At 36.1% G+C, this 72,089-nt stretch overlaps 5 protein-coding genes across 6 annotated transcripts; 3 read left to right on the forward strand and 2 right to left on the reverse strand.

Annotated features, from left to right (window-relative positions):
• Nucleotides 1–908: 908 nt before the first annotated feature.
• Nucleotides 909–2,618, reverse strand: LOC115981973. Its single transcript, XM_031104428.1, has 3 exons — nt 2,308–2,618; nt 1,153–1,442; nt 909–1,031 (listed from the first exon to the last, which is right to left on the reverse strand). Exons 1-3 carry the CDS (start codon nt 2,516–2,518, stop codon nt 936–938), a joined length of 597 nt encoding a protein of 198 aa, XP_030960288.1. The 5' UTR covers nt 2,519–2,618; the 3' UTR covers nt 909–935.
• Nucleotides 2,619–8,416: 5,798 nt separating this feature from the next.
• LOC115980753 lies at nt 8,417–17,807 on the forward strand. The gene is made up of 4 exons (XM_031102975.1): nt 8,417–8,562; nt 13,253–14,225; nt 14,333–14,533; nt 17,559–17,807. Exons 1-4 carry the CDS (start codon nt 8,417–8,419, stop codon nt 17,805–17,807), a joined length of 1,569 nt encoding a protein of 522 aa, XP_030958835.1.
• A 15,547-nt stretch (nt 17,808–33,354) lies between these two features.
• On the forward strand, nt 33,355–33,999 carry LOC115979562. Its single transcript, XM_031101614.1, has 3 exons — nt 33,355–33,457; nt 33,543–33,710; nt 33,796–33,999. Exons 1-3 carry the CDS (start codon nt 33,431–33,433, stop codon nt 33,907–33,909), a joined length of 309 nt encoding a protein of 102 aa, XP_030957474.1. The 5' UTR covers nt 33,355–33,430; the 3' UTR covers nt 33,910–33,999.
• Nucleotides 34,000–51,980: 17,981 nt separating this feature from the next.
• LOC115980754 (zinc finger BED domain-containing protein RICESLEEPER 2-like) lies at nt 51,981–53,284 on the reverse strand. Its single transcript, XM_031102976.1, has 2 exons — nt 52,632–53,284; nt 51,981–52,530 (listed from the first exon to the last, which is right to left on the reverse strand). The coding sequence occupies exons 1-2, from the start codon at nt 53,282–53,284 to the stop codon at nt 51,981–51,983; spliced, it is 1,203 nt and encodes a 400-aa protein (XP_030958836.1).
• Nucleotides 53,285–63,861: 10,577 nt separating this feature from the next.
• Nucleotides 63,862–64,743, forward strand: LOC115982613 (AT-hook motif nuclear-localized protein 20-like). 2 transcript variants are annotated; one of them, XM_031105259.1, is made up of 2 exons: nt 63,862–63,970; nt 64,004–64,743. In XM_031105259.1, exons 1-2 carry the CDS (start codon nt 63,862–63,864, stop codon nt 64,741–64,743), a joined length of 849 nt encoding a protein of 282 aa, XP_030961119.1. The 2 variants fall into 2 exon arrangements, with proteins under 2 accessions (XP_030961119.1, XP_030961118.1); XM_031105258.1 differs by having other exon boundaries at nt 63,862–64,743.
• Nucleotides 64,744–72,089: the final 7,346 nt, after the last annotated feature.

The following is a 72,089-nucleotide window of genomic DNA, read 5'->3' on the forward strand; positions in this document are numbered from 1 at the left end:
TAAATAGTATTTTTTTTCAAAGAACATCTATGGAATAGTTTTCCTTTTTTTATCTTTTGTTTTTTATTAATTTTTTGTTCATTTTATGGTTATATTAACTAGGGTATGACATAGAAAACAACATATATAATTGATAACCTTAAAATTGGTAGTAATAATGACATGACACAAAACAGCAGATGCAACACGTACAATATAAAAAATATATATTATCAATACTCATCATAAAAGGCAAACAATGTCAATAATCTGAAAGAAATTAAAGTTTCATTGCCTTGTAGAAAACATTGCCAAGATGACGTAAAGGCTGTATGGACTGGAATTAAAGAAATACAAGGGCTACATTTGATATCTTTAAAGATTTTAACCTTATTTAAGTTCTTTTCCTACTTCACAAGAAAACCAAACCCCTAGTCTCCAACGGAGCTCATTTTCTTCTATCTTCATTTACACCAAAAAGAAAAGCACTTAAACAGCCTGACTTAACTTCATGCATATTAATGTTATGTACCCACTCATCGCTTTTTTCGTACATGTAACATATCAATATCAATGTCACCACAAACTCATTAAATAAGATTAAAAAAAAAAATTACAAATACAATTTTAAATCAGATTTCTATATCCAACCCATTCAAACAAAGATTTCTTCATTCTTCTAAAACTACCAAGAAATTAAAGCAACATAGACGTTCAAGGGAAAATACTCGTGCACAAATTGACAATGTACATATTTCCATTCTGTAAATGGATAAGAGCACTGTATTTGACTTTGATAAAAAAAGGTTATGCTGGTACATCAACTAAGACATGCTAAATTCTTGACATAACTTGTTGCATACCTTAATATGCTTCTCATTAACTCAAAATATGAAGAAAATTGTTAAATAAATGAATCAGCCAATAGAATGACTAAAAGGTAGCACAAGTAAAGTTCATACCACAAAGCTGTCATCAGTGTATAAATCATTTGCATCCACCACCATGATCATCCATGTAGTTAGTTGATTCTTTTGCTTCTTACTGAGACACTACAATCAATAAATAAGTTTAGACAATTGATAAGGAAGATGTTTTCTTCTTAACAAAAGATTGATAAGTGATAACTAACAGAAAAATAAACTCATGTATGCAAAAAGACCAGAATCTTACTACTGTGACATCTTGTGCGGCTGAGAACAATGCATGATAATCTGCTTGCACTGAAGGATCTGTACAAGAAGTGGATGAAGACATTGCAGCTTCTAGTATGGCAAAGAAGTGATCACTAGTTCCTGGCTTCACACTTCCCGCTTGAATCAGCTGGATGGCCAACTTTGAAGCCTTACCAAACTTTGTGGGGTTCTTGATATGCGAAGCTATTTTTTGCATGGCCTCTATAATTTGCTTCTCTGAGGCATCAGTTGTGGTTTTGAACCTCAAGCGTTTTTCAGGTGCAGCAGCTGCGAATTACAATGAACATGTCAGCTTCATTTCAAGAGACTAATATTTCATAAGAGACACAAACAAGAAGATAAACAGAGTTTATATATGGTACAAATTCAAAATCAAAAAAAATGAGACATTCTACAGATCTATTTTGTCACTAAGAACATGTACGTGCAAAAGTAACAACATCGTGGGTTCTATGCTTTGATTTCTTGTATTGTCTTGCTATTCTAGTACACATCACCTAAGCAGGACTGAAGTTTGCATTGCTCAATTGAGTACATTATGCATTCCAAATACAACGAAAAATTCAAAGCTTAAAAATCCTTTTACTTTCTTTTTCCGCAATTTCTTACTAACCAAACATTCTCTATAGTCATTCAAATTCAACAAAACCTTCGACAGAAAGCATATCATCTTAAAGTCCATATACAAGCATCATGCTGGAACATCAACCCAGACAAACTCAAAATCTCTCACAGACCCGTACTCCAATTGAGTTAATGCAAAAAAGCAACACAAGAAAAAGAATCAAGATATTCAATTCAATCTTCAATGTTAAGACCCCAAAACACTCTTCTTCTTCTTCTTCTTTGGCTTTCTCAGCAACCAAACAAAATATGGAAGTAAAATCAGACAAATACAACAATGAAAAAAGCAAGACAAGTTGAAAGTCATGAAACCCATATTCCAAAAAGTGATTTTTGTTGCTTTCAGAGAGATGAATTTAACACCCAAAATTGAAAATCATGAAACCCATTTGCCAAAATGTAAATTATTTGCTTTTAAAGAGCTGAACTAAACACCCCAAAATTGAGTTTTGAAAACAAAAGGCAAAGCAGTTCCAAATAACAAAGTGGGGAAAGAAAGAATAGTAACCTTCTGGTTCTGGGAATGGCTCAGTGGGTTTGGGTTTGGGGCGCTTGAGTGCGCTCTTGAGGACTGGAATCGGAGGCGGAACTGGCGAAGAAAAAGAAGAAGAAGAAGTAGTAATAGTGTTGTGCAGTTGATGTTGTTGTTTTTCTTCTTCTTCTTCTTGTGGTTTTTGTTGGGAAGGAGGAGGCAAGCCTTCGAAGAGGTTGTCACCCATCTCTGACCTCTCTGTCTCTGTCTTTCTCTCTCTCTTTCTCTCTGGTGTCTCTGTAATCTGTATGTATCTGTGTGTAAAATTACTGGGCAACAAATTTACAAATCGAGGGTGTTTTTATTCGGGTGTGCGTTTAGATTGCCACAATTGTTTTTTTTTTTTTTTTTTTTTTGGGAAATTTGATGTATCCACAATCGGCCTCCCTTTTTTCTTTTTCTTTTTTTTTCTTTTTTTTTTTAAATAATAGTATTATTATTCGTATAAAAAAATAGTATTATTTTTACAAATTGTTTTTATTAATTAAGACTGTTTTTAAAATTAATTTTTTTTATAAAATTTTAGAATAAGGACATACTTTTTTGGTTAACAATTTTTTTTTTTTTTGATAGGATAACAAAATTTTTTTATGCTACTTAATAATATTTTTAAATTTTCTTTTTAGAATATTAAGTATGTTAACACACGGAGAGATGATAAGATTTTAAAAAACTAAAAGTCTAATATTTTTTAAAATATTAGTTTAATAATCAAGATTTTTTTTTTAAAGAACTAATCAAGATTTTTTAAAATTTTTATTTTTATTTTTATACAAGATAAAAATTCTACTCTAACTTAATCTAAGTGTATATGTATGTAAAGCTCACCCCAGTTTTTATCCTTCACACCTCACAAGTATTTATACTTGTGAAGTGACCATCGCACCAAAGTTATGCGGTAGTAATCAAGATTTTTTTTGAAAGTACTTGAAACATAGCTTTCTTCTTCTTCTTTTTCTTTTGTTTGAGAGAGAGAGAATCGTAGCCTTTTTTTATTAAATTTATTCCATGAGTTAGTTATTGACCTTCAACATAATGCAATCCAACATTTAATTTATAATAACACTCTTTTTATTTTGGGAGAAAATAAATTTAATTTTAGCAATATAAAACTATTCACAAAAAGTAGAATATCTTCCAACCATATCAATATTCCTTCCATCCTTTATCTCAATATATATATAAATATAAATATATATATATATATATGTGGGGCTAGAGAATTTGTGGTCCTGGCCCACTTTCCATTAGGGCCCTAGGCCCGTGCCGAGGAGAGTAGTTGCCGAGGACAAGTAGTGAAAGTCCAAATGGCCTAGAGATGCAGCCGAGGATGACCCTGTCCTCGGCATCCTAAGGCCTAAAAGGGAAGAACAACATGTCATCAAAGGCAGCCTCCAAAACGCTCCTAGAAGAAAAGGCGAGTAGAATGGGACTCGCACGGGGGTACAGTATGGGAGTGGTTCAAAGAAAAGACGTCACCTCCGCATTGAATGCGCCAACAAACGTCCTAGCCACATTGATGGGAAAAGACCCCTGAATAGTGTGGTTTCGGTTATTACAACTAACAAAAAGTGAGAGGAGGCGGCTGATGGGACAAGCACTCGAGTAGTTACCTGCCTGATCAACAGATGGAAGGTCAGGATTAACTGAGAAGGGCTATATAATGTAAGAATTCATGCGCCAAATAGGAGGCGGAGGCGATGGGAACAAAAAGTGAAAGGAATAATAAGAACATTAGGCTCATCGAAGGAGGGCCAAGAACTAAAGCCTCCTAGGCCGTGCTAAGGAAAAAACCTTCTTGGGTAAGCGCGGTTCACCCTTGTGCAATTACCATGAACACCATGACTAACCACTGTCTGGTGACCAAGGTCTAGCCTTTTAGCCCACTCTCTACAAATTTATTGTTTGGGCCTTTAACGTTCGAACCCAATAAACCAGTTTGGGGTTGTTACAAATTGAGTCCTTACAATTGGTGTCATCTGTGAGAAGGCTTGTGCGTTGGCACAGGCGGTGGTAGGATCAAGCCCCTGTTAAACAAGGGTCTGCGAAAGCCCCCCCATCATTTCCAGCAACCCGCTGTTGTTGCCCTCATATAAAGTTCCACTAGGGGCTACGCTTCGAAGCGCTAGTGGCACGGGCAGTTCTAGGGGCTTCCAGCATCAAGTCAATGCCTCACACCTTAGTCGAGGGACTAATCCTCAAAACTTGAAGAAAATCTAAGTTTTGGATAGAATCAAGGTCTTGCATGGTCCTCGGACTCAAACCTATGGGGAAACCAACTACTTAAAGAAAAAATCTAAGTTTTGGACAGAACCAAGGTCTTGCATGGTCCTCGGACTCAAACCTATGGGGAAACCAACTACTTAAAGAAAATCTAAGTTTTGGATAGAACCAAGGTCTTGCATAGTCCTCGGACTCAAACCTATGAGGAAACCAACTACTTAAAGAAAATCTAAGTTTTGGACAGAACCAAGGTCTTACATGGTCCTCGGACTCAAACCTATGAGGAAACTAACTACTTAAAGAAAATCTAAGTTTTGGACAGAACCAAGATCTTGCATGGTCTTCGGACTCAAACCTATGGGGAAACCAACTACTTAAAGAAAATCTAAGTTTTGGACAGAACCAAGGTCTTGCATGGTCCTCGGATTCAAACCTATGGGGAAACCAACTACTTAAAGAAAATCTAAGTTTTGGACAGAACCAAGGTCTTGCATGGTCCTCAGACTCAAACCTATGGGGAAACCAACTACTTAAAGAAAATCTAAGTTTTGGACAGAACCAAGGTCTTGTATGGTCCTCGGACTCAAACCTATAGAGAAACCAACTACTTAAAGAAAACATCTAAGTTTTGGACAGAACCAAAGTCTTGCATGGTCCTCAGACTCAAACCTATGGGGAAACCAACTACTTAAAGAAAATATAAGTTTTGGACAAAACCAAGGTCTTGCATGGTCCTCGGACTCAAACCTATGGAGAAACTAGATACTCCAAGAAAATCTAAGTACCAGGCCCGGCCTAACAACACACACGGCACCTCGGATGATGCCTTTAGTTCCCCAGAAGTATGTTCAGATACAAGTTTAATGCCCCATGGGTGAGGGTAAGTTAGAATTCTGGGATGTGATCCCAAATATATCATATGCACAACCATTCATACATGTTAAGGTAACTAGTTCAAAAACCATGAGATTCGCAACAATAGTAAATATCGGCAAGGGCAACGAACATGTAATTTAAAGGAAAAAGGAAGAAAAGAATTTCATACATGTGGTCAAAGAGTTTAATTACAAGCAAACTCTAAAATCCTCAAAACAAAAGGGAAACTAATTAACAGTTAAACTAGAAACAAATACAAAAGTTGGTCAGGGCTTCTACTTCTTCAATTTCGTTTTGGCCACATCCTGAGAAGGCCGACCAGGATTAGCCTCGGGGCCCTGGGAGACATCCCCTTCCTGGGAAGGCTGAGCAGGATTAGCCTCGGTGCCCTTGGAGACATCAACAAGGGGAATGGCCTAAAGGGGCTGAACAAAGAGGGTCGGCTCCTCGGCACCAGAGATCTGAGCACTGACTGTAGACTTGGCAGCCTCCTGAGGCATCTCAGGATTCAGACCTTCAGGTGCTTCTGTCGCCTCATGAGGCTCTCCTCCCTCAATCGACTTGCTAGGAACGACAATGAGCTGAGCAGCTTCTGACTGAGCAGCCTCAACCTCCTGTGGAACACTTATAGCCTCGGAACTGGCGGAACCGGTCTCACGGATGGCTGGAGGATAAAATACGCTCTCCACCTTCTACAAGTCGGATGAAGCCTCCACCCCAGCTCGTTTGAGGGCCTCGTCCCAAACTTGGGAGCAGTATAGCCTGCATACACTAGGGATTTGAGTTTTAAGGAGGGCCTTGGTTTCAGCCACCCCCGCATCGTAAGCCTCCTTCTCGGCCTTGTCCTTGGTAGTTTCGGCCTCGGTCTTGGCAAACTCAGCTTCTATCTTGGCCCTTACGGCTTCATCCCTGGCCCATTCTGCCACGCCCTTAGCATTGTCTGCCTCGATCAGTTTCTTCTTTAAATCACTGATCTACTCCTTGGCAATCTCCAATTGCTCATCGGCAGCAAGTAGGTGTCTCGTCTGTTCCTCGACTTGTTTTTGGGCACCAGTCAAACCCGCCTCGACACTATCCTTGGCTCTGGTTACGTCCTTTAAGTCCTCCCTGGCCTTCGCGAGGTCAGCCTCAGATTTTTTGAGGGTTCGTGCAGCTTCTATACGTTTATTGCGCTCAAGCTCTGTGGTCTTACTCTGCCCTTTAACTTCTTCCTCCATCCTATAGGTGGGCTAGATAGCCTGCCAATTGAGACAAACACATTATGAATGAGAATCTAGGAGCAAGAATCAACGTTTTTTTACCATACCTAGGTACCTCTTCACGCTGAGGAAAACCTCTTGCATTCTCATATTCTTCAACTCTTCCATATCAGTAGGAAGCAGCAGGGCCCTCTCTAACGTGTCGGCTACATAAGCGTCTTCGCCGTCCCCAAGGTTCCTAAGGGATGCATCTTCCATCAATGGCTCCCCGTGGAGCATTGGGGCAGGAAGCCAAGCACTCGGTGCGGATTGGGCATCGATTCCTTTCCCCTGGCCTTGATGCCCGATCTTTACGTGTCGGCTACATAAGCGCCTTCGCCGTCCCCTGGCCTTACCATACCCAGGTACCTCTTCACGCTGAGGAAAACCTCCTGCATTCTCATATTCTTCAACTCTTCCATATCAGTAGGAAGCAGCAGGGCCCTCTCTAACGTGTCGGCTACATAAGCGCCTTCGCCATCCCCAAGGTTCCTAAGGGATGCATCTTCCATCAACGGCTCCCCGTGAAACATTGGGGCAGGAAGCCAAGCACTCGGTGCGGATTGGGCATCGATCCTTTTCCCCTGACCTTGATGCCCGATCTTTAACTGTTTTTGAGTTCGCGGGGCTTCGTCCTCCTCTCGAGAGGATTGGGATTTCCCCCCATCCATTGGTTCCTTACCCTTGGAACTCCTCTTTCTCTTTGGGTCGGTAGGCTTAGGCCGAGGCAGAGCTGATTGGAGAGGAGTAGGAAGTTTAGGGCGGGGAGATTGTGGTTACGACCTGGAAGGAGAAAACCTATTCTGGACAGGCTGGGGCTGGGGTGGGGGAGTTGGAACACTGGATTGTGACTTTCCTTGCGCACCCTTCCCCGGTTGACCCTCAATGAGGTCGAATAAGCTGGTCGGGGGCTTTCTCTTAAGACCCATCTTCACCCGAGAGGAGGTTCCCACTGATAACAGTTTCGCTTCGGACAAGTCAGGGTCACCCAAATCACCAGAAGGATCCTCGGATGGGTTAGCCTGGTCAAATACCCCAAATCCCTCCTCGGACAGATACAAATCACCTTTATCTTCCGCTGCTTGGTGAGACGGGGAAGAGCCCGCCAACGGGATGCCCTCCGGGACAGGAGATCCTTCAGAGATCAAAAAATCGTGCTCGACTATAGTGATTTTCTGAAGCCGAGGATCGTTAACTCTAATCACGTGCTTTGGGGTGGCAAATGACTTCTGGATGGGATCGTACCCTAAGATTTTGTAAGCGGCTCTGACTTGACCATCCTCGTCATTTACAAAAACCGCCGCTTGGAGAACAGTCTCCAAATCCACCCGGTTGACCAGATGAAAGTGTCGGTGAAAGACGTGTGGATCTACAATAAAAGGCATGTTCATGGTTAGTAACCGAACCACACAAAATTAAGATGGCGCAAAAGATTGGCCCCCTCCTACTCTCTACACCCCACCTGGTTCTCCCTCCACAATTGGGCAAGGAAGGCCATCGTGCCACTCCCCAGATACAATAAGAAAGTCCTTGTTCAACCCTTTGTTTGACTCGGGGAAGCACTGGATTAACCGAACCCTATCGTCTCTCATCTTCATGTAGTAGGATTTGCCCCTCAAATTTTGGAGATTGTAGCACTAATTTACGTCATGATGGGTTAGTCTTAGCCCCATTTTTTCGTTTAAGGCATCCACACAACCCAGAATCCTAAACATATTAGCAGCGCACTGGGTGGGAGCTAATCAGAAATGCCTAAGGTAACTCCTCATTACTGGCCCTATGGGGATTCTCATACCCCCCTCTATGAAGGCGAGAAGGGGAATGACCACCTCGCCCGTCCTTCTCTTAAGATGCCACTCTCCCTCCTTGCAGTACCTCAAACTTACGTTGGGGGGTATCCTATAGTCAGCGATGAACTTTTCCATCGCCTTTTCGGTCTCAACCAACTTTTTCAATTTAACCATCTTTAGGAACTACTAAACAGACTCAGAGGGTGACGGGAGAAGGAGAGAAATAAGAGAAAAATGAACCCAGAAGAGAAAAAGGACGAGTTAGTGAGAATAGAAAACTTACAGAAAGGAGGAAAGGTTCCTCGGACAGGCTTTTTACGCTGGAGATAGACTTGAATTTGGATGAAAGTTTGACTGAACCCAGGATATGTGCGCTTGAACTCTTAAGTGCGAAAGTGAAGAGACAAATCAGTTCTAAAAATTATTTATACCTCCCATCGAAAGTAACTACACGAATTTTCCCGCCCATAAAGGTAAGAAAATCTCCACCGTTAGATTACCATCGCACCGTTGAACGTGGGAAGCACAGAGCCACCTGCATTTAATGAAGAGTTTCACCTTCCAAGGCTCCAAGAACGTGTCTCGGGCAGACGAAGAGTCTCTAGAACTGATAGATGACAAGGATTGACAAGCTATGACAGAGACTTGAGGTCATCAAAACCCTTCTCTCCGTCCGAGGATTCGGATAGCAGGATTTTGAGGGGCTATTGTGGGGCTAGAGAATTTGTGGTCTCGGCTCACTTTCCATTAGGGCCCAAGGCCCGTGCCGAGGAGAGTAGTTGCCAAGGACAAGTAGTGAAAGTCCAAATGGTCTAGAGATATAGCCAAGGATGACCCTGTCCTCGGCATCCCAAGGCCTAAAAGGGAAGAACAACACGTCATCAAAGGCAGCCTCCAAAGCGCTCCTAGAAGAAAAGGCGAGTAGAATGGGACTTGCACGGGGGTACAGTGTGGGAGTGGTTCAAAGAAAAGACATCACCTCCGCATTGAATGCACCAACAAACGTCCTAGCCATATTGATGGAAAAAGACCCCTGAATAGTGTGGTTTCGGTTATTGCAACTAACAGAAAGTGAGAGGAGGCGGCTGATGGGACAAGCACTCGAGTAGTTACCTGCCTGATCAACAGATGGAAGGTCAGGATCAACTGAGAAGGGCTATATAATGTAAGAATTCATGCGCCAAGCAGGAGGCGGAGGCGATGGGAACAAAAAGTGAAAGGAATAATAAGAACATTAGGCTCATCAGAGGAGGGCCAAGAACTAAAGCCTCCCTGGCCGTGCCAAGGAAAAAACCTTCTTGGGCAAGCGCGGTTCACCCTTGTGCAATTACCATGAACACTATGACTAACCACTGTCCGGTGACCAAGGCCTAGCCTTTTAACCCACTCTCTACAAATTTATTGTTTGGACCTTTAATGTTCGAACCCAATAAACCAGTTTAGGGTCGTTACAAATTGAGTCCTTACAATATATATATATATATATTCCTAACATGTTGACCTAAATAGTGAGCTATTAAATTTTCTTGAGAAATGTTACATCCATAATACTTTCATAACAAATCTTAGGTGATAAGTTGTTACTGGTTTTAATTTGAACATACCACTGGAATTACTTTTTTGCCCACAAGTAACAACGTGTCACTTAAAATTTGTAATAAAAATGTTGTGGACGTAGCATTGTTCCTATGGACATGAGAGAAAGAAATATCACATAATAACCTCGCTTTGTTCCTTGTCAACTCATACAAGTTTGTTTGGCTTATTTGCTTAGTTTTTAGTTTTTATGTACAACTTGTTAAAACCTCATTTTTTTTTCTCACTTTGTCAAGGTATAAGTATGCTTTAGCATACTTTCAACAAAAAAATATGTACCACAAATTCTATAACTCGAAGGGTTGTTAAAAGCTTCCGCTTCTTCCACATTCGATCCCATTGACTATAGTGATGTAATCTTTTTTCTTAAGTAATCTTTCTTTTGTGTCCATAAATTCAATAGTTACAATAAGGAGATAGGATTTGAACCTTATATGTTTCCTTGAAAACAAAATAAAGTACCAACCAATTAAGCTATAATTAAGAGGTGTTCACGTGCTGATCAATGTGGTTTCTACCATATTTAGCACTGCACCACGTGGTGCGGTTTTTCTAAAACTCTCACCACATCACACTTTAATAGATCGGTCACCATGTGGTATAGTGCAGTCTTTGATTGTGCGGTGTGGTGGAGTTTGGTTTGTTTTTTTTATATATATAACAAAGATATACTAAATATATTTAATATATGCTAAATATCTATTTAATATAGGTTAAATATTTATAAAATCTATATTAAATATAAAATAAAACTTATGTATTAATAGGTGTTGTACAATTTTAATATATAATATATATTTAATCAAACTAGAAGGCATAGTTCATATAATATATATTGTAGGGGCGGGTTTTGGATCCTCAGTCCAAAAGATAGATGGATTAAGGTCCAAAGAGCTCAAAACAATGAATTTGTAGAAAGTGGGCCAAAAGCTAGGTTTCAATGAATTGGACAACGCTCACAATGGACCAAAGTTATTGAGAAAGCAAGAAAAACAATGAAAAAAAAAGTTGTGAAACGAAATTCTTCCTTGGCAATGTCTGAGAAGAGTAGTACTTGGATATCTATATTTCTCTTAGACTTGGTTACAATTACAGTTCTTGGTGCTACAGTGTTTTCTTCCTTTCAATTATCAGATGCCCCTCTGCAATGGGATCCTTCTCCTTTATATTACCCCTCTTTCTTCTATCTCAGCCCTCCACGTGTAGATCAAATGGTTGGCTTTTGTCTTTATCCCATCAGCACCTTTCTGAAACTTTTAGTGGTAGCTGTAAGGCTGAACCTCACTGTTCAGGCATCACTTCCACATTAATGCGGCTAGAGAGTTAGTTACAAAGCATTTAATGCGGTAGTAGCAGATTTTCCTCAAATATTTCTCACTTTCTTTTTACCTTATCCCTTCCTGATGCTTGTCCTTTCCATTAGAACTGCCCAGAGTGTTGCTATCGATGGCAAATTAGCCCTTCTGACCTCTACTCTGTTAAGCTGAGGAGGCATTTGTCCTCAGACCACCTTCCTGAACCCTTATGACCAACAACCTTCCTCCATTCTCTAGCCTGTACTCCTATATCAATGTTCTCTTGTCCTCGGACAGGGCCTATGGCTCAATATACATTTCTGGGCCTATCCTCCCTACATATATATATATATATATAACATAAAATTATATATAGGTATATATATGTGTGTGTGTGTGTGTGTGAGTGCAATGTGGTTACACCATTTTTGCGAGCGATTTTGGTAAGTTTAAGTGCAGTCCAAGTGGTTTCGTGAACACCCCTGGCTACAAGACTTTTCGCAAACAAATATCCACTACCAAAACCTATTTTATTTGTTGTACACGAATCCTAATATCCTATTCCTATTTGGCCAAGATTTCCTCTTTGTTCATTTATTATTATTATTATTATTGTATTAAAATAGAGATTATCACAATGTGACAAATTATTATTGGAGCATCAGTTTAGTTTAACACCGATCAGAACATAAAAATTTGACGATTCTTTATTAAAATTCATGTGTGTGACAAAGTGTGTGGTACCCGGCCAGTCGGTTATCACAATTCTATTTGATGTATGTCTCATCTCCTATGTAGTACTTCTTGTTTACCGACTCATAGGAAATACACAATGCATTTATAATATAAAACCTTGTATTCTTTGTTGATACTATACGTTTTTAGACCTCTTAAAACACAAGTTGTTTAATCTAGTTATTTAGTCAAGTAATTACTTAGATAAATTATTCAAATCTAGGTTAACACAAATAAATCATATCATGTAAATAATGCGGAAATATAAAGATCACAACGATATGATAACCTAGGAAACCAAATTGGTAAAAAACTTGGGGAGGATTTAACCTAACTATCCTCAAGGTAAAAACAGATCTACTATGAAAGAATTGAAGTTTGTACAATAGCGACTTAGACCACTAATATCCTATTGCTACCTCAAGTAGAAAACTTACTACCACAACCACGTGACAGCTCCAAGTCCACGAATTACTTCTTTCCTTGATTCACAGCAACCACAAGTACTCCCACTTGTGTTTTTCTTTAAGCTCTTGAAACAACAACTAAAGAGATCACCAAGCTCTCGACATCAATCTTCATCTTGATAACTCTAAGTGTGTATGAAGGCAAACATCTCTAGATCTCACAAGATATTCACAAACACAGCATGTCAACAACCTCTAAAACGTGGCTAGGGTTTTTCTTTTTATACTTGAAGCAAAACATAAAACCCTACATGTCATATGTGCTTGGACTGAGTTAGAAATTCTGTAGAAAAAAACAATCTGCACGAGGTTCAATCGATTGAGCCTTACAAAAATTGAATAGTAATTTCCTGCAATTACTCGTTTCCAACTTTACACATAAACACACTTTGAGCAGCCTCAATCTAGACTCTAAGTTTTAATCATGGTTTGCCAATATTACACATGGAAGTTCTAAAACATTTAGTTCCTAAAGTCTTAGAACCTAACGGATACGAAGGAAGGTTTCCATGTTATGGATCACAAAAACTACATAGCTGCGGACATGATATCTGAATTGCCAGACTGTCTTCAACAACATATTCTGTCTTACCTTTCCATCAACGAAGTTGTTCAATCCTCTGTACTTTCTAAGAGATGGAAACATGTATGGACTGCAGTTCCAGTCTTGGGATTTAACATAATCTTGTTTGGTTCTACAGACAACAAGAAAAATCTGGATATTCAGAGAAAGTTAAAGGACTTCTATATTTTTGTGGAAAATCTTTAGAAAGCCGTCATAAGCAAAGGCTGACTATAAGGGAATTTATATTTACTCACGGCTTGGACAAATGGAGTTTGAATTCTCGTGTTGACTGTTGGATTAACTATGTGGTTAAGAGTGATGTCAAGAAATTGAGCCTTCATTTTGCAGCAGGATATTATGACTTACCTAGCGTTTTGGTTGCAAAATCCATAACCGTGTTGATTTTAAGGCAGTGTAAGTTGGATGCAAACTGTGGTGATATAAACTTGCCCTTTTTGAAAAAACTGTCTTTATCTTACGTTGATGCAGATGATAAAACTATTCAAAAACTAGTTGCTGGGAGTCCTGTGATAGAAGACATGAAATTTTTGAAGTGCCACGGATTGAAAAGTATAAAGTTCTCCGGTCTCATTAAAGCCAAGTCGATTGAGGTGGAACTCAATGATGATCTTGAGAGACTTGAGTTGGAAGCATCAAATCTTTGTCGTGTAGTTATATCTCAGACTAAACAATGTGAGATCAATCTGCTCTCTTCTAATAATGTGAGGATGCTAACATTAAGTGCACCAAACATAACAGACAAGTGGTTACACAATCATTTTTCTCAACTTCCACTAATTGAGTACTTGAGCATATATAGTCGTACGCTGGAAAGACTTAAGATTTCAATTCATAGTCTTAAGACATTGTACTTAATGCATTGGGGCAGTCTAATTGAAGTCGACATTGACACTCCTAACTTGTGTAAATTCACATATTGTGGACGTAATGTAATACCCTTCTCGTCAAACGCTTTGGCTCTGTCGGAAGTTACCTACCAGATGCTAAAGCCACCACTGGACATTGCTCCTTGGAATGTTGAAAAGATTGAATTTCTGACAAAGCTGGGTAAATCCAAACAATTGACTTTGACAAGTACCTCAGCCAAGGTATTTTTGCTTTCTTTCAATTGATATATTTTCTCTTCTCTTCATCATTTTTGTACATCATTTATTCACATATGTTATATAGCTGTAATCGGAATTTTTTTTAAAAGGATTTGGTTATACCGAAGAAATTGAGAGATTCCCTACCATCCCCACCATATAATGTCAAGCAATTGAAGGTGGAAATATCTCAGCCACGTACTGGACAAGAAATTGTTGAACTTGTGGATAGCTTGCTCTGGATTTCTCCTCTTCCAGAGATTCTAATCATACTGCATAGGATCAACATGGAACCCTGGATGACTTTCAAGGTATACCAAACATCCATTTCCTAAATTTAGAATCTTGTTGCATATTGTGACATGTGAGGATGCTAGATAGTGTTTTGATTCTTATAACAAATCTCTTAATATATAATAATTTATGTTAAACTTTCTGCTTCTCATGCTGAGTAAGGTTACTTTTGGTGTGAAGGATCCTATAGATGTTTATAATCTATTAGTGAAGTTTTTTGGTGTAATCAATTATGATGAACGTGTTTTATCTGAAATATTTTGGTCAATATACAAAACTTAAATTTATTTATATTGAAAGAAGAAATGGAAAAATTAAGTTTAAGGTTTTGAGTATACAATATTTGTAGAGATTAAAAAATATGCATGTATATACATTAAGAATATAACAAAAGGCCAAAAAACAAAGAGAATCAAAATGAGCCTACAATACAAACTCTTATAGCATAGATATACTAAAGCCAATAAAAAATGTGTTGAAACTTCTTTCAGGTTTTCATTGAATTAACATGTTTCTAATTTGTTCTTAAATCAATCTTGAAGTTTGAGTTGCACTTCTCTCGCAACAAAATATGGTTTTTTCACAGAAGTTTAATGGATTCTAAGGACAGAGTTTCATGGCATAATGCAAAAAATGTTTTTTTTTTAATTTTTAATTCTTTTACTTTGTCCATGATCCTATATATTTTGAAAGCATATGTTCCAAGCTACAGAGGCACTCTTTAACAACATATTGATTCATATTTATTTGTACATTCAGGCTAGAAACCATAGTTCAGCACAATGTGTTCAGATAAATTAGAAATCTGTTTTGAAAAGACATAATAGAAAAATATAGTAGTAGTTGTGAATAGATTTTTATACATGCAGAACTAAATGATAAAAAACATGTTTTAAAAAAACAGGTAAAGATTACATCCCTCAAGTGTTTCTTTTTCTTTTTCTTTATTTTGGGGGTGGTGGGATAGAAATTATGAATTGTTTTAAGAATGGATGAGTAAAAGAAACCGCATGAAAGGCAGTTTAAGTAGTTTCTTCTTTCTTTTCCCTTTTTCTTTTTTAATTTTTGCTTACTTGGGGGGTGGGGTAGGAATTATGAATCATTTAAGTATGCATGGCTAAGAAAAACACATGTAAAAGGCGGTTTAGATAGGGAATGATGGAATTTGGACAAATTAAAGTGTAAAGCTGAGAATATCATGGCGTAGATAATATAGCATTAAGGGGCCAATAAGCTATAGGTCAATTGGTACCACCTCAGTTTATTATAAGTTTTAGGCAGAAGGTGAAGTCTTGGACTAAAGATCCATCGTGTGTGTAACTTACCAATCAAAAAAAGCATTAGGGAATGGTTCCTCCATTCAAGCAAAATATCTGCCTTTGGTCACAAATTCTTTGTCATATCTTCAACAGCTACAGCTTGGCTTAGTAAGAGCTATAGCTCCTTCTGTTGCCATGGCCCTTGCAGAGGCATAGTACTCTGAACACCCCTTAATTGGGTGTGGTTTAGTATCACCACCTCTGTTGATGATGAAAGAGAGGACGTAGAAGTGAAGTTTTCCTGATCTTCTCCTTGCTAAATAGCTGAATCAGATCCCCTAGCTGGATCATTTGTTAGTGTTTTGTAGAGAGTGTAGAATAGCATATGCCAAGAGAAAAAAGGACATTTATTACTCCAAAAAAATTTTATTCTTTGTATTTTCAAACTTGTGATTAACACCTCTGTTGGTCAAGAGGAGAGGGGTCACCAACTTTCTGCTTAATCTTCTTGTTGCTACGATCGAGTAAGTTACTTTACCTCCTTTGCAGCTGGGAAAGATTCTTCAGATGTTTCACACCTAGCTAAATCTCCTATAGGAGGTATATATAGAGAGAAAAAATGATGGTGAATTATCATAAACACTAGAAACCTGCTGGATTTTGGCTAGGGCTGTCCATGGGTCAGGCGGGTCGGGTTTGTGCCCAACCTGCAACCGACCAGCCGGAGATCGGGTAGGGAAGTGCCGGACCCGCAACCGACCCGTATTAGGGTCGAGTTTTATGGGTCGGTTTCCCGTCGGGTGAGCGGCAGTTTCGGGTGACCGAAACCCGCTGGAGAGGACGAAAAACGTAGAAAATCGGCGAGATCTCTCCCGATTCGTCCAAGATCCGGTGCGATCTAGCCATATTTGGCAAAGATCTCGCCAAATCCGATGGCTTTTCCCCCAAATCGTGCTGAGAATCGCCGGATCTGGTGTTTTAGTCGCCGAAATCTGCCAAATCGTGCTGGAAAACTCGCCGGAAAGCTTGAAATCGTAGCTCGTCGTTCTCTCTTCAGGCAGGTCGGGTTGAACGGGTTTTGAAGGAAGGGAATCGAAACCGAACCGCCGGCGTCGGGTTTTGAAGCTCGGGACCCGCGTCCGACCACCAGAGCTGTCACATCGGGTTGTAACGGGTCGGGTACGGGCGGGTTGGGCGGGTTGGACGGGTCAGCGGGTGAGATGGACAGCCCTAATTTTGGCAAGCGAAAAAGCACTTAAAAAAAAAAAAAAAAACTATAGGAGCTTTTTAGGTAAGCTTATATGCACTGCTAGAAGAAATCATTTCATAGATGAAAGAAAAAAGGAACTACATTCTTTTGTTTTTTCCAGAAATAACAGCTATGAAGAAATTTCTTTACATGATCTTAGTCTAATATAGCTCCTATATTTCCTTTATTGTAATAAATTTTGTTTTGTTGGCCGGAGAAAAATAATACTAGCTTATATCTAAGGCAAAGAAGGTTGTGAGATTTTTATTATTTTCCTTATTTTCTTGGAAGTTTGTCTATGTCCTATACATCTGATATGGAAATAATTTGTTAATTAGTTCCTAGTAGTAAATGCTAAAATTTATAATCATGGAAGTTCTATACCAGTGTATTTATTAAAAATAATTTCCCAATAATTGTCACAACTATCATAATTTGACTTTTTTCAATTTCCCCCTAGACTAATTCAACTCCGCTTAGTCTTTTAAATTTTTAGTATTTTGATAGTGTTACTACTGCTTTGCTTTATTTCAGTTCTCCTATAAAAAGCCTATTCTTGAAGGGGAGAAGCCTAGTTGTTGCAAATTCCTTCCAATTCCATGTTGGAGGCATTGCCTAAAGTCCGTAATGATTGAGAACTTTAGGATGTCTGCAGATGAAGAAACTCAAAAGAAAGATGAAGAAAGTCTAGAGAAATATTTTCACGAGAACACAGAAAGCTTGGAGAGCTTCCAATTCCTTGCTGGTGGCATTGCTTCAAATGTCAGTGGACAAAAAAATTGAGCAAATATCTTTCTTTGAATAAAAAATTTGGAAATGCACTCATGGCCTGTGACTTCTGGCTTGTCTTGTAGAACATTGTTGAATACATCATAATTTGTGTTCTTTTTCAGTCTAGATGAATATTCTAGATGTACAAATATTTTGAAATATAACTTTTCTGACATTTAGCGAATATTTCTAGATGTTCTAATGTTAGCAACTATCACTATTTGTCCTGGTGTTTTAGTCTTGACTGGTATCGTAACTTCTCAGGTCAATGTATAAACTACAATAAATCTGAGCTTCTTTCTTCACCCAACACACCTGTAACCCATCAAACCAAATCCGTAGGGTTAGGTGTAAAATTGGTCCAAAACCAGGGAAGTACTTAGGACTCAACATTGTGAGGGTCAAAATTTGTATGTGTTGGCAAATCTGAATCAAAATGCATTTTTGATGGAATTGAGTCCTTAATTTTTAGTGTCTAGAGTTGTATTGAAAGAGTACTTTGAAAATACAAGAAAATTGCTCAAGAGCATGGAAGAACGGTTGCCTCGACTCCAGCTTCGATACCATGCGATTATTCAAGCTTCATTAAAGCTCGACTCCTCACAAAATATCAAGCTTCGGGCCCATTGGTTCCGTTTTTCGGTTTTGGCCCATGATGACTTGCTGGCTTGGGAATTTGTGCACCAGGATTTCCAAATTTATTAAAGCATATTTTTAAAAGCCATCATCATAGAGAAAAAAAACACACATGCTTGAGATGTTGTTGCAACCTTGTGTGCCTAGGGTTTTGTACAGAACTACTTCTAGTTCACCATTAAGTACATGTTTGCTGCAATGACACCTACACCAACATCTTCAACAATCAAAAAGGTTGATTGTGTGAAGTCAGTCATTGATTAAATATTTTTACACAACGAAGTTCACTAGGAAACTAAAAATAAAAATGATAGGCAACCTACTATTCCAAAAGAAGTTAGGGTTAAATTGACTTCAAAGATTCTCACTTTTGTATGGAAGTTGTTACATGAAGTTCACCAATCAAAGTTGCCCTCATTCAAATAGGCATCTCTACTCCATCTCAGTGATCCTTTTGCCATGAAGATTAGGAAACTCTTGACCAGATTTTTTTCTCAAATTCCCTTTCTCAAGAGCTATATGGTTAGGATATGATCTTAGCCTCAAAACCACGTTTGCACAACAACATATTCAACAGTGGTGATCAATCGTTGCCAAGAGTCTTGTAACTCAATTCACATATTCTATTATATCCAGTTGAAACATCAAAGATTCAAATCCCCCATCTTCAATTATTAAATATTCCAAAAATAGTGATGTTTTTTCTTATTGAATAGGCAGCCCCATACTGAGGACCATATGCATATTTTTCAAATCCTCTTCACCACCCTTTGAATCATATGGATGCATAGAAACCAAACTATCTAAGAAGGCTATTGAGTACCAATTTTTTGCAAAGGCTCGTGAAGAGGCCAAGTCAACAAAACAATTCAAGCAAGATTAGGCTCTTTTCTATTCTATCTCATTATCATCCCAAGTGGTCTAAGCCCTCTTGGAGTGATCTCTTCTGAGGATTTTATAGAGATGTGGTTTGGAGGATTTGAGAGAGAATTTCGATAAACTTTCAATCCCTAAAAAAAACATGTGAGCTTGGAGCACACGCATTTTTATAAGCCCATAAGTGTCTCACATCTAAGTAAAAGCTAAGAAATGAATCTAGGCTACTAATTTCTCATTTCACGCTCTTTACTTGTTTCACTCCCTATTTCAAGTTGGTTTCACCAAATACTAATCGGTGTAATTCCCCATTTTCAGCAACATCAATAGGTTGACATTCTTCAAGAAAAATTAGCACGCAACCTCTACTGATCACAACACCCAAAATCTACACTAAGCCAAACCAATTTCACTTCCCTATTAAACTCATGGTCACGGCTCAAAATTACCAGAAACCAAAAGAGCCATCAGTTACTTAAGAGTAGTCCTTGGGGATTTTAGACTCCCTCAGAGACATTTATTTGTACCATTTAGTCATTGCATGTTCTTATTTGCCTTGCCCCACTAGCCTTTATTTAATACTAAAGTAAGTTATGAGCTTGACTTTCTTTTATTTTGAACCCAATTAAGTTGATGGAACCATTTATTAGCCTCTTTGAAAATCAACCTAAATAATTACTTTTTATAATAAATGTGGTAGCTTTGATGTTATTTTTTATTTTTATTTTTTAATTTTAAAAATTGGCTAAAATAATTTGTCAATAAATTTTACCAAAAGTTGGATTTTGTCCCTAAACTTTTTAAAAAAATATTCATCCTTAAACTTTTGCAAATGCTATACTTTATGTCATTTTGTCAATATTAGTAAATTTAGATTTTACATGACTTAACGAAATGCTAATGTGATTTTTTTTAGCATTATCTATCTAACTTGGACCAAACTATCTTATTTTTAAATAGGCTAAACACATGGCATGCAATTACTGGTCACACATGACAATAATATTTTTCAAGACCAAATTACCCTCGATGACTCGATGTCTCCCAATAGGACCAAAACCCCCAATTAGGCTGAGTTAGGGCTGTGAACACAAAAGTCCCAATCCATATGACAACCAAGCAGCACCCAATGCAATTTAATGCCACACAAAGCTCAATGTAACCAACTTAGCTTTGCCAAATTTTTTTGGTCACCCGAATCTAATATCTAAATGTGCTATACTAGTATACTGTGGACGCCCCCCCCCAAAAAAAAACAGGGATAAAAAACAAAAGAGCTTGTGTAGAGCTTCTTCTCCTATTTCTCTTGGTTTATCACACAATGGATCTTTAGTGTCATGACTTTTTGTGTGCATGTGTTTCTAGGGTGGGTGTGTGTGTGTATGAGTCCCTTTTTATTATTTTTACTTTAGGAGTCACCACTAACCATTAGTTTTGTATTAGGTGTAATTGGTCACCTATTTATCTAATTCTTTTTAAGTTACCTAATTAACTAAACTAATTTTAAGGGTTTATTAATTAAGGTAAACCAAAAGCCTTAAACCAAAGATTTTAGACTCGAAAGTTGGTTATGTGTGGGGAAGGTATTAGGCACTCCACAGTGCATTTCCAAAAGATAGTGCCCCATTTTAATTTATTTCTAACGTTATCTTTTTGGTGAAAAAAATTAGATATTTGGCATTTTGTTTTTTGAAAAATTTTTGTGCAAACAATATACACACACATGTGAGTATTTATTTATTTATAACATAATATGTGAATATTTATTTCAAATAATTATTTACAAACAAGGCATGTGGAGTTTATTTATACATAGCATGTGAGGGGCATTTTACCACATTGCAAGAAATAATATATACAATATCATGTGAATATTTATTACTATATATTTAGCATGTGAATGTTTACAGCGTAAAAATAAAAGAGGGAGAGTAAAAAAGATAGCACCTTATTGTCATTCACCATGTTTTTCTCATTTATAATGCAAAAACACAATAGAAAGAACATTAATGCCAAGAAAGGGGGAGGGGAACATGTTAGCTTGATTGGTGCCTATTTGTTCAATAAAATTGAACCATAGGCACAAACCTCTAAAGATGCAATTCTAAGAAAAGAAGATTCAAAACAACCATGCATAAAGAATTTAAAACTTACCTAAATGAAGATGCACAAATATTTTGAGAAAAAGATTGTTTGAAAAAAAAAAAAAAAACAAAGTTTGCCTATTTTTTAGTAAAAGACTTTAAAAAAGGTTTTCTTTCTTTTTTGGTTGGATTTTTATAAAAATGATTTTTTTTTTCTTGAAAAAAAGTGAAGAAAAAGTGCTGATTTTAAAGAAGTAAGATTGGAAAAGCATTTTTCTTTTTTTCTTTTTTTAAATGGAAGGATTGGAGATAGGGTTTTCAAAAATCATTTATAAAAAAAGGTTTTTATGGTTTTATTCAATTTTCAAGAAGAAGTTTCAACTCATAGTTTCGTAAAAGATGACAAAAAGATTTTGAAGAGACAAAGTTTAGGTGTTGGAAACTTTTTGTGAAAAGAACAATTTTTTAGAAAACACAAGACTTTTTGGAAAAAGAGTTGTTTTGAAGAAAATGATTTCCATGGCTTTTTTTTTTAGAAGAAGAGCTTGGATCCCAATACTCCCATGGTTCTTATTGAAACGATCCAAGTTTTGAAGAAACAAAGTTTGTTTGAATTTTTTTTTTCTTGTGAAAAATTTAATTTTTGAAAGAAATAAGGTTTTGCAAGAGAAAAATGATTCTCATGGGTGTTTTTTTTTTTTTTTTTTTTTTTTTTTTAAGAAAAGTTTTGGATCCAAAAATCCCATGGGCTTTTTTTTTTTTTTTTTTTTTTTTAAATTTTTTATTGAAGTGGCAAAAATTTGAGGAAACAAAGTTTGCTTTGAAAATATTTTTCTTTTTGTGAAAAACAGAATCTTGAACAAAAGGAATTTAACAAGAGAATTGATTTAAAGAAAAAGTTTCCATGGGTTTTTATTTTAAAGAGGGGGTTTAAAGAAAAAAAAAATTCCATGGTTTATGTTGAGATAATAAAAGTTTTATGAAAAGCAAGTGATGTTTTTGAAGATCTTTCTGTGAAAACAACAATTTCAAATAAAAGAAATTTAAAAGAGAATTGATTTAAGGAAAGAAAGTATCCATGGGTTTTACTTTTAAAGAAAAGGGTTTTGATCCAAAAATCCCATGGCTTTATTATTCTTGTAGAAAACATGGTGTAGAAAAATTATTTTTTTATCAAAAACTTTGTCTATTCCAAATGATTTTTCAAAAAGAAGGGAAAAGAAAAAGGATTTTCTAAGAAAACTTTTTATAAGTTTTTTAGGGTTTTAAAGGGAAGACCTTTTGATTTTTTTTTTTTTGGAAGAAAAGAGTAGTTATTGAAAAAAAAAATTCTTTACTTCAGAAAAACACCTTTTAAAGGTTTTCTTATTTCAAGCCTTTTATTTTATGGCAATATTAAACATGAGAAAGGATAGAGAACAACAAGAGTACATGAATAAAAATACTAGAAATTTAAAGACAAAAAAGTAAAGTGCTTTAAAAGTAAAGGAGTATAAATACAAGATATAAAAATAAAGAACTTAGAATTTAAAGGTTTTGTGAAGACAAGGCATTAAAGTAAATTGCTTGGAATTGAAAGGAATGTAAAGAAAAGACAATAAAGTAAATTATTTGGAATTTAAAGAAAAGTAACAACAAGACATTAAATGTAAATTGCTTGGAAATTAAAGGAAAGTAAAGACAAGAAATTAAAGTAAAATTTATTGGAAAATCATTTTTTAAGAAATTTCTCCTAAATAAGTTCTAATCTTGCCACATCCAAGTCTTATGGGTTCTTTATCAATATGAGAAATGGGATGCAAGTCATCAACATTCTCTAGGCAACATACCAATATTGTGCTTTAGGAACAAGGTTTAGAGAACCCATTTAGAGAATCCATTTATGATGAGGCTTTATTTTCCTAACTAAGAATGGTCGCGCACACGGCTTAAGCCATCGCATACCCCCTACTTAGGAATGTAAAGATTTATCATTGATGTTGGGGTTGCTTTCTCAAGTGAGAAGGCAACCAAAAGAAAAAAGGGGTAGAAAATATATTTTAGATTTAGTGAGAGAGCAAGATAATAACACAACAATAGCATAATATATAAAGCGATGAATGCAACAATATAAGGAGCAACAAATAAATAGAAGGAACAATAAATAATCAAACAAAACAATAGGTATATATATAGAAACAAGTATATGAAGCACTAGATGAACAAGTAAATAGATATATGAGCAAATAAAAAGAGCACTAGAAGAACTAGTATATAAAACAACAAATAAAACAATAGATTGTTTCTCCTAAATCTAGACTTGATGAGTAACCCTAGGGGTACTTCTCACATAGAGTCTAAGGAAAAGGTTATGAAACCCATTTAAGAGTAACCCATAAGAACATATATATATATATCCAACAAGCAAATGAAGCAAAAAAGCATTATACAATTAGAACAATATGTAAAGAGCAAAAGATAAAATAGAGCAAGGAATATAAAAGATAGATCAAGGAATTAAAGTGTGTTGATGCCCATTTTTGCAAAACTATATCCAAAAGCCCATGAGGAAGAAAGCCCAATGAAAAAGCAAGGCCCACCAAGAAGACCAAAGAGCAAGAGAGGTCCAAAGAAAGAAATGCAAGGGAAAGCAATCTATAGCAAAACGCAAATCTGTTGCAGAATACAGATCCGCCGCATAATACAGTTCCCTGGCAGAATGGTTTCGACAGACAAAGACAAATTGAGCCCAAGACCCTTTTGATCTAGTCAACATTATCTGGCCCACAAAGGCCCAAATTATTTTGTATAAAAGGATAAGCATGAAAACTGATATGAAGAAGCACGATGAAAAGAAACAAGGAACGGTAGGAAGTGTCAGTAGCAGGAATCACGTGAAGGAAAGAAAAGCCAAACCAAAGGAAAATGACAAACGTAGCAGGAAACGCGTGAAGAAATAAGACAAAACACACAGCAGACCAAAACAAAGCTAATCTGCTACAGCAGAAACGACGTGGGAGGCAAACACAGAAGATAGCAGAGCAAGCACAGAAGAGCCAGGGTACCACCAACCTATACCCAGCCAATACAAGGGAAGTGGGCCCATGGCCAAGGGGATTCATAGGGTGTGGTTTGGTGGTGGGGGAAAAAGGGGTCTATATTTGGTTTCCTGCTGTGACTTCTTTTGGGAAATATATCTTGCTGGGATGGTATCTTACCCAAAAGAAGTAATAAATGGTTGGGACCATTTGATGCATGCCATAGAGTTAGGTAGTGAGGTAGAGGTATACAGTAGGAACAAACAAAAGGGAATTTTATCATGAGATAGGTAGTGGTGCAGCAGACATGAACTGAACAATGGCAGTGGTCTGGGCAACCAATAGGTGAGTGGGTAATCTTGAAAGGATGCCCACAACAAACCAAAAACAATTGGTGAAGCCCTAGGGGTAAAAGGGAGAAATCTCATTGAATCAGTTGGCTATAAAAGGAAGGTAACCAGGCAGAAAAAAGGGAGGAATGGAGGAGAAAAAAAAAAAAAGAGGAAGAAAAGGAAAAACAGGGGAAGAGAGAAAAACACCGAAAGAGAGAAACCCAATGGAGGGAAACACTTAAGGGAGGAAAACCCATAGAAAGAGAGTAGTAAGCGCCCAGAGAGAGGAACCCAGGAAAAGGAAAGACCACAAATAGGGAACAAGACACGGCAGGAAAGTAATAAAAAACTAAGAGTAAAGAAAGAACAGAGAGAAAGAAAGAAAGTGGTAAAACAAAGAGAGAAAATACGGTAGGAATAGGGGCATGCATCAATAGACCATCTTTTCCCTCCCTCTTAGCAAACCCACTCTTTGATGTCCCCAAAAATAATAGTTAGTAGCCATTTAGGCCTATTCTCCAAAATGCACAACTTTGATGGCAAAAGCCTATGACAAGGTTGTTCAAGTTGGGGTTTGGGTTCTTTCTTGGTTTACTTATCCTATGGGAAGATTCAATACTTGATTTTGATTGCAAATATATTTGATTTCTCTCATTATAAATTATATCTGCTATATTTAGTCATCCTACCGTAGCACATTTTTATCACGTCTGCTGCATCAATTGTCTTGCTATGGTATCTTTACTTTTATACTAGTTATTCTGCTATAGCACCTTTTGATTATATGTACTGTGTTAGCTATTATACTAGCTAAACCTTTTCTAAGCTTTCTTCTTTATTTGTTATTACGTGCTTCACTGTTGATACAAACTAATCATTATCCTGCGATAAGTATATATATATACATATATCTTGTTTCTCATGTTCTGCAAAATATATTTTATATATGTATATGTGAATACGTATAAGTATATACACTCATATATGTATGTATATATTTGAGAATATGCTAACCTATTTAAACTAACATTTGTTTGATGAGTATTTTCTTTGGGCTTTAGATTTGTTTATGTGCAGGAAGTAGAAAAGTATTTCTGCAGTAAAAACGAAGAGTAGTCATTCACATTGCAAAAGGTTTTACTACACGGCAGAAGACTTTAAAGCACAGCAGACAGCTTTAAAGCACAACAGAAAACTTTAATGCACATCAGGAAGCTTTATTGCACAGTAGAAATTTTTGCTACATAGCAAAAAAGTCAGTCCTGTAGCAGAAACTGGAGAAAAGTTCCTTTTGCGGCAGAAACTGGAGAAAAGTTACTTCTGCGGCAGAAACAGAGGATAAGCACCACGTTCTGCCCACCGTAAGCGTGCTCCTGGCAGACGAGACATAGTTTGCACACAAGCCGGACCAAATTGAGTTGTAGTTGGACCGGTCTCAACTCCCTTACTCAGAATACTCGGGCCCAATACTGCAGGAGGCAGCCCAGCCCACTTTAACCACAAAAAGGCCCACTACAAAGTGCAAGAATATAAAGAGAAAAATAAATAATAGAGGCATTTTATATATGAAATGTTGTGATGTTACAAGAAAAAGGGAAAATGGGTATAACTATAAAGAAGCTAACCCATTTCTTGCAACTTACCCACTTACCCCAAGGGTTTTTATTTATTTTTAATTTTTATGAGAAGAGGGAGTGGCTGGAAATTTTGAGAAAGGTTTCCTAAGGAAAAACGAGAGAGAGAGAGAGAGAGAGAGAGAGAGAGAGTTTCCTACCCTATAGAAATTTTGTAATTTTCTTTTTGTCTTTTTCGAAAAAAGGGAGGGGTATATATGGTAATGGAGGGACCAAGTGGGGGGTGTTTGTTGCAACACCCCCACATAGCCGCATGTCACCATGCGGCTATGTGGGGTGTGTTGCACAACTCCCCACATAGTGTCTCATGCTTTCTCTCCAAGTTGTCCCATTTCATCTTTTTCTCTGTTCTAGTTCAATTTTTGTGCTGCTGTTTGGAGGCCTTTCTAATATTTGATTTCTTTGAATTTAGTATCCCTGGAAATATCTGGATGTTAGGTTTCTATAGGTGCTGACCTTGCTCGATTTGGAGTTATGGTTGTTGAGATATCGCTTCTGGAAGGAAGGTGACACAGTGTAGGAAATTCTGCAACATTTTTCTTGAAAAATTCATTTCTCTCAATCCGTGGCAGTTATTGTCAAACCCTTTTTATGAGAAGTAGTCAAGAAATCATACTTCAATCTTGTTCAGGCAGATTGCTCCAACTGCTGCTCAATTGGTACAGTTTTTTGCGCAAAAACAGCCCAGAAACAACTCTTTTTGACCTGAAAATAGTGAAACATTTTATTAGGATTTCGGTATTTTATTAATATCTCATCTGTTTTACCTTCGATTTTGGCCCGTAAACTATCTTTTCGAAGGGAAAAATTTGACCTAGAATATGGTTCAAAATTTATCCTCATTGGACGGTTGGATCAAAAAGTCAATTTTTTTTATCATCCTCGATTAGAGTTTTTGGTCTAATTTTTGCTAGAAATGGCAAAATTGGCTTTGGATTTTTGGTCCGCCATCCAATTAGGGTAGATTGGTCTATTGCAATTTTTTCCCAACTTTTTGGCTTTAAAAATCATGGTTTTCAACCTTTTTTTTAGTTTTAAAACATTATTTTGATGCATTAATCGGGGCCCGACAAAATACGGTATCAACATATACAACAAGTTCTTTACCATCAATCAACACAATCTTTTACACATTTCTTGACCATCATTTCCAAATTGCCAATCTGATTCTCTCTCTCTCTTTCTTTGAAGCTAATACATTATACGACTTCGGGAACCAAGAATTAAGCTTCAATGGACTATCGAGATTGTTTTGCCTTAGCTTAACTCACATGAAATATGCCAGTGCAGCAAGTAGAATCACGGCTCCAGCAATAAAACCCCAATGGATTCGAGTTTCGACTGAGAGAGATGGGGCTGATTGGTGTCAACAGGTTAAGGTTTCTGTGCTCTCAACCCTAACTCAGCCAAATTGAGGATTTTGGTTCTATCTAAGACACTGGGGTGTAATTTGGTCTTTGATAATATTATTTCCACGTGAAACCAATAATTGAATGCCATATGTCCAACCTTTTTAAAAAGAACATGGTTTGGTCTAAGTCTGATGAAATGGTTTATTGCATCAATATTCTATTAGGCCACATAGGATATAAACTAATGGATATTAATTAGAAATAAAATAGATCGTTTGCAAAAGTTTAGTGTTGAAAAACAAACTTTAAAAAAAATTTAGGGACAAAACCAAACTTTTGAAAAAATTCACTACAAGAAATCTGGGTTTAGGCGGCATTTTTTTTAGTGACGTTTTTTAATTCGTCGCTATAAGTGATATACTGTGACGTTTCTGAAAAACGCCGCTAAAGAGTAAGTGTTTAGTGACGTTTTCTGAAAAACGTCACTATAACTCAAACAATAGTGACGTTTTTGAAAACGCCTCAATAAGTATAGTTTTAGTAGCGTTTTTCTGGTTTATAGCGACGTTTTAGGAAAACGTCGCTGTAGGTTTTAAAGAACACTGCCAGCAAAGTGCAAAAGGAAAAAACTCTTGCCCCACATTTTTGACTTTTCCGCATAAACTATTGCCAACAAAGTGCAAAAGAAAAAATCTTGCCCCCCATTTTTGACTTTTCCACACAAACTTTTGGAAAAATTTCATTTCCCACACTTTTTTCCCTCTTTTTTTTTTTTTTTTCACTTTGTTTTTCTTTCTTTTCTTTTGTTCACCGTGTCCCACACTCCCAGTTCACTTCTTCTTGTTTTTTTTTTTTTTCCTCCACTTTATTTTTCTTTTGCTCACTTCGTGTCCCACACTCTCAGTTCTCTTGGTTCTTCTGTCTCTCTTCTCCCACGTCTCTAATCTCCAAAGTAGCCACACTTCTTCTCCCTCAAGCCTCCACACATTTTCTCTCCTCCCTTGCCACCCCAAGCCACTGCTGACCCACCATTTCTTCAAAGTGTAAGTCTTTGTTTTTGACTTATGGGTTTACTTTGATTTGGTTTTTCTTTAATGGGTATGGAGCTTTTGTACTAATTTTTGCTCTTTTTCTGTTTTGGTTGGAAAGTTTTTGTTGTTCAAGTTTCTTTAAAGTGTAAGTTTTTGTTTTTGGCTTATGAGTTTGCTTTTGGTTTGGTTTTTCTTTAATGGGTCATAGAGTTTTAGTGCTAATTTTTGCTCTTTTTTTTTTTTTTTTTGTTGGAAATTTGTACAGGAAGCTCTTATTCAGATTTGGCTATTTGAGCAAAAGGACCTGAGAATCAAGGGCTGAATGATTGTAAGTTTATCTACAAGTTTGTACATCTTGTATTTTTTTTTTCTACTTAATTTTTCTATAGATTGTAGATTTCGATTTTTTTTTTTTTTTTTTGGTTATTGGTTTTGTGGTTTAGCAAAAGGATCTGAGACTTTATTTTCAATACCATTTCTTCAGGCATTATTTACAACCTAACAATCCATTGGAGGTATGTAAGGATTGTGTTCTATTTGCACCTTAAAATTTTAGTATTAACTTTGCAGTCTTTTTTTTTTTTTTTTTTTTAAATGTCTATAGAATGGTTTATGAAATTAATATAGTCCTATACAATTAATTTGCTTAGGATGTTCAAAATTGGACTTATCTACCTAGGTATTATCCATGACATTCACAATGGCAGCCATTGGAATAAAATTTTGATAATGAGCTCCCTGCATTCATGATTTCATTTAAAAGTTCTAAAACTAAGCTTTTTTTTTTCTTTAACAATTATGTTATGGGATTACAATTATTACTTAATCAGTGGTATTGAGCTATGTTTGTGTGTGTTTGTTATTATATTAGAAATTGCAATTATTACTTTATATGAAATTATAGTAATTTCTTTATAATCTTAGAAAATTAAGAAAGTTGTGGCTTTTTTTTTTTTTTTTTTTTGCAGGTTCATTTGGTGTTATTGGCCTAGATGTTGGGGTTTCACTTTTGTCATGAGTATATAATCTCAACTAAATGCTCTTTTTTCTTTATATATATATATATATATATATTGTTACTAAATTTTCATGCACCACGACTCATTAAAATTTTCTGCAATGGCACCCTTATTTGCCTTAAACATCATTTAAATGTCCTCTTTTCTCTTGCAGGTTAAGCACTCATTTATTGTGATAAGTTTGGATTTTTTTGGGAAAGGTGTTTTCTTGGCCTGAGCATAGTAAGTAATTTTTGCTTAAAACTTTGTACTTGAGATATTGATAATTGTCTTGGGGTGGATTATTGAGTTGGAGCAAGCGGATGGCTTGCATGGTGCTATAAGGCTGTTTACATTCATATTGGAAGTGTTTATTATTTTTTGAAAATCTGGATGGAAATTTTCATGTGTATTCTTATTTGCTTTGTTTGTGAAGAGTTTTAAAGTTGTCTTGTGTAATCCTATTTGCATGTTTATGAAAATAAGTGGTTATGAAGTTGTTGTATACTATAGGACAAGTTTATGTGTAATCCTCTATAGATGGTTTTTGCTTATTTCTTAAGAGGTTAAATGCTTAATCCGTTTGTGTGAATGAGGATATTGATAGACTTGATATGGTTTGTTTATTATATTTAAAATCATGTGTAATCCTATTTGCATGTTTATGAAACTAAGTGGTTTCGAATATATTGTGTACAATATTTAAGTATATGTGTAATTCTACTTTCATGGTTTTTGCTTAAGTTTCTAGAAAGTGAATCGTTATGATAACTTGGAGGAGCAAATAACCCAAATGATGCAGCTAATGCAAAATAGGCTAAATCATTCTTCAGAAGCTAGACGAGTGTTAGATTTTAATGTTTTAAGAATGTATTGGGTGTTTAAATTTTTTAAGTATGGCAACTATTATTTTGTTACTCAAAATGATTTCTTTATGAATTTATTAGATACTTTTAATTTGTATTCAGGGTGGTTTCAATTTAGATCATCAATCTCCAACTCCTCATAGATCGCAAGCTTCATCTAATCAAGAAACTAGCACATAGCGGTAAACGCAATGTTGTAGTGTTTTATAAGGACTCCATCTCTAGTTGTTTTGAATAACCACATTTATTTTGGAAGTATTCTACTTTGTTTATAATATTGTCATAGTTTGGGTGGTGGTTCTTTTTGTGTAGGTAGACAAGTGTCTTGTTACAACCACATTTATTTTAGAAGTATTGTACTTTGTTTATAATATTGTCATAGTTTAGGTGGTGGTTTTGTGTGTGTGTGTGTGTGTGTGTGTGTGTAGGTAGACAAGTGTATTGGAATTATATATATATATATATATATATAGTGTTATATATCTATTTGAATCTATGGTTAATGCGTTATTGTGTTAGTTTGGACATTTATTGTGGAATATTGATGATTAGGTTAGTTTGAGCAAAACAATAGTTTGTACATATTGTGCAATATTGATGATCAGGTTGTTATTGTGGAATATTGTGTATTAGGCAAATCATCAGTTTGGACATTTGTTAGTTTGAGCAAGTTTATATAGTAGCATTTTTTATGTAAAAAAATAATGAGCAAGTTTTAGCGACGTTTGTAAGACGTTGCTAAAGCTGTGAGAAAATTCTTTTTAGCGACGTTTTCTAAAAACGTCGCTATAGGACTACTTATTTGCGGCGTTTTAAAAGCGTCACTAAGTGTATTTTCCTAAATTATATTCAAATGTTATATTATATAGTGACGTTTTAGAAAACGTCACCAAAAGTTTTTGAACGCCATTAAAGATTCACATATGGCAACGTTTTTGGAAACGTCGCAATAGACCTATAGCGACTAGCCTATTGCGACATTTTTGAACGTCACAAAAAAAACGTCGCTGTAGTTTGTAGCGACGTTTTTTGGGTTTTTAGCGACGTTTTACAAACGTTGCCTAAACCCAAATTTCTTGTAGTGATTTAGGACAAAAACAATATTTTAGTCTTTAAGTTTTCTTCCACCGCTAGATTTTCGAAATTATTAAAAAAAGCTCATATTTTTAGATGGTTGTACTAATTTAAATATGATTATTATTTCAATAATTAATTAATTTTATATTTCTAGGTTTTTAGATGATTTAATTTCAATATTCCAGTATTGATTGGATAAGTTAATGAAATTAATTAGTTGCATGGTTTGCTCATTAAAGTTTATACAATTGAAGTATGAACTATATGAACTATGTATTTATTTTTTTCATAATTAGATAGTTGGAGCTACATTCAACTCTAGATATCTTCATTAGAAATATGGGGAGGTGCTACTTGAAGGCTCTTGGCTAGGATTGTAAATGAATCCAGTTGCTTAAAAATTTGTTCATACTCATTTGTTTAGAAAATAAGCCAAATTCAAGCACAAGGTTAAGCTTGACTATTAAATAAGTCAATTTTAAACATAATGATGTTCGTGAACATGTATACTCAATTTAACTATATATTATAATATTATATTTTTATATGCATATTTGTCAAAAACTATACTTATATAGAATTGAGAATGGATTTTGCAAAATTTTCATTAGGTTCATTTAATATCAAATTTGTATTTGCAGATTATTGATAATGTATATAGGTCATTCGTGGAAAATTTATTGATTTGTGAAGATGTTAAAAATTTTAGTTATGGTTTTACTATATATGAGAAAAGAATTAGTTAATCAAAGTAGTCTGTGAATGAACTCAAACTTGTTTGACCAAAAAAAAAAATGAACATATAATTTTTGTTCGGTAAAAAGCTTGAATATATATATTAGCTAAAAATATCAAAGCTAGGTTAAAAAACAAGTACATTATATCCAGTAAGCAGTACACAGACTTTTGAGCTTATTCCCCCCCCCCCCCCCCCCAAAACACACACACACACACGTATAGTTTCACAAACTTGTCAATGTTTGTCATGAAAGCATCTAAATGACATGATAAGCTATGCTTTCATGATAAACAAACCTAGCTAAAAAATTACATTTTTATGATTTACTCATGCATATTATACTTACCATGAAAGCATGTGAATGATATTATCATAAACAAGCCTAGCAAAAATAAAAATGAAAATAATATGATTGTGAACAACCTTCATGGATTTCGTACAACAACAACCAGCAAAACAAAAAACACTATTAATGAAAATTACGGATTAAACCTATTTTCATTAATATGAGAGAATTATATCAAATTAATACGAACATACATATAAATTCAACAGGATTTTTCTGATTTTGTCATAACATTTACATGGAAGCATGTAAATGATATGATGATTATAAACATTATATGATGGACACTCTTGCTCAAATCCCCTCCTCATACCCTAAAGCCAAAATCTAAAAACAACTCTAACCTTTCTATTTTTTGAAATGGAGTTTGCCCCGTCCATAATTTTTACTTTACAAAATCAAAGCCACTTTGGACGAAGTGAGTGAGTTGAAGCCCAAGGGGAAGAATTCTCATATTTTTTCAAGGTATCACACACATATGTACATATATATATATATATATATATATTTTTTTTTTTTGTATTTTTTTATGGTATTTTTTTTTTTAAGATTTTATGAAGCAACTCTTCGTTGTTTTTCTATAGACAAGATGCAACAACAACAACTGCGGAAAGATCAGCACCCAAAATATATGCCTTAAATTAAGCATGAACTATGTTATAACGATTCATAACGTTAGTTGGTTGGTCATATATTATGTCAATATCCTGACCACATTTTTTTAGCCTTTTTTATTTACTAAATATTTGTTCGATGCAGTGTGAATTTTGTCATGGGAAAGGGAATATTATAATGTTGAGCGGTTATGGCCGTCCTTATACAGAAGAAGACAGTGATGCAAAGCGCTTTGTACCCCTTATGCGATTCAAATGTATGGGCCTCCAGCCCTTAGATTTTGTTTTTGGAAATGGCTGGATTGGCAACACGGCATAACAATTTTTCATTTTTTCTTTGGTTTAATAGTTTTAGTATGAAACATTAACCTTGTTTGTTTTTTGTCATTTTTATGAAGTTCATGGGCGTAAGGGAGTTGGATTTTGAAGAAGGAATGGCATCTATTCAATTGAATGGCAAAAGAGCAGCTGTTTATGATGTTGAGGCTAGATTTGAGGCTAATGAGATATGATGTTGTCCCATCATGTTATGATGGATATAAGGAAGTTCGTTTAGGTTTAAAACTTTATTATATTTTGTGATATTTAAGTTGTGTATTTAATTATATAAATACTTGTTTCTAAAAAAAAAAATTAATTAATGAATACCTTCTCAAAAAAAAAATTATATGAATACAAATAAGTTAATTGGGCTATTAATTATCTCTCATTTTTTTCTCCTTGTATAACATGCTCTTCCTTTTTCTATTATTTTTGTGATATCTCAAATATTTGGATTGGATTAAATGACATGAGCAGTTATTTCAAACTTCAAAGTTACTTATTTTGCATATTTAGTTTTGAAGATGCCTGATAAGGTTGTGATAATTGCACCCTTTAGTCACACGAAAAAAATATCCTCAGTTAGAAATAATTCATATGATTTACATGTACCAGTGTGTAATAGGTTTTGGGGGTGCCAATGACAGGGGAAGAGGCAGTGAGCTTGATTGACACTGGAAAACAAAAAAGAAATTTCCATAAGATGCAAGTCAGAGATTACTGAGCAACAAGTTAACTTTTACAAGTATATACAAATTTTCTTCAACACTTGATTAGATGATAAAAAAAATAATAAAAAAAAAAAGCAACAAAGCTGCCCAATTTTTATTTTAAATTACACCAAATTATCACCTCCTCAAACCAGAGTTTGATTTTAAAATATGTAACTCTGCTCGTGTCTTGGGAATCTCAATGTCATAAGCCATTTAGCTTAATATTTATAGTTGATATACTTTTATTGAGCCACATTAATAGTCATGCCATTATTTCTTTAAAAAAAAAAATTTATATGTATATAAATATTAGTGTATGCAATTTGGTTCATTTTGGTCCAATTCAGTCCACTACAGTCCAATTTAGTCTGTTTCAGTCCATTTTAGTCAATTTCGGTCCATTTTGATACACTTATTTAAGAATGGGAACAAAACATGTTTAGGTTGAGAGTTTTATCAATTACTTGAGTAATATCTATTGTAATTATATGATAAATTTTGATTATCATAATAATCTCCTTAAAAGAATGAGGAATTTGAATAATAAATTTGAAACTTAAAAGTTTTAGTTGTACTAAAAGAAATTAGGAAAATTGTTTATCAAATATATATATATATATATATATATATAATGCATAATAATAATAGTTAAAAGAATATGGACCACTTCAGAAAATAATAATATCAATAAAAAATACAAAAATTTTATAAAATTATATATTTGTATATAAAAAAAAAAAAAAGAGAAATAGAAATTACCTTTAAAAATTGATTAATTTTTAAGGAAAAAAAAATTATTTACAACAAATTTTAGAAAATAAATTATATATTATACTGTAGGCTCCAAAGACGGGCTTGCTGGGCCAAACCCCTGTTTGGGCTCACAATCTATTTGTGTGGTGGGTCTGGGTATCCTACTTTGGGTTGTTCTAGGCTTAGGGACCCAATGGGAACACTACCCTCTCTTTCTCTACATTTTCTTCTTCTCAAATCCTCTCTTTCTCTCTCCTTTCCTTTCCCAAAATTCCATCCCCTTCCCATTCATACGTTTCTCCTATTTATAGCCCTTGTTAATGGGGTGATCATCATTATCTTCTCCTTTAGTGCCAAGAAAGGTCCAATGTCGATAAACTTAAGTGGATTTTTTGGTACGAGTGGCTTTGGGAACAGTTCCAACTGCAGCAAATATGTTCGGCAGTGGAGTTTCCTAAGGTTCTGCCGAGCACTTAAATGGTGATGTGACCGAGCACGTGTATAGAGCTTGGAAATGGTTTCCTGGGCAGCAAGCGAGCAGGGCGTCCGCTGTCCGCTTTCCAAATACACGGACAACACCCAATATAGACTAGTAGTTATTGTGGACTTGGGTTGGGGTTTCTGTTGGTGAGAAGGTTGGACCCACAGCCCATATCATTAATTTATGGCCCAAGGCCCAAATGAACCTGGATGCTAGGTGCCGTACAATAGCTCCCCCTTGATTCGTCCTCAGCTCTCGGGGACAAATCAAGGAGTCAGAGAGGCAGTGATTTGTCCTAGAAATCCAACGGATGCATTTTAATTGGTTACAGTGGTCCATAAATGCACTCCTCAAAAGGCACGTTGCTTTAGACCCTCTGGTTCTACCGTCAGTATTATCTGGCGATTCGCAAATTGAGGGGCGCATGTTGATTTCTCTAGGTATCTCTAAGGTCACTCCCTTTTACTTCATCATTGCTAATTAATGTTAATTATTGCTCACTAACCAATGTTTTTCCTTAGCTCTTATAAATAGTTCATCTTAATACATTTTCTCACTTTTCATTCTCTGTTCTTCCGAAATTTCTCTCTACCGAGCATTCACCTGCATTCCAGTCCACTAACCCAGAATCCTCCTCTCCCTTAGGGCTAGAAGTAAGTCTTCTTCCCATTTCCTTTACTTTTATTTCCCTCTCCAGAGCTCTTTCTAATTTCTAGGCTTAGGATGGGTTTTGCTTATCTTTTAAATGTCGGAGCCTCCTTAGCCGCTTTTAGGCAAAGCTTTGGCGTCACTGATGATGTGGATAGGGCTGTCCATGGGTCAGTCCGGGTCGGGTTTGTGCCCAACTCGGAACCGACCCGCCGGAATCGGGTGAACGGTTTAAGGACCTGCTGCCGACCGTCGATGACCTCGGGTCAAGTCGGATCGGTCTTCGGTGGACAACGGTCGGGTCGGTCGGCTTCGGTCTGAGTTTGAATCACCCGATCTTCACTAGATCAAGCTCAAAATCACCACATCAAGCCTAAATTTGAGCGAAAATCACCGGATCTAAGCAAAAATCAAAGAAAAACCACAACATCAAGCTCAGATTTGAGTGAAAATCACTAGATCTAAACAAAAATCGAAGCAAAAACCCCCCACATCAAGTTCAAATTTAAGCGAAAATTTCTTCTCATCGTTGGATCTAAGAAAAATCGAAGCAAAAGCACGCGCAAATCCGAGCAAAATCTTCATCTCACTGCTGGATCTTAGCAAGAAAACCTAGATCTTCACTGGATCTAACCAAAAACTACCAAACCTTCATTGGAATACTGATGAATCTGAACAGATCTAGGAACTTTGGCCTTCTCTCATGGGTTTCATCGGTTATATCAGGTATATTGGATTTTGATGAAGAAAACCCGCCATCCGACTCGCCTAAGTCGGTTTTTGGTGGCGGAGACACGTCTCCAAACGTCACCGGCGTCAGGTCGATCGATTTTCGGGTCGGCCCGGGCAGTTTGGGCAGGTGGGTCAGTTCCCGGGTTCCTGTGGACACCCCTAGATGTGGAGATGGCGTACTGCCATGAAAGTGAGATCGCCCTCCACAGAGGGGCAAGCACGACCTTTTTCCCATTGATATCAATCCTAGAGAGCGGGGTTAGGTTTCCCATAGACCTGCTTTTACTTAACACCCTTAGATATTACGGATTGAGTCCCGACCAACTTCCCCTAAACTTTTACCGGGTAGTGAGTTATGTGGGTAGGCTAAACCAAACGTTTGGTTTGCAACTAGACCACCACCATGACGTAAACCACATGTACAGCCTTTGTGGAAAGAAGAAATCAAATTACTACTTAAAGACTAGAGATACAAGGGTACGGCTGATTTCATGTTTGCCGGACTCTAATAAGAATTCCGCCTGGGAATATATCCGGGTGCGTGGCAATTGGTTTGTTGGTGACATCCCTCCCCCTTTGTCACGGCGCGAAGTTGGTTCATTCTAACCTTTAATTTTTCATATCCCTTCCATTCGTAACTACTTTATTTGCTCTAACTCTGACTCATTCTCTTTTGCTGCAAATGGTTCAGTGTTCACCCAGGATATAAGAACTGTTCATGTTCGGGACTTGAATTTTGTGTTAAGGTCTGAAATCTTTGTGCACCGGGACGGATAACTCCATGCATCTCATATTATTCTCGGTGTTGATCTGGTATACTCCACTTGGCAACCTTTCAGCCAAGCCCCCATTATTGATAGTCCGCTCCTTTCTTACATAGACGTTCGGCACGCGAACTTCCTTCCCCCTAACTTTGATGTAGGCGAAGCCTGAGACCTCGGCCCGTGGTACACTTGTTTAGATGAACTTGCGCCTATAAGGGACTAATCAGCCGAAGCAGCATCCAGATATCTCTGGGAACGTGCTCACAAGGCCGTTTAGCGTGAAGTTGTACCAGCCGAACCCGAGAATCCAGTTCATGTAGTCACACAAGAAGCCGCAGAATCTAGTGACTCCTCCCGGACGCACTCCATTCCTGAAGACATGGTGACTAGAAAGACCCTGACCATCAGCCATTTCATTCCAGGGGCAAGCTAGGCCACTCAGCAGCAGCAGCCACCTCAAGGGCGCATCCCGACTCCTCTCGTTCATCCTCCACCTCCTCCCCCTTCCGAGCAGCAACGTAAGAGACAAAGGGTTGCCGATCTATCCTCCACCGACCCGAGAGAGGGTCAAGTCCAAATTTCCCACCAACCTTCTTGGGGCATCACTATTCAAGAATCCTCGGCCCAGGTTGGAACGAATGTGGCCTCATCCTCCAAACCGGCTCAGCTGTGGCAACCAACATTCGAACTAGATGGCACGCCCCTTCCGGCTAGTTCAAGCGTCCGAGCATGGGAGAAAGGTGAAAGGGGCCGTGTTGCCCAAAACTTGGTCCACGGTCTCCTTTTACCCGAGGATGTGAGTGCGTTTGCTGATGGGACCACTATTACGGTAAGTTCTCTTCCTTTGCACTCTTATTTTTTCTTTTGCGCACATTCTTATTTTTTTCGTGCTCGTTGTTCCTTCAAGTTACCATGCGTGAATAATGTTGTCTTTAACAGGCCGTTCAGCTAGCCCATATCCTGAACGAGAGGGTGAAGGACCTTGCCGAAAAGGTAGATTAGGAGAAAGCAGGCAAGGAAGAGGTTGTAAAAACAGCTAAGGAGAAAACAAAAACTGCTGACTCAGCCGAGAAGAGGGCCGCTGCTGCGGAGAAATCCCGGGCCTCGGTAGAGAAGAGATTGGCGAAGCTGGTTACGCGACATAATGAAACGGAAGTGAAGCTGGCCGAGGCAGTAAGTTTGAACTCTACCCTGTCCGAAGAAGTTACTGATTTGCGGGCGGCCCTTGAAGCTTGTGAAAGTAAATGGTATGACAAGGGGTTCGCTGATGCAGAGAAAGGCATGGAGCCAGTAGTGATAGCTCGGCAACTATCTTTTCGAAAGGGTTGGATGGCTGCTCTACAGGCCTTAGGGGTGCTCGAGGACTCTCTTCTTAGGGACCCTGGCTAGATCCCCATTCCGAATTCTGCCCCTACCACTCAGAACCCAGTCGGTCCAAACAATGAGGAGGAGACAGATAGCTTGAGGGAGCTGGTGGAGCAGATTGATGCCCACGTGGAGATGATCGGGACAGAAGTAACAAACAACCCTCTAACTAACGGCCCTCATGGTAAAGATGTTCATCCCCAGCCTCTTGTACCCGAGTACCACTCTGCCGAGATGACCTCCGAGACGCAACCTATGGATCTTTCCTCCTGATTGCCGAACCTTTTCTACTTTACCTTTATTTGCTTTTATTTAATAGCTTTTTATTTTAAGTTGGTTTGCCCATGTCGCTGGGTTGTGGCGACTAAATGGTTATTTTCTGGTTTTTTCACTAAACAGCTACTTAATTTCTGGATTTGAACTTAATGTCACCGGCTTTTAGTGATGAAGTAATTGATTTAATATGCTTAGTTTTGATTTAGGTCTATTTGCCGATCAATTACCTTAATCGTTTTTGTGACTATGCATGTATATTTTAACCTTTTTGTGCATGCTTTAAAGATTCCGGACGTGTATGTATCACTAATGTACAGGGTGTGTTTCCGACTTGATATATAACACATCTTTGTAATACTTCTGCCATTAAGAGAGTTTCGAATAAGGTTTTCCCTCGTTCGGTGACAAGGATCGAACTGAGAAGTTGGATTTTGCTCTTTGGAAATTCTTATTAAGGTTTCCATCTGCTCGGTGATAGGGATCGAACCGGGAAGTTGGCTTCTGTCCTTAGGCAATTTTGAGTAAGGTCTCCACCTACTCAGCGATAGAGATCGAATCGAGAAGCAGGCTTCTGTCCTTAGAAAATTTTGAGTAAGGTTTCTACTTGCTCGATGATAGGGATCGAACCGAGAAGCAGGCTTTTTTCCCTAGAAAATTTTGAGTAAGGTTTCCACCTGCTTGGTGATAGGGATCAAATCGAGAAGCAGGCTTCTATCCCTAGAAAACTTTGAGTAAGGTTTACACCTGCTTGGTGATAGGGATTGAACCAAGAAGCAGACTTCTATCCCTAGAAAACTTTGAGTAAGGTTTCCACCTGCTTAGTGATAGGGATTGAACCGAGAAACAGGCTTTTGTCCCTAGAAAATTTTGAGTAAGGTTTCCACCTACTCAGTGATAGGAATCGAACCAAGAAGCAGGCTTCTGTCCTTAGAAAATTTTGAGTAAGGTTTCCACCTACTCGGTGATAGGCATCAAACCGAGAAGCAGGCTTCTGTCCTTAGAAAATTTTGAGTAAGGTTTCCACCTGCTCGGTGATAGGGATCAAACCGAGAGGCAGGCTTTTGTCCTTAGAAATTTTTTAGTAAGGTTTCCACCTGCTTGGTGATAGGGATCGAACCGAAAAGTAGGCTTCTGTCCTTAGAAAATTTTGAGTAAGGTTTCCACCTGCTTGGTGATAGGGATCGAACCGAGAGGTAGGCTTTTGTCCTTAGAAAATTTTGAGTAAGGTTTCCACCTGCTCGATGATAGGGATCGAACCGAGAGGCAGGCTTCTGTCCTTAAAAAAATTTTAATAAGGTTTCCACCTGCTCGATGATAAGGATCGAACCGAGAAGCAAGTTTCTGTCCTTAGAAAAATTTTTAACTACTTGAATTTCCTTACGTGTCTATCAACCGGACGTAGTGAATAAAAAGAATTGACTGGGTTAGTACGAACTAGTTTCATTGTTATCATATGAGTTAATACAACGTACATTTTTCCGTGTGTGGACGGTCAATGATAAAACTTTTTAAGATTATGAGCATTCCAAGGTCGGGGCAACGGTATTTCGTTCATGTCTTCTAGATAATATGCCCCTACACCTGTAATGGTTGTAATTCTGTACGGTCCTTCCCAAGTTTGGGCTAGCTTCCCGGCATTTGTATCTCGCATGCTTCCTACTGCCCTCCTCAGTACCAGGTCTCCAGCGTTAAATTCTCTCACTCTCACATCTCGGTTGTAACGCCGAGCAAGCTTTTGTTGATACTCCGCTAGTCTTATAGCCACTGCGTCTCGATATTCTTCAAGTAAATCTAGGCGCTTCATCAGCTAACCATCATTCTGGGACTTATTGAATCCTGAAACTCGTGCACTACATAAGTCGACATTGGCTGTTATCATGGCTTCAACCCCATATGTGAGAGAAAATGGGGTCTTGCCCGTGGACCTTCGAGGAGTTTTCCGGTATGCCCACAAAATATTGGGTAGTTCCTCAGCCCAGTTGCCTTTCGCTCCTTCCAGCCTTCTCTTCAAGCCGTTCACGATTATCTTGTTTACGACCTTAGCCTGGCCGTTGCCCTAGGGATACGCTAGAGTAGAATACTTGTTCCTGATATAGAGATTGTTGCAAAATTCACAGAAAGCTTGGCTGTCAAACTGTAGCCCATTATCCGATATAAGGGAGTTCGAAACACCGAACTTGGTGATTATATTCTTCCATACGAATTTCTTCACATCTACGTCCCGGATATTGGCCAGAGCCTCTGCTTCTGCCCATTTGGTGAAGTAATCGACGACTACCAAAACGAATCTTTGATTGCCCATTGCTTGGGGAAAAGACCCAAGTATGTCCAACCCCCATTACACGAAGGGCTAAGGACTGCTAATCGGGTTCAAATGCCCGACAGGCTGTTGTATTAGAGGGGCGTGCTTCTGACACTGCTCACACTTCCGAATGTATTACGCAGCATCCTTTTGCATCTGGGGCCACCAGAATCCCTGAGTCATTGGCCGGTGTGCCAATGACCGTCCCCTTACATGACTGTCGCATACCCCTTCATGCAACTCAGCCAGGAGTTGTCCTACTTTCTCTGGGTGTAAGCACAAAAGATATGGTCCTCCGAATGACCTATGATAGAGTTTCCGATCTCTGGACAACCAATATCCGGCAGCTACCCTGCGGATCTTGTTAGCCTCCTTCTCATCGTCCGAAATTCGGTCATCGGCTAAGAAATCTATAATGGAATCCATCTAGCTCAGTCCAACTGTTGCGACTGCTGTGACTTCGACTCTCGCAGCCCCCTCATCTCCCGCCACCTTAATGCTGGGCTCATGGAGTAGTTCTACTCTGATAAGTTGGGGGATATCCTTGGCAATTAACGATGCCAGAGTGGCGAAAGAGTCGGTATGCCTGTTCTGTGCTCGGGCCACTTGAATCACCTTCACCATACAAAAGTTGCCTATGACCTACTTCACCAAGTCTAAGTATACTTTCATCCAAGGATCTCGAGCCTCAAAACTCCCCTGCACCTGGTTGACTATGAGCCTTGAGTCCGAATAAACTTCTACATCCCGGGCTTCTAACCTTGAGACTGCCCTCAGTCCGGCAAGCAAAGCTTCATACTCTGCCTCGTTATTGGAGGTGTTAAATCCTAATCTGAACGAATGTTCCAAGAGAATTCCCTCCGAGGTAATTATGACTATCCCAGCTCCGGCCCCTTTGGCGTTGGAAGCCTCATCCACATGTACCTTCCACAGGCGGTGTTCCAATTGACAGACCATCTCCCCTTTAGGAGAGAATTCTGCTACAAAATTAGCTAATACCTGCCCCTTTACTGAACTTCTTGACTTATACCTCACATCGAATGCCCCAAGCCGTGTCCCCTATTTAGCCATTCACCTCGTGAAATCAGATCTTTTCAATAACAACTGTAAGGGATGTTCGGTCAACACATATACAGTATGAGCCTGAAAGTACTATGGCAATTTCCCGGTGGCATGCACCAGGGCCAGCACCAATTTCTCTAAAGGCAAATACCTGGTCTCGACGTCGACTAAGGTCTTGCTAATATAATACACGGGTTGTTGTATTCCCTGGTCTCTTAAAAGCACAGCACTCACAAAATGGTTGGATACTGAGAGGTACATAAATAGTTCCTCTTCGGGCTCTGGTGCACTCAACATCGACACCCGCACTAAGTACTCCTTGAGGCTCTGGAAAGCCTTTTCACATTCATCATCTCACCGAAATCCTTTCCACTTCTTCAAAAGCTGATAAAATGGACGGCAGTGATCTAAATATTTTGAGATGAATCGGTTGAGAGCGGCCAGCATCCCAGTCAACACCTGTACTTCTTTCGGATTGCTCGACGGTTGGAGACGCTTCACGACCTCTATCTGGTCAGGATTGACCTCTATCCCCCGGCTAGTGATCAAGTACCCCAAAAATTTGCTAGCCCCCACTCCGAAGGCATATTTTTCTGCATTAAGACGCAATCTATGCTTCTGTAACACCTCAAACACCCCCCGGAGATCCTCTACATGCCGTGCCTCTTGCTTGCTTTTTACCACCATGTCGTCGATATACACTTCGACCGTATGCCCAATTTTATCCCGAAACATCCTCGTCATCATCCGCTGGTATGTCGCCCTGACATTCTTTAGCCCAAAAGGTGTCATGGTGTAATGATAATTAGCATCGGGGGATATGAACGCCGTTTTCTCCTGGTCTTCACTGATCAGGGCAATCTGATGGTACCCTTGAAAAGCATCCAGGAAACTCATTCTCGGGTGCCCGTAAGTGGCATCCACTAATTGATCAATCCTTGGCATGGGGAACGGGTCCTTTAGGCATGCTCAATTCAAATCAATAAAATCCACACACACCCTCCACTTGCTGTTCTTCTTCCGGACAACCACGATATTGGCCAGCCATTCCAGGAAAAAAGTCTCCTTTATTACTCCTGCCTCCTTTAACTTCTCTACCTCTTGCCTTACCGCCTCAACATGGTCTTTGGCTAATCTTCTCGGCTTCTACTTCTTTGGGAGATATGAGGGGTCTACGTTAAGCTTGTGGACAATAAACTCGAGATCAACCCCGAGAATTTCATAAGGGTTCCAAGCGAAAACATCCATGTTTTGAATCATAAACAGCAATACTTGGACTCTTTCCTCATTACTCATGCTTGCTCTAACCTGAAAATATTTATTAGTGTCCGACAGTATTTTTACCTTTACTAACTCCTCAGTGCATCTAGCCCCCATTCCTTCTTGGGGCCCCTTTGATTGCTATAAAGGGTTTTTCCGGGACGCATCTTCCCGTTCAACATGCTCCTGATCGAACTGCCTAGTCCCCTCATCTCTTGTTCGGTGATTTCTCCCTGACTGACCTGATTCCCCTGCTTCCAATTCACTACGGCAGTAAGACACTGTCTGGCCGCTTTTTGGTCTCCTCTTATCATGGTGACACCTTGTTTGGTTGGGAACTTAATCTTTACATGTAGTGTTGATGGGACAGCCCTCATTGAATGGATCCACGGTCTTCTCAGAATGGCAGTATACGGGGAAAATGAACTTACTATTGTGAATGTCACTGCCACCTCTTTCCCTCCTATAATCACGGGTAGAGAAATTTGCCCCTTAGGAATCACTACTTTGCGTCGAACCCAACCAAAGGTGAAGTGTGCTTCATCAGGTCTGACTTCCTTAGCCCGAGTCCGTTGAACAGATTAGGGTACATTACGTCAGCCTCGCTTCCCTGGTCTATCATCAAAATTTTTACTAAGAAGCCGCTTATCCGGGCCATGACCACTAATACGTCATTATGTGGTTGGATCGTCCCCTCCAAATCGTCATCGTCGAATGAGATAGGCTCCCGTGCAAACTTCATCTTCTTATCCAGTGACTATAGATCCGGGTTACCCTCTACCGGTACTACTGTCAACACTTCTTTCCTCCTTCCTGCAATGAGCTTCTCTGGGGCAACATGGATTACTTCAATCACCCCTACAGGGGGTGGGAGAGGGTTCCCCTTTTGCCGAGTATGTTGCCCTACGACTCTATCCCCCGAGTCTAGCACGAAATCCTTTAAGTGCCCGGCTTTGACTAATTGCCCGAGGTGATCCTTTAATACCCGGCATTATTTGGTAGTATAACCCTTGTCCCGGTGATAAGTGCAGTACAAATTTTGATTCCTCCTGGATGGGTCCCCTCCCATCTTATTCGTCCATCAAAAATATAGCTTATGTTTGATTCGGTCAAGAATCCTATATACCGGTTCCTTAAACGTTACATTCACTTCTCCTATTTGTGCAGCCGGCTCTTGAATAGTCAGACCTCCCCGAGGCCTAAACGGGAAACCAGTCTGTTGGGGATGATTCATCATTGGCACCTTACCTTTGCTCTGCAGCTGGTCATCATCTAATCGTTTGTATTCCTCGATGCATCTCATAAGCTGCCGTATGCCTTTGGGAGGCTTCTTGGTCAACGACTCTCGTAGCCTGGAATCCTCGGGAAACCCCATCCTAAAAGTGCTTGCTGTGACCCTTTCGTTATCCCCACTTATCTCATTGTATAGCTCCCAATACTGGTTGGTGTAACTACGGAGGGTCTTTCTCGCCCTCATTTTCATTGAGAAGTGCATCTACTAGTTGAGGTACTCGGCTACACGTCACAAACCAAATGCCAAACTCTTGAATTAGCTCGGAGAAACTATGTATGGACCCTTTCCGTAACCTGTTAAACCACCTCAAAGCAGTTAATCCCAAACTTGAAGGAAATACCTTGCACATCAGCGCATCGTTATGAGTATGCAAAGACATCATCTGAATATAATGGCTGATTTGTTCTACCGGATCAGTCTTCCTGTCATAGCAGTTGAACGGTGGATGGGCAAACCTGTCTGGCATCTCGGCTCGCTCGATTTCGTTTGAAAACGGGGACTGAGCTGCTTTTCACAAAGCGCAACTCATGGCATCCATGGCAACATTCCGAGGTCGCCTTTCTTCCGGGGAGAGTGAGTCTTTAACTTGATTTTCCCGAGAATGTGAACGGTCTCAGCGTTGCCCCGATTCCCGGGAGGGAGACTGGTTCCTATTTCGTCGAGACCCTCTCAAAAGCGAACGGTCTCGGTACCGATGGGATTCTCAGGAATGTGAACGACTTCACCGTAGTCGAGGTCCGGACTGATTAGATCCCTCTCTGTATCTATTTTCCCCAATTCCAACCTCCTGTTGCCGGTCATTTTTGTCCCCTCTCCGGCGCCTACCTCTCACCTCTAGCTCCAAACCCCTGACTAGTCTTCGCAGTCGTTCAAGCTCTTTATCTCATTCCTCTCTCTGCCTACATCCTGTAGCACCAAAAATCGTCAGTTGGGTTTGGTACAACCCCTCTTCTGTGCCGGACATTTCTTCTCGTTGGTCTTATTCCCTATCTTCTCGTTCTTTCTATCTGCACTCTCGCCAACTTGACCCCCAAGAAGACCCTACGAATCCGGTTACCACATGGTCCCCCGAATGTCTTTCAGACATTTTCCCTAAGCTTGAGTCCCTCTAGAACCATGACGTCGTAGGAGAGCCCCACGGTGGGCGCCAATTGTAGGCTCCAAAGACAGGCTTGCTGGGCCAAACCACTGTTTGAGCTCATAATCTATTTATGTGGTGGGTCTAGGTATCCTACTTTGGGTTGTTCTAGGCTTAGGGACCTAATGGGAGCACTTCCCTCTCTTTCTCTACGTTTTCTTCTTCTTAAATCCTCTCTTTCTCTCTCCTTTCCTTTCCCAAAATTCCATCCCCTTCCCATTCATAAGTTTCTCCCATTTATAGCCCTTGTTAATGGGGTGATCATCATTATCTTCTCCTTTAGTGCCAAGAAAGGTCCAATGTCGATAAACTTAAGTGGATTTTTAGGTACAAGTGGCTTTAGGAACTGTTCCCACTATAGCAAAAGTGTTCAGCAGCGGAGTTTCCTAAGGTTCTGCCGAGCACTTAAATGGCGATGTGACCGGGCACGTGTATAGAGCTTGGAAATGGTTTCTTGGGCAGCATGCAAGCGGGGCGTCCGTTGTCTGCTTTCCAAGTACCCGGACAACACCCAGTTTAGACTAGTAGTTATTGTGGGCTTGGGCCGGGGCTTCTGTTGGTGAGAAGGTTGGACCCCCGACCCATATCATTAATTTATGGCCCAAGGCCCAAATGAACCTGGATGCTAGGTGCCGTACAGATACCATATCTCAAAATAATTATATATTTCATCTGCTAATTTTATCTAATAATGAGGTGAATATCATTAACACATGAAATGTCATTACCTTTCTCATCTACCCCATCTGCGAACTCAATCAATTCTGTAGAGAACACATGGAAATGGTTCCTGCCATCTTACACAAAGCGGCCCAACAGGCCATGTAATGAAATGAGTAGACTCTTATACTTGTCAAGGGGATACAATGTGTGACCCTTGGAGATCTGATTTGGATATTGTTTAAGTGTTTGATGAGTTTCATATTGGACATTTACTAAACAGATATGAGTTTTATTAACAACTAGCTGTAGACCCACGCAATGCCTAAGAATATCATTAATGATCATTTGTGGATAAACTTATTTAAAAGTAAAAAAAATTTATAATAATAGTTCTTTAAGGATTATTTTGTGAATTGTCAAAAGAAATTTTTTACTGCTTAAATTAATAAACTACCATTACTAAAAAAAAATCAAAGAAACGTAACACAACTTATCAAATTATTCAAACAAAATTTTGTGAAGAAATCATTTGAATCAGCATACCCTAGAAAATTCATAATTAAATATGGTGTAGAGTAAACATGGATTTTACAAAAATTAAACTATGAATTCAAATTGACATAATAAGAATAATAATAATAAAAAGTAGAAAAATGAAAAGAAGACAAATCATGGTGTAAATTTGTGTGTTGTTGAATATTACTCTCATACTTATGGACTATATATTTTCATATATAGTAAGAATGTAACTATTATTTGAATGATTATTTGAATGATTACAAAAAGAACTCACCTAAATTGTTAGAAACAATACACCAAGAATGGGAAGAAATTAAATTGAGCATTAACAATATTTTTTGTATAAAACATTTTCCCTATTTCACATAAGATAGTTGAGAGAACTTAGCGAAGGCAAAAATATTTCTAAACCTAAGTTTCTATAATGCATTGGACATATAGAGTGTTAATGTGTGAAAGCCTATAACAATTGAGAGAGGAAGCCTATAACGCCTTAGGCTTAGGCAAAACATTTCATACACATTGGACTTTCATTCCTATCACATTGCATACTCATGAACACATAGAAACTTAGAGTGAGGAAGCAAAACATATTCTAATTTTACATACTATCTATAACGCATTGTTACTAAGTAATCTATTTCTTTCTTCTTCTTCTTCTTTTTCAAAAAGTAATCCAAGATTAATAGCTAACAAAAACTGATTTTTTTTTTTTTTTTTTTTGAAGAACTAATGAAACTTGAATTGCGTATAAACTTGGCTTAAGGAATCCAAAATTTGATAAGTTGAACAAAATTGAGCAATATAAATCAATAACAAAGAACCCAATTGCAAAAAGACCAAAACTTTAATGAATAATATATGAAAATCAAAGGAAATTATGAACCCAAACCCCCAAAACCAAAGCAGTTCAACAAAACAGAATATTAAAAAAAAAAACATCTCTTGAAATTTTTGAAGGGCACCCATTTACAAATACCTCATGTAGAGGTCAAAGTTCAAATACCCACATAGCAGAACCTTAAAATTTTGAATATTACATGTGCAAAAAGAGAATGCAACCACAAAATCACAACAAAGAGCACAACTTTGAAGCAAACCTGCATACACATACCATATAAATAAACCTAATTCAAAAAACTCACATGAGAAAATCTCATAAAATCGCCAAAAAAGCACCTACTAAGAAAAAAGAGTTTACCTTTGTGGGTCACAACCAAAAAACCTCAAAACCATAGATCACCATCAAATAAAAGCTAAGCCTCAAATTGAAATGAAAGTAGGATACTATTAGCTAGGTGGTGTAATGTGATTGGACATATAGAGTTGGGTTTTAGAGTGAGGAAGCAGAGAGCTAATAATCTTAACCATTGTTCTAATACCATTGGTCTTATGCTTTTTGTAGGAGTTAAATCCAAAACTATTCATCTTCCAATTTAGAGAGATAAAGAACATCTAACTGTTTATACATGATCTCTTTAATTTTATAGGGACAGTGGCAACTAAACAGGTATGAAATGGTTGGGTTCAATGAGGAGAGGAAGAGGCAAGAAATGGGGAGATGGAGAGTCTCAAACATTAAAGTAATTATATGGGAAGTTGAAAACAGTGGAGATAGGGAGTCATGGGTGTTATGGAAGTTAAAGCGGAAATTTTTAAAACAATAATAGAAGAAGAATGAAAATAAAATAAATTTTTTATTAATAGAAATAATGGCGTGGTTGCTGATGTGGCTTAATAAGAGCATAGCAACAATAAATGCTACTCTTCAGATTTTAGATATATATAGATATAAATTTGTAAAGGACCCGCACAATGCATGCATAACACTTTAAATTACCATGCAAAAGATTATATAAAATGTTCAAAAAATATGTTAGAGAAATAACATGAACTAATGCCATAGAAATTAGTTGAAGTAGTAAATTAATCATGAAAAGTGAAAATTTAAAATTGTGCACACATGTTCATTAAAAAATTTCACTTAAAGTAAAGAGCAACTAAAGGATTAAAGAACAATGTAGGAATATTGTAATTTAAATAATAATAAAAGTATTTTAATCCATTCCATATTATTGATCTTTATTATATGGTGTAATTGTACCACATGGCAAAAACTCATGGTCTCCCACATGAGATTTTTGCCTTCTTATTTAAAAAACATAACCAAATAAACTATTTATATATATAATTAGTGGACACCTATAAATAATTAATATATGCATTTAACCCATGACACATTCAATAAACTAATACTTTGACATAAATGTAATCTTTATTAAGGTGGAAACCTAAATGAAGAATATGTCACTTGGTAGAACCTTATGCACTCCCACATAAAGTTTCTATTTTCTAATATATATTGATGATTGATAACTATAAAGAGTTTTAATTGTAACTAGTTTTTTTGAGGTATAACACAGATAAGGTTGTCCATGGGTCGGGTTGGCTCGGGTTTGGGCTTGACCCGGACTCAACCCAATTGGATCGGGTTATAAAAAATTTGACCCGCAACCAACCAATATATGGGTCAGACCCGGCAGTTTAGGTCAACAGTTGAACGGGTCGATTTGGTCGGTTAGGCGGGTTTGGGCCGAAATTGGGCTAAAATTGTGAATTTGCATAATTTTTTTTTAATTCAACTTTTGACAGGCCTTTTGATGGGCTTACTATTTTTAACAAAGATTTATATCATTAAATTATGTATATATATCAAATGGGCCTCTTTTCACCTCCTTTATTTCAAATTGGCCCATTATACAACTTTGAGCCCTTTGGGCCTCCAGCCTTTCAGTCCAAATTTAATTTTCTGGCTCACAACTAATGACAAAAAATACAGTAAATACATAACACATAACAACCTGGGTAATTGCAGCACATAAAAAACACACATGATATTACTTTCTAACCACTTGTTAAAACCACACAATACAAGAAAGAAAATTTTTCAAAATGCCTTTAGCATTAGGACTTGGGCAACAAAAGCATAGGAGGATAAAGCAAACAAATTCCATACATGTAAACCTAGGAAACCTATTAAACCTGCCAAGTTGTGCTAACCATTCCATATAGGTAACACAACTTACACAAGCCAGAAAACAAATTCTAACAAATAATTCAATCACAGCCACACCACAAGTATGGCAACAAAAGATAATAAGAGCATCTCTTACAATATTTCCATAGAGTTAAAGAAGGCAGAAAGGTAGTTACTGCAAGTGTGTAAGGTAGTAAACTACCAAGGCAGTAGCTAGTTATAATTAGTTACAAACTTACAATTATGAAATATCTAAAGTATTTCCAAAAAATAGCTTTTCTAAAGCATTTAAAGAGCAACTACTATATAGTTTAGTCCATGACTTATAGAAAAGAAAGCCTATAAACTTAATAAGTTTTCTTTCCTATAAGCAAGAGTTGATTCATAAATCATTATTTAGAAAAGCACTGTCCAAAAGAACTTCCAAATTGCATCCAAAAATCTGCCTCCTATACAAAATGTTGTCCTTCCTCCTACAAGAAAATGGGCAAAAAGATATTTATCAATAAAAAATATAAGGACAAGACCAAAAAATACAGAATAGTAATAACCAAAAACAATAGAGAAAACAGAACCAAACTTAATAGAAATAACAGTAAGGGCAAAAACTTACCCAGTTTGTGATTAGTCATCAATGCTAATTGAGATACCTTTGCTTGAGCTTGAACTTCCACCACCTGCTGCTACTTGACGTATAAGTAGAAAAGAGAAAGAAATGAAGGCTATTAGATTAAATTTCATTTGCATAAGACACATTTAATAGCACTTAATAGACAAAAAGTTTGAAAGTTAACATATTACCTAAATCATGAAATTCATCTTCCAAGGCCTCTACCTCATCCTTTGATTTGCGAAAAGAAATTGGAACCAAGGCTTGAAGCCAGTCTTGTGCACAAACAAGATTTTGAACCATAAGTGGGGAGAGTGAACTCCATAATGGATCAAGTATGCGTCCTCCGGTACTAAACGTTGACTCAGAAGCAACAGTAGAAACAGGTATAGCCAGGACATCCCTAGCCAATTTGGATAGCACTTGATACATATCTGAATTGGCCTTCCACCACCCCCAATATCTCAAATTTCACATCCCCCCTTCTACTTTCACAATTTTCAGCCAAATATTTGTCAATCTCATTGCTACACCCTATGGACTACTCAGCCTCCAAAAAAGGGTCAAACCTAGAATTAAACATTGCATATGGATCGCTACAACCAATTGACTCACCTTCTATGTGTGTCCTCTCCCTCCCACTTGCTACTTGTACATTTGGTGAATCAACACGAGAGTAAAATCATACAACTTGACCAAGGTATCCCTCACCAATTCAACCATCACATCAGCCACTTCATTCCCATCAATTTCAGAAAAACAAAACTTCAAAAACCTCAACTTCTTTCTTGGATCAAGAATCACAGCCACATACAAGAGATAATTCATTTTATCCCCTTTTCCCCAATACTTATCAAACTTAGATTCCATTTTAGTTGCCATGTTTTTGAAGAGATGGTTTTGTGATTTACTTAAATGGGAAATATTCTCTTGAATGACAAACATCTCATCAAAAAAGGTGTTTGCAGTAACATACAAAGAACCTGAAAACTTTTTCGTGGCATTGTAAAAAAGCTTCAAAAAACCCACAAATGTCCTACAATTTTGAAAATCAATACTAATAGGAGATCTCATACCACCACTATTCTCCTTGTTCATAAAGTATGAAGAATAACTATCATCCTCAAAGTCCATTCGTATGAACACTTTATCAAATTTTTGTGTGGTTTCTAACATGAGGTAGGTAGAGTTCCACCTAGTTGGTACATCTAGACAAAGAAGAGACTTAGACTCAATACCTAATCTCTCCATAAAACCCACAAAAGTTTGATTCCTATTTGGTGAGACTTCACATACCTCACAGCTTCACGCATCTTTGCAATGGATGCATCAATTTCTCTCACACCATCCCCCATAATCAGATTTAGGATATGTGCACAACACCTCATGTGTAAAAACTCATGTTCTAAAACAGTCCCCTCCCAATCTTTAGTTACATTTTCCAAAAACTTAATGGTGCCACCATTTGAGCTAGCATTGTCCACTGTTAAAGTAAATATGCCACTAATACCCCACTCACGCAAACACAACTCAATCTTTCTACCTATAGTCTCCCGCTTATGGTCTTCAACTTGACAAAAATTCAAAATTCTCTTATGCAACTTCCAATCATCATCAATAAAATGACCTGTAAGGGACATATAACACAGATTTTGAATACTCGTCCATGTGTCCGTAGTAAGACACACCCTACGACCCTTCAAGGCCCCCCTTAGTTTCTCTCTCTCAACACCATAAATGCCAATCACATCCCTAGCCACAGTTTGACGAGATGGGATATCCCTAATTTGCAACTTAGGTTGTAAGGTTGTCGCATATCTTTGAAACTCATACCCTTTAATAAAACTAAAAGACAACTCATCTATTATAACCCTTTCAGCAAGTGCCTTTCTAGAAGCCTCAATAGTAAAGGCTGCCGGTACAAGCTGAAACCCTTCCTCCCCATCCATTTTGGGTTCAAACGCTAAGGTTTGTTGCCCTTTAAGTGTCTTTCTATTAGGGTTTTTAACACAAATTGGCGTGTGATTCAATAAATTAGCAGTACCATGCCCCTTACTATTAGCTAGATAAGTTTTTTGACAGTAATTGCAAACAACTTTAAAATGACCCTCACCAATATCTACTTTTTCAAAATGGTCCCAAGCAATAGACTTTTTCCTATTATTACCTTTAGGTGGAAGTGGGGGAATCTCAGCATTAGTTGGAGTGGCAGTAGGTACAGCTTGGGCAACAGGTTCAGCTATGGCAGTAGGTGTTGCTTGGGAAGGGGGTGCATCACTTGAGGGTTCCATAACCTAAAGACGTCAAATTTATGCATTAGCAAACAACCATAAAAGTAACACACAAACAATAACAAGAAGTTAAAAGAGAAAGAAATGATACCTCAAAGAACTCTTAGCTATTAGGGATTCAACCTTGAGAAGGAAGCAAAAAGCCTAGGATTTCAACTCCTGTATAAAATTAGGATTTCAAATTTTTAAGTTAAGAAAGCAAAATGAATCAAACAAATGAGCAATAAAATACAATCAGATAAGAAAATAAGAATGTGGATTTCATCTTTTTAAAATAAGGGTTCATCTTCTTCTTTTTTTACAGTGAAGATACAAGTATATTGATCATAGAAAACAAAACAAAACAAAGAATAAAACAGGCAGATAAGAAAATAAAAATGTGTTTGGATTTCATCTTGTTAAAATACGGGTTCATATTCTTTTTTTACAGTGAAGATACAAGTATATTGATCATTAAAAAAAAAAAAAACAAAACAAGGAATAAAACAGGGTAGATACAAATCACAATCAGAGCACTAACATAATGAATCAAAGGAAGAAAATGATAAACCCAGGGAGCACTAATAAAATGATAAACCCAGATTGGGGGAAAAAAGAGAGGAAGGCTTGATGTATCAATTATCATAAAAAGTTAATAGTGTAAATAAAGAATGAGATGCATCCTCCTAAATAACTAGCAGCAGATGGCTTGAGTAAATAAATTTATGACAGACTTTGTCTGAGATGTCAAAGACTCTAGTCTATTAGAATGGTGACTCAGTATCATAGCCTATAAAGAACACATATTTGTACAAGGTTGAAATGAAAATGAGATTCCTTATAATGCATTTAACAATCTAATTGCAAACAAGAGTTTCAATGCAATTAAGTAGCAGGTCACAACATTAACAAATAACATAAAATAAAGCTTAGCAATTTCTAGCATCAAGTTGTTGTGGCAAGTTAATCAACTCGTGAAGAATAGATTATACCAAACAAAGGACTGAAAATCATCAAGCTTTCCTCTTTTTTGCCCAATCACAAACACAAAATACAGAAAAAGAGGGATGAAATAGGAAGAAACTTTACCTGATCTGAGACTAGGAAGCTGAGTCTGAGAGGCTGAGTGTTAAGGAGTAAAGGGATTTGTTTGTTTCAAAATAAAAAAGAGAGATTTTGAAATCACTAGAGAGACTAGAGAGCAGAGAAAACGAAGAACACTTGAGAAAAGTCCAATTTATAAGAGAGAAATATGAGGGAAAATCTGATTTTGATTTTGATTTTGATAAATGTAGCCGAGTTGGGTCTTGAAACCCTAAACCACGATTCATGAACAGAGGCATGGGAAAGATCAAATCTAAGTTTGATTTGAAGGGTAGCCGACTAGCTGTTGGGGTTGGACCGGCTAGTAAAGAGAAAGATATATATATATATAGAGAGAGAGAGAGAGAGTGAAGAGAGTTAGAGAGGCTGAAGACTTTTAGTCCCAATTTTAGCGAAGAGAGTTAGAACTTAGAGAGGCTGAAGGGAAATTTCAGCCTTTTAGTCCCAATTTTAGGCTTTTAGCCGTTCTGATGCTTGCTGGTGATTTGATGTCTGGTTTTGCGTGGAAGGAAGTCTCTGGTGCCGTGTAGTTCTCAATTAGGTAGAAGGCAATGCTTAGTCTTATCAGTCCAGACAGTCCTCAGTTCACACGTGATTTGATCTTGATCTGATATATATTTTTTTTCTTTTAAAACCTCGGTCAGGTCGGGTTATACGGGTTTTTAAACCCTTAACCCACTACCCAAACCGAATAGTCGGTTTTCCTAAGATAAGGACCCGAATCCGACCTACCAAGGGCTTCAAGCCGACCCGTTGGGCTTTGGGTCGGTCGGATTCGGGTGGTTTGATCAGGTCCTAGGCCCGTTGGATAGCCCTAAACACAGATGTAGTCGTTCTTTCTTGGGTCGTTACATAATTTAGGACCAAAAGTGTATAAAAAGTGTAATAAATTTGTTCAGCTATCCTCTTACATAGAGACAGGTCCACGTTTGTAGGATCTATCCATATGTGAGATGATGATCATGACTTCAAGTCACGATTTTAGTTAAAAATTTACGTGTGTGTGAGAGCCATAAATTTTTTTTTTTTTTTTTTTTTTTTTTTTTTTTTTTTTTAGGTAAGACAGTTATGACTTATGAACTCTCAACCTAGGAGGTGGTATCCTATTTTTTAATATTCATGTTTCATCTCTCTCACTACCCAGATGAGTTGCATCTACATAGACACCACAACCTCTAACGCACTCTTCATCACTCAACCATCATCAAACCTCAAATCTTCACCTTGCTCAGCAGAGTCAACACCCCATCTGCACTACTATAAATAAAGACTCAGAGCAACAGATAGGGAAGCAGAAGCCCAACAGAAACACAAATAAAAATACTGCCCCATAACCCATATTTTTTTTGGAGTCGAACCGAGTCTACTACTAACCCTGAATTCCTTGCCTAGCATAAATAGGATAACATCCTATTTCGGATAGATTCTTTCATCTTTCATTGTGGTTCTAATTAGCTCAACTAGTAAAGTCTTTTGTAGTTAAATAAGAAATCTGAGATTCAAATTCTGCCTATAAACCAAAAATAAAAACAAAAATTTAAATTCTCCCATATATATATATATATATATATATATAAATAAAAAATAAAAACAATATTTTTTTTAATCCCTTACAAGTCCTTACTCAAGTTGCTAGTCTATCAACTTCAGCCTCAATTTCGGCATGCAGTAGATCGAATATTTGCCTCAAAACTGTCTGAGAAAAAATTTGTCTATAACAGATTATTTTCAGAAGATAAATGCACTAGCTGATAGTCTAAAAGTTGTTAATCATTTGGTCCCTAGACTCAATCTCATCCTTTACATCCTTGGAAGGTTACCTACTGAGAATAGCTCCTTTGTCACCTCACTTACAACCCAAACAGATGACATCCCCGTGGAAGATCTCCACACATGTTTGCTTTACTTCTGAGCCTCTAGCCAATGTAGAATATATAACTCCTTATAAATTCAATGGTCGCGGTAAGGGACATGGTCATGGTGGCTTAATGCTAGTATCACTTTGGACCTACCTACAATATCAAATTAACAACAACAAATCCGTAACACCATCAACTTTCACTGCTTCTACAAAGACCATTTATGATCCAAATAAGTACCTTGATTCAGGTTCTACCAATTACTTGATTGCAAACCTTTAAAATTAAATTTCCACTCAAATTACTAGGGCATCGAAAATTTCAAAATTGCTTCACACAGGTTCCTCATCAATCAAGTCTCCTCACTGTGAGAACTCAACTTGAGCATCTATGTGTGTGAGAGAGACTAATTGAAATCATTGTAATAACTCAAAAATTTATACGTTATGATTTTGATCTTTACAATATTTTTAATATGATCCTTCTGTGATTCTGTACATGATTGTCATCAACAACTTTTTATTTTATTTTTAATGTCATTTTCATGACCAACTTGGCTGCAGTAAATGCCACGTAAGCTCCAAAAAAAAAAAAAAAAAATTTGTGTATTGAAAAAACTATGTTGTTTTGAATACTACTCCTATTTAATCCATATCACATTTATTTTTATTTTTATAAAATAAAGAATAAAATAACAAATAAAAACTATACCACTTTTTTCCTTTTGTCCTTCTCATGTTTTTTCTTGTTCTTTTCTCCTTCAAAACACCGACGGTCGTTGCCTTAGTCACAGTTGTAGCCGACAACTTGGCCAACAATGCCACTATATGTAAACTTACTAAAATAGAGTTTCATGCTGATGGTTTAGATTGAGAGCTGAAGTCTAATCTCCTATATTTGCCACTGAGGCCAAAATTTTAGGAATTAGTTTTTTTTTTTTTTAATATTATATTAATAATTAGTTATGAATGGAATGGAAGTGACTTCTGCCAATTTAAGATGATTAATTTTATCATTTTACTTATGGTGGAGCATATGAATGTTATTTTATTAACATCATTCTTATTTAAGAGGGATTTATTTTATAGTTTAAATTAAATACTATATTGTAAAAATATAAAATTGTATCTAATTTACATCATTTAAAATTCTATATAATATGATACTTTGTACACTATAAGATTCAAGACATAAAATTTTAAATATAAAATGAACTCTCTCCATTTCAAATGAAATGAAGAGGATTTTCTTCCCTTATTTTAGAGGGACACGAGGCCCATAACCAAGATGTCTTGAAAGTTGAAACTAAAAAAATATAACATTGATATCATTTAAATTTCTCTAGGAGGATGTAACAATTTTCCATTTTTAATTTTCTAAGCAATATAATTTACCTGATAAGGCGATATTAGTGAGATTAAACATTAAAAAAAAATAAATAAAAATAAAAAATAAAAAACTCACAACACTAATATAAAACCCCGAGCAATGTCGAAAAGTTTTTTTTTTAATCATTTTTATTGATCTTTTAGTATTGGGATAGATATTGAAAATTTAAGAAGACAAACCTAAGGTTATGTTTGATTAGTTGAAAAAACACTGTTTTTTTTTTTTTTTTAGTATCCCAAAAGTTGGATTTAAGTACGAAAAATAAATATAACTTTTCAGCGTTTTTGTTTTCTATAAATATGTACATAGTGGCATATTTGTAAATATTGTGAAAACACAAAGTTACTTTTTTTTTTTTTTAGTGATGCGATGTGTGTGAGTGAGAAAAAGTTATTTTTTTAAAAAATAGAAAATAATGACTAAACCTGGGTAGATGTATTCTATACCCAAATTATATATTCAAAAAAACTTAACAAATACTACTAATTGTGAAAATAAGTGATTTTTTCTATTTTCAAATTTAGGATTTGAATATAGAATAAAGAAAATGAAAAGTAGATACACCACTTTTTAAAACCAAACAGACCCTAAGACACTAGGTGTTCCTAACTTTTATAATGAGAAAATTTAGTATTCCAGTATTTCCAATAAAGAAGTTCAAAATTCAAATCTTTTTGCTCTCTCTATTATAACTCTCAAATTATATAAAAATAAAATTTTAGTGTCAAACGGTAGTACAAAATAATGGTAAAACATCAAATTATATCCTTAAATTTTGGGTGAATTCTGTTTTAAAACTATATTTTTTTTTGTCATTTTAGTTTTTAAAGTTTTCACATTCCTAGTGTGATAATCATTATGTCCATTACCAATTATAAAAATGTTGTTTAGTTCAATAAACAATGTCATGTCACATCACATGCTGTGATTCTTACAAATTTAGAGTAAACAATATACGAAAAGACAAACTTTATAGTAATATAAAAGAAACAAAATTTGGCTACAAACTTAATTGTAGCCTAATATTAAAAATTTCTTTATAAAAGTTAACACTGCTATATATTTTGAAAATCCAACCATTAGACAGCATGTTTTTTATGGTCCTATAAAATAGAAATTCAATTAAACTTTAAAGATATAATTTAATTTTGAGCCTAAAAATTACATCAAGTTATATATATTAGCCACTGTTGTCATGGGAATTTGAACAAATGTCTCATTTAGCAAAAAAAAAAAAAAAACAAATGTCTCAATCGGCACTAAATATAGTTGATAAAAATTTTAAATAATTCCTTTAGGAACCAACTGTCCAATTAGTAATTCTAACATTTCATAATTAAGAGTTTTTCAAACAAAATTCCATTAGACTTACAACTTGAAACGTACCTTAACATGGATTTTTGTTCATGCGATTAAAATTCTCAAAAAAGTTAACAATTTGAACAACACCATTCAGCATCCTTTTGATAAACATCATATCAAAATTGATTTTCGTTTAAATTCTTCCATTAAACTCAAAACCTAGTAAATTTTGGAAAATTTTCATTTGTGATGAAGTTCTTAGAGAATTTTTATTTAATAATTCTAATAATAAAAAATTTACATCCATCGTTATTAATGATAAGTGGGTTAACTATTTATTTTTATTTTTATGGAGGGTTAACTATATTAGAAATATATATAATAATTATTCGGGGTAAATTTGATATTCTTCTTTAAAGGAATTATATACCCTCCACATCCACATGCCCCTTTTCTTATTGACGTTTTGTATATATTAATAATTTAATAGTAGCATACTCATTCGACACATGGTTACATATAAATTCATATGTAAATTAACGAAAATATTCCATAACTTTCATCAAAATCGAACAATAAAATATAATGGAAGCTGAACTTTTGTCAGAACTAAAAATTATGTTAGATTATGAAAATATTTTAAATTAATTAATAACTTTAAAAAACTTTAAACTTTGAATAATAGAATTCTAATGAAAGTAAAAATTTTCAAAATTTTTTATATGGTAATATAGTTTTGCCTAAACTTATATTAGCTTAATAATTTTAATGTAATTATAGTAAGATGAGTACTCTATATTCATTAAAAAAAAAAGAAAAAAAAAATATGCACTCATCTATTATTAGTCAAAATAAAAGGTCTTAAATGTGTAAAATAAAAGATCATTCACATCACATGACATAAAGAGGATAAAGAAAAAATATTAATAAATAAAAAGGGATTAAGGTGTCCATTTTTTTTTAATTTTTATTGAGATGATCAGATACGGATTCCACTGTTTTTAAAACATGATTTTTATTACATAGCATATAGTATACAATATGATATGCCTTACTTCATGCATTAATATCGAGAAAACTAACGGATTAAAATTTATCAAGAATCTTAAATTTTAGAAAAAAAAAAAAATATATATATATATATATCACACAAAAGTATGCATAAGGATATGGAGATACTAACAGATTATAAGTATAAATAAGGATAAATTGCAAAGTACACCTCTAAAATTTTGGATTGCTTGGATTTCACATCATGAAGTTTGAAATATTCGATTTTACACAATGAAGTTTATCTTCATTAGCAAAAGCAGCACATCCGTTAATAGACTTGCCTACATGGCCTTTAAGTGACACATTGGAATTTGATTAATTTGTAATTTTTTCATCACGTAGGTGGAGCTACTTTTGCTAAAAGAGGCAAATTTCAAGGTGTAGAATTTTATTTTTCAAATTTCAGGATGTAAAATTTAAAATTTTAAACTTTTAGGTGTAAAATCCAAATAACCCCAAACATTAAGAGTGTACTTTATAGCTTACCTTTTCAAATAACAAAAAATTTAAATTTATTGATATATTATAGTATTGAAATTTGCATGCATGGATGAATTTGTCAAAATAAAAATTTATTGAGTTGTGTAATGTTGCAAAAAATGACTTTGGGTGTAATGTAAATTTATTGAGTTGCGTAAATTTAAAATTTAAAAAAACTTGAAATTTAAATTTCTTTATGATAAAATATTTATTGATCTCAGGTCTTCTTGATATTTGTAAGTACGAAGAGTATAACAAAACAATGTAATTCAAAGATTGATTTGTTGAAATATTCCTTTAAAAAAATGAATGATGTAACATTAATGTCTTAAAAAATTACATCAAATGTGACTTGAATTTATCATTTTCCCTATAAAGTGAGCCATTCAACGGAAGAAGGCAAAATATCTTTCTTACAGGTAGGGCTTGTCAGTAAATTAGAGTCCACACACAGAGACAAAGCCATAAATCAAAATAAGGGTAAATCGCAAAGTATACCTCTAGAATTTGCAACTGCTTAGATTTTACATCTTGAAGTTTAACTCCGTTAGTAAAGCAATCCTTCCATTAGTGGACTTGCGTACATGGAAAATAAATTACATGTCAAACGTCAGCATGTCACTTAATAGCCATGTAGGTGAGTCCACTAATGGAAGGGTTGTTTTTGCTAATGGATACAAACTTTAGAATGTAAAATACAAATTTTCAAACTTTAAAATGTAAAATCTAAACATCTCCAAACTCTAAGGGTGTACTTTACAATTTACCCTATGACTAATGTAAATCAAGTAATCTTATGTCCACAACAATTTTACCAAAAACAAAATTTGGTTTTTTTTTTGTTTTTTTTTGTTTTTTTTGTTTTTTGTGAAATAATTACAAAAAAAAAAAATTTGAATTTAAACTCTCAAACTAGACCACTATTTAATTTTTTTTTTTTTTTTTAAACCCAAAGTTCCACTTTCTTAATGCCCCTACAAAGGTTATAAATTCGCGTTATTGAACTTAGCCGATATGATTGAATTTTAATATATGGTGTCCACTTTATGATAATTTATCTTTATCATCGGGCCTAAAGCATCAATTGGTTTTTAATATAAGTGTTTAGATAGTAAGTTGCTTTTAGTTTTAATTTAACTTACCATTAAAATTATTTTTTTTATTTACCAAAAATAGGTTGTCTCCTAAAATTTGTTGTAAAATTATTGTGAATGTATCATTAAAAATTTAAAGACTAAGTGTACTTATTATTATTATTATTATTATCACGTTTGTTTTCCTTCAAACCTAGAATCACATCAATCCAAAGTACCCAGTTTTGTTTATCTTACCATTATCCTTCCACAATTAATAATATTTATTACATAATTGTTGTGAAAATATTGTAAATATAATATTTACTCGATTGTACCCTGTGCTAAAATGTAAAGACTTGAGTGCAATTATTAAGTGTTTTTTTTTTTTTTTTCACATTTGTCTTCTTTCAAGCTTAGAATCACAACAGTCCGTCGTACACGGTTTTGTTTATCTAATAAACATAAACCTTCCCCAGTTATTAACATTTGTTGCTTTAGGTCTTCCAAGCACTCTTTTACTAGTCAAAATGTTTATTATTTTTTAAATCGACAGCTTTCATATCGAGGTGAATTGAATAGCATAAGCTTCGAAAATCAACTCTTGTTACTTTTATATTCAAAATCAAATAGGACACATCTCAAACAAGCGTGTCACCAGAAAATTAAATGTTCTAATCACAAATAAGGCATCAACCATTGATCTTAATTGTACTTTAGAAGGACATTCTCTAAACTTGGGATTATTGCATTTAGCATATAAAGAACACCTATTTATTATAAATATAGTAATTCCAAGCTTTCTTTTTTCTTTTTAATTAAAATAGTATTACAAGCTATGTAATGGAAGTTGTTTTTTTGTCTCACAGATCCCTTTCTTTTATGGATATATAGCACTCAACCCTTACAAATCTCCCTTCTAAAAAGGAAGAGATACAAGTTTTGTAATATAATTCAATACCCACTTGTAATGGGATAAGATATCACAGCATATATATACACCAAAAGTGGTGAGAAATATGAGTTTTCCACTTGATTAATTTGCCTACCCTCATACAAGTTATATTTTGTAAAAAAGAGAAAAAAAATAAAGAGATAATAATTTATTTTATTTTTTTAAAGGAAAGAAAGAAAGAAGCTGACTTCAATTTCTGAAACCTTAAAAGTTCAACTAGGAAATCAGGAACACACAATTACACAAAAAGATAATATGGAAGAAGGGAATGCATATGAGATTTCACCCATTTTCCCTCAATCTCTAGCAAATGTCGGTATGCGAGAGAAGGACGTGCAGCCCACTTTCTCACGCGCACAAGACCCCACACAAACAAACAAACAAACCCTAATTCACAAATCCATCTACACCTCTCTCTCTCTCGTATTCATTTCTCATTTGTCAAACACAAACACACAGAGAGAAAAGAAAAAGAAAAGAGAGAGAGAGAGAGAGAGAGAGAGAGAGAGAGATTTTGCCTTTGGTACAAGAACCCCAGCTCCCCTGGACCTTAACACAACACTGTCACAGATACCCCATAATCAAAGACACCAAAGAAAAAAGCTAGCTACCAAGCTTAGTTCCATACAGACAGACTCCTTAAATTTTATCTCTTTTTCTTATCTATTGTTCATCCTTTTGAGTTCTTTACATTTTTAGGTTCTTTATCACTACTTTACATGTACACTTTGCTTTAATCTGTGCTACCTTTGCTTTTTTGAAGACTAAAGAAGATCGCCTCTTGTATTACTCGAGCCCCAAGTCATTTCTGGATACTGCCTTATTTAATCCTTCTTTCACTTTACAACCTAAGACAACCTTGATCTGTCTCTCTTGTGTGAGCTTTGATTTGGATACGTGGCCTACATGTAAAAAAAGAAGAAAAAAAGAAGAGTGATCATATATACCTGCAAAGAAAACCTAAAGAAGAATCATCTTCTGGGTGATCATTGATTTTATCATTTTCTTTTTTCTTTTTCTTTTTGTGCTTGACTTGAATTCATGGCAAACCGGTGGTGGACCGGGCAGGTAGGTCTACCGGGATTGGATACCTCGGTTAGCTCATCCCCGATGAAAAAACCAGATCTGGGTATATCCATGAATGATAATAGTATAACCGGAAACAGTGGAGGTGGAAACGAAGAAGATGATGAAAGAGAGAACAGCGACGAGCCTAGAGAAGGTGCGATTGAAGTAGCTACTCGCAGGCCAAGAGGTCGTCCACCTGGCTCCAAAAACAAGCCAAAACCGCCTATATTTGTCACTCGAGATAGCCCTAATGCGCTTAGGAGCCATGTCATGGAAGTATCAAATGGTGCTGATATTGCTGAGAGTGTAGCTCAATTCGCTAGAAGGCGACAGAGGGGTGTTTGCGTGCTTAGCGGCACCGGCACAGTGACCAACGTCACACTCCGCCAGCCATCTGCCCCTGGTGCAGTCATGGCGCTACATGGCCGGTTTGAGATTCTCTCATTGAATGGTTCATTTCTCCCTGGACCGGCGCCACCTGGGGCGACAGGATTGACCATCTATCTAGCCGGGGGGCAAGGACAAGTGGTGGGCGGCAGCGTGGTTGGTCCACTTATGGCATCTGGGCCTGTAATGGTGATGGCGGCTACGTTTTCCAATGCTACATATGAAAGATTGCCTTTGGAGGATGAAGAGGAAGGCGGTGGCCCGGGCCACGGGCAAGTTGCAAGTAGTGGTGGTGGTGGTAGTGGAAGCTCACCGCCTGGAATTGGCGGTGGTGGAGGGCAGCAACAAGGTGGGATGGGGGAGTCCTCATCTTTGCCTATTTATAATTTGCCTCCCAATTTGCTTCCAAATGGTGGACAGTTGAACCATGAAGCTTATTCTTGGGCTCATGGCCGGCCACAATTTTAGAGATTGTGAAAGACTGATGAGAGAAGAGAGATTCAGCAATCCTATCTTAATTATGTTGTACTTTGAGAGATAAAAGAGAAAATTAGAGATGAAGGTGAGAATCATGTGGATTATATATGTATATTTCTCTATGATGAGTATGTTTTCACTTCATTTGCAAATACTAGTACAAGGTGCTTGTTTCTTTTCTTCTTCTTATACTATTGTTTGGTACTGTACTACTTTTGTTCCTGCTATAGTTTTTTTTTGTTTATTTATTCATCCAAAAAAATAGTAAAATAGTTCCTTGAACTTTCAGATTTCATTTTTAAAGTTTTTGGGTAATGTATTTTATCAATAAATAATCTGTGGTGGGATATGTTCATAACTGAGTTGGCCTTGTTTATTAGTTCCCGAGAAAATAGACATAGGGAAAGAAAGAATTTTTTTTTTTTTTTTCTGTGAGATTTCTATCTAATGGATTAGCAAGATAATTAATTCACATAAAATAATTACATAAAGGAAAACATTCCATGTTTTTGTTCCTTTTTTAATATTTAGTTTCCTATCCTAAAATGTATAGGGCATGGTGTTCAGCTTTTTTTCTTTTCTTTTCTTTTCTTTTTTCTTTTTATTTTTTTCATGTCCATCTTCTAGTCAAAACTTCTTGTTTATTATTCTCTTCTTGTGTTATTCCTTCATTGGCTATGGAAGTATTTTCTTTATTATTGCTTTCAGTTCTTTGCAACACAAGATGTTGAGCTTCCTTTTCATTCCTTTCTTACTAATTCTGTCCTCTTACATTACGCAACAAGGATATGATAGACTTTTGAGTTAGTAACTCATCAACTGATATTGAAGGTTTTCAGACTGATAGAATAATGGGCTTCTTCAATCTTACTCATAGAAATTTTCGCAGAATTGGAGGGTCTTGTACTTCAGCTTTACACTCTAACAATCTCTACTGTCTTCCTCTTAATGGACTAGCAATGTTTAGCGAAAATAGCAAATTATTTTAATTAGGGTTGCTTGTTCCACTACTAAGTGACTGTTAATCATTATATTTCTAAAGATGCTAGAAGACAATTGCATTCTATAGCTTAGTTTTCAATTTTGTCAATGAATTTTTCCTTTTTTTATTTCCAACCCAAGAAAAATCATGGAGGCCCCCAATTATATTATTTTAACCTTTTTTTTAATGACAAAGGCATAAATGGGATCAATGTTGAGTAAAAAAATAGACGGAGTTATTATAGCTGGGTAGCTTTCCATTTATGTCAACCGTGAACAGTTGCAATTTTTTGGATCCAAGATTTAATGTATATATATAATTTTTTTTATTAATTCAATACCTACAACACGGATGAGAGATTTTAACACTTGATGTTTTAGTTAAAAATATAAGAATGTGGCAATTGAGTTATAATACTCTTAGAAAGATTTACTGTTTCATTTTGCAGAAAATAAATAGGTTTTCGGAACATTTTGACAACGGTCTCCTATGGTTCCATAAGTCTAAAAATAGCTTGCATCACATGTTATGCGTATAAAGAAGAGAAGAGAAGAGAAAATGTCAAACTGGCTATCAAACATGATGATGGTTATTGTCCGAGAAAGCACAACGATTGTAGCAGTGTGACAAAGGTTGGTTCTTCTGGTGATGGTGGCTTTCGTGGTGGCAACAATCATGAAATCAATGTACTTAAGGAAATTTTTCTTGGACATCATTCTTGAAGTTTGAGTTCTTAGAAATATGGTGGTGGCTGTCCTTGTATTTATATTAAATATTGAGCTGAACAAGTACCCTTTGGAACACTCTAATTTCTACATTGTTTACTTCTTTCTCATTTATGATGATTTAAAAAAAAAATCAAGGCTCTTATAAAGAACTTTTGGATCAAATTTTTTATATCTCACTATCTAATGCGAATCAAAGCAGTAACGAGGCCTTGGTGGTGAGTACACAAATTCCGCTTTACTCTCTCCTCTCCTCTTCCTCCATCTCTCTCCTTTTCAAACATATTAGTACTCTTTGCATCCGGTTCTTTGCACATTTTTTTCCTATGCTACTAAAAGAAGATGAAAAAGGTATGTTCTGATGAGATGTTTGGTAAACATAGGTTTTTCTCATCAACCAATATTATATTGTTATTTATCTTCTTTTTTCCCCTCCTAGATTCACTCAAAGACCATGCCAAATACAAACGACCTCCAATATCCGGCCAATGCTGTATAATCTTGCTTATGATCAAGTAAAATAATGTGTCAATAACATGCATCTGTGTTTGCTCCAAGATGCGCTTTATTGTTTACTCAAATTTCCATGAAAAGGCAGTACTCTTCCTTGAAATTGATTAGGGCATGCAAGAAATTCTACCTAAAAAGAATAACTCTGGCAATTTTCTGACTGTTCCGTGCAATGTATCAGCACACTAGGTTACTTATACATATGTATTGATCAACATAAAGCATCATAATGAAAAATACAAAGTGAATGATTTAGGCCTGGATATTTTACTATCTCGTTGCTTGCCTTTAGGGTTTTATTTCAGGTGATGAGAACGATCAAGTATATAAGAGTGAAATTTTGATAAACATAAAAGAGTGAACTTGAACTTATGGTAGTAGCACGCACAAGCATATTTCTATCTGACAAATTATGCAATTATAAAATAAGAAACATTTAAAAATGATGAATCCAAAACAGTTTCATTTGTACAAGTCCTACGGAATATAATTTTCTTATTTTGGACAGTGAAAAGGAAGCGTGTGGTAACCACATAATTAAAACTTGACTTGTATAATGGCTTTTTAAATTATCAGATATTAATTCTATGTCCTCAAGATGCAAGAAATCAAATATTAGGATTGAGAGAACTGGAAAAAAAAGAAAAAAAAGTCTCAAAGCACATTACTCTTCCACAGTAGTCATCTGTTAAAACAAAGGTGCTAAACACAACTTTGTGTCAAAAGATCATTAAAATGTGTCTTGAAAGGATGTTTCCTAGGCACTCAAAGGATCCTACAGTTCTAGCAACAAGGAGGACCCAATTCACATGGATTCACATGTCATTGTTATTGAACCCTAATTTAATATTCACTAATTACTTGAATAAACCATTCCACCAGTAAAGCATCGGCGTCGATGGAGCCCACCTAAGGTTAAAAAATCAAATCGCCTTCATTAAATATAACCTTTAACAAGACTATAAAACTTCTCCTTTTTCTGCATTATTTTGTCTTTCTAGGTGTAGTTTTACCAACAATTTTTGCAAGCCCTAGTCATCTTTGAAAGTCTGACGAGCCAATTAACTATTAATACTTTGAAAGGGAATCCACGAACCGGAATTAAGGAAATGTGGACCACTTGATAAAGCCTAAGTTATACAATACAAAAGTATTAGTTTAATAAACATTGATAATGGGGAATCATGCATCAGCAATGAAAATTTGAGAGCATGTTCACTTTCCAAACCTTTGATGCTTCAAATTTTATAATGCTGCATGCACTAGCCGTGGAGTACACGTCTCCGGCTGGATTAGGTGCTATTTGACCTAACTTTATAAAGGGCGATCTCCTATATGCTTAGAGCACCATCAATCTTATTCAATGGCCAATCACAATTGCTCAATATCCAATGTGATCAGGTTTCTAAAGCATGCCCTAAAGATGTTACAGTGCTCACTACTTATTTCACAAATCTAGTGATATGGATTCATACCTCAAAATTATGCACTGAGAAATGTTATCAGCTAGCCAACAACTAGCTTGAAAGGTACATATAATATTAATTTAGAATTATTGTGAACAGGTATGTTAGATAAACCAAGAGGATCAGTTTAATTACTAGAAGAATAAGTCAAAGAACAATTCCCTAGCATCCGTATATATGTACCCTATGATTTGTTGATCATTTAGCTAATAATACAAAATTTTAACAAATTTCTTGTGTACTTTTTTAATTACATGCATATAAGATTCCTTCAAAAGAAATTCCATCTTTGAATCCAAACCTACTTGGGTATGAGGACAATACCATATTTAACCATAAGGTCCGCATACTAATAGTAACTAATTGTTTAGAGCTTACATTTCGAACAATTTAATGAACAAACTCTAGCTGCAGTACAAAAGAGCGCAACAATAGGTGACTTAGCCAGGGAAAAAATTACCGGGATAACCCTTTTTTTTTTTTGGTAGTGTCTCCTAAACTTTTATTTTCATTTTTTTAGTGCTAGGGTATGAGCAACTGTTAGAAAATAAGATTGTGAAGCTCCATTTGACAATTCAGGATGCAGGACTACCAAGGACAGGAGTGAATTATCCAACAACTCACTACACAAACCTTGCTTCTTAACTAAAATTTGACACCTAATTCAATGTACGAAAAAGTAGGATCCTTTGAGGTTTCCAATATAACATAACCTGGCCACATTTTGTACTGATATGAGAAAACTAGGCAAAAAATGTATTGAAGCACACACTTTCCCACTTCATATAAAATTTTCTATATATTATAAAATAGTTGCTTTTTCTTATTAATAGAAAATTAATGTACCAATAACATGTATCTGTGTTAACTCCAAAATGTGCTTGAGATATTCCTTGCTAACTGCCATTGAGATGAAATAATTTTAAATGATATGAAGTGAGTAATTTATTTCTCAACTTAGTCAAAGATGTGCTCCATTAAAAAAGTACAGATTGAACTAACCTGACTATTCAAAGTCATAATTAGTACTTCTTAATAACCAAAATATAGTAATGCCAGACTAATCTAAGATCTAGTATTCTATAAGGTTAATTTGAAGTTCTTATACATAAAGGCCTCAGATGAAAGTCATGATGTGAAAGGTTCTATTTTATTCTATTTTATTCTATTAAAAGTAAACCTGGAAGGATTTTTGAGAAAATCTCTGCAATTTTCAGACTAGACTGATTTGAATTTCTGTAATAATCAAATGTGTTTGGTTTAGATGGATTTATTAAGGATTAGAAATCCACCTCAGGAAGGACTCATCTTGGGTATATTTTTCCCAGCAAGCTTATTTAACCCGAGAACTGTCAACCATAGGCTTATATGAATTATATAATATCTCTTAAGGTTAAGGGGTTTTATGAATTCTTCATTTACCTGAACAAAAATTCATAGCTAGTTTTATGATTTGGTCTCAGTCTTTGGTTGCATGCTTTTTACCCTCAAGCTGGTTTATGTCAATCTCTCTAATAGAAGTGAAAATCAAATGTACCCTCCAATTGGTTTTCATTTCCCATTTTAGCTTTTCAAGGTTGCATTTGTAATTTACAATCGTTCTTATGGCATGTAATTATGCATATTAGTTAATGAAGCATTAATCTACTTTAATCATAGTTGCTTTGTGAATTTGTGAACTTTATAACTTTTGCTATGATGAATATTATATTCCCCCATTCAGTAAAAAAGAAACATAACCCAAGTTAATTTATTTTAACCAACTACAGGATAACTGGACAAGTGACATGAACTCCTTATGTCCCTCTCTTTATTTTTCGGGTTTGGAAACCCCTTATCTCTTGTACTTTGATAAGCCACCCAAGATATATCCTCCGACAACTTAATTGTTAATAATATATAATATATTATTCTAAGCTGAATAATATAAATATATAGTCATATATATTCTTCTTTAAAATCATTCTAATAAGGAAAAGTGCCATTTAAAAAACCTTAGGAAAGTTCAATCTTCTTAAAAAATTGCATGGTGGTAACTAAAGCATGTCACAATTCTTTGGCTTAGAGATAGCACGCCTTGTAGTTTTTATTTATTTATTTATTTTGGTGGATAATTAACCTTTTAGTTAGATGACCTAGCTAACCACAAGTAGTTTTAAATAATAAAAAAGAAGAAGTTGGACACATATAGAGAAGGATGTCAGTGAAACTAAAAACTATTAAGATGCTTAATTAAAATTACTGGTATTTTTTCTCTTCTTATTTTTTCTTTTCTTTTTTTGGGAGGGGGTTGGGACAGTTATTCGAATAAAAAATATTAAAAATACTTTATTTCTAAAACTTATGTAAAAACTATAACATTTTAAAAGTGTGAGTTAACCTCATTCTTTAAAGATTTAAAATCATGGATTTAAGTCATCATTTTAGATTGAAGTCATGCGTTAAACTCACAATTTCAAATTGATCACCCATGACATGTTAGTCTAAAATTGAGAATTCAACTCACAATTTTACTTAAAATCATGAGTTGAATTAATCACAATTTCAGATCTTGGAGGCGTGAGTTGAGCTTTTGTTTTTCATATAAGATTAAGACACATGGTCTTCTCAAAACAAAACAAAACAAAACAAAACAAAACAAAACAAAACAAAACAAAACAAAAAAACAAAAAACAAAAAACAAAACAAAAAAACAAAACAAAAAAAAACAAAAACAAAAACAAAAACAAAAACAAAAAAAAAACAAAACAAAAAAAGAAAAATAGTATTTTTAATATTTTGTATTAAAATATGATTTTCATTCAAATCACTCTTGGTTGAATTAGTATGTTTTTTTTTTTTGTTGTTTTGTTTTTGCAAAGATAATATATACCCTTGTGGTTAGAGTCAATCTCAGTTACCTCTAAATTTTCAAATATTACCTTAAACATCTATACTTTGAAATAAGTTGTCCTTGTTAATTTTTTTGCTTGTATTGAGAAAATTTCATGTCTAGCTTATTGCCACAACAAAAGGACCAATGCTCATTTGGTACATCTTTTTTTTTTTTTCAACCTTTTAAAAAAAGGTTATTTTTAAAAATAGCATATTGAAAAAAAAAAGTAAGATTCTAGTAAACAGCATTTTGGAAAGTGTTGGGGGACCGCAATTTGACTCTCTACAACCACTCTAAAAACAAGCCCGCGTGGTGTGATGTCGAATGTCATAAAAGATTTGAGTGTGTCTTCCTCATCACCAATTGGATTTTATGGGGAATGGCACAGTTCACGGTCCGACAAAAAACCACCCGCCACAGCAAGCAGGTTGCTTTATCTATCATCGCCAGGGAGCTCTTGGTGAGACCTTAAGATAAGTTGCTAAAACAAACAGGAGGGAAGGATCAACCAGTTCAATATAATTCCGAAGAAAGACTATTAATTGGCAACAGTTGGAAACATTTCTTTAGACTCCTTCAAAAGAAAATGTAGGTTGGGTTAAGCTCAACAGAGGGTACAAGAATAGGTTAGGGTCTTGTCCTCAAAATTCAGATAAGAAAAGAGTTCCCAACCTTTAGGAGGCTATTGGTGACAGTGGAGTGTGTGAGGTGGTAGGGGTGATTGTGAGTTCAGGCTTATATAGCAGTCTAAACATGAATTAGATTGACTGAATTTTAAC

The sequence above is a fragment of the Quercus lobata genome, chromosome 3 (assembly GCF_001633185.2).
Source record: "Quercus lobata isolate SW786 chromosome 3, ValleyOak3.0 Primary Assembly, whole genome shotgun sequence".
In the NCBI taxonomy this organism is placed as follows: domain Eukaryota; kingdom Viridiplantae; phylum Streptophyta; class Magnoliopsida; order Fagales; family Fagaceae; genus Quercus; species Quercus lobata.

Bases quoted from the DNA above. Each gene is read 5' to 3' on its own strand.
- LOC115981973 (XM_031104428.1), bottom strand. From the start codon at position 2,518: ATGGGTGACAACCTCTTCGAAGGCTTGCCTCCTCCTTCCCAACAAAAA. The intron at 1,443-2,307 runs GTTACTATTCTT...TGTAATTCGCAG, and splicing joins GCCATTCCCAGAACCAGAAG to CTGCTGCACCTGAAAAACGC. The intron at 1,032-1,152 runs GTAAGATTCTGG...TATTGATTGTAG, and splicing joins CCGCACAAGATGTCACAGTA to TGTCTCAGTAAGAAGCAAAA.
- LOC115980753 (XM_031102975.1), top strand. From the start codon at position 8,417: ATGCCTAAGGTAACTCCTCATTACTGGCCCTATGGGGATTCTCATACC. The intron at 8,563-13,252 runs GTATCCTATAGT...TTGGTTCTACAG, and splicing joins CCTCAAACTTACGTTGGGGG to ACAACAAGAAAAATCTGGAT. The intron at 14,534-17,558 runs GTATACCAAACA...GCTTTATTTCAG, and splicing joins AACCCTGGATGACTTTCAAG to TTCTCCTATAAAAAGCCTAT.
- LOC115979562 (XM_031101614.1), top strand. From the start codon at position 33,431: ATGAACTATGTTATAACGATTCATAAC. The intron at 33,458-33,542 runs GTTAGTTGGTTG...TGTTCGATGCAG, and splicing joins ATGTTATAACGATTCATAAC to TGTGAATTTTGTCATGGGAA. The intron at 33,711-33,795 runs GCATAACAATTT...ATTTTTATGAAG, and splicing joins ATGGCTGGATTGGCAACACG to TTCATGGGCGTAAGGGAGTT.
- LOC115980754 (XM_031102976.1), bottom strand. From the start codon at position 53,284: ATGGATGGGGAGGAAGGGTTTCAGCTTGTACCGGCAGCCTTTACTATT. The intron at 52,531-52,631 runs GTATGTGAAGTC...TGTACCAACTAG, and splicing joins AAGATGCGTGAAGCTGTGAG to GTGGAACTCTACCTACCTCA.
- LOC115982613 (XM_031105258.1), top strand. From the start codon at position 63,862: ATGGCAAACCGGTGGTGGACCGGGCAGGTAGGTCTACCGGGATTGGAT.